Below are 71,541 nucleotides of genomic sequence, written 5' to 3'. Positions count from 1 at the left end.
TCTATTCCACCCATAGTGCTATGTCCATGGCTCACGCTCATGTATTGCGTGAAAGTTGAAAAATGTTTGAGATTACTAAAGTATGAAACAATTGCTTGGCTTGTCATCGGGGTTGTGCATGTTGAGAGCATTTTTGTGTGACGAAAATGAAGCATGGCCAAACTATATGATTTTGTAGGGATAAGCTTTCTTTGGCTATGTTATTTTGAGAAGACATAATTGCTTAGTTAGTATGCTTGAAGTATTATTATTTTTATGTAAATATTAAACTTTTATCTTGAATCTTTCGGATCTGAACATTCACGCCACAATAAAGAAAATTACATTGAAAATTATGTTAGGTACCATTCCACATCAAAAAATTTGTTTTTATCATTTACCTACTCGAGGACGAGTAGGAATTAAGCTTGGGAATGCTTGATACGTCTCCAACGTATCTATAATTTTTTATTGTTCCATGCTATTATATTATCTGTTTTGGATGTTTAATGGGCTTTATTATGCACTTTTATATTATTTTTGGGACTAACCTATTAACCGAAGGCCCAGTGCAAATTGCTGGGTTTTTTGCCTGTTTTAGTGTTTCGCAGAAAAGAATATCAAACAGAATCCAAACGGAATGAAACCTTCGCGAGGATCGTTTTTGGAACAAACGCAATCCAGGAGACTTGGAGTGGATGTCAAGGAAGCAACGAGGCGGCCACGAGGTAGGAGGGGGCGCCCAGGGGGTAGGCGAGCCCCCCACCCTCGTGGGCCCCTCGTGGCTCCACCGACCTACTTCTTTTGCCTATATATACTCATATACCCTGAAAACATCGAGGAGCACCACGAAACCCTATTTCCACCGCCGCAACCTTCTGTACCCGTGAGATCCCATCTTGGGGCCTTTTCCGGCACTCTGCCAGAGGGGGAATCGATCATGGAGGGCTTCTACATCAACACCATAGCCTCTCCGATGATGTGTGAGTAGTTTACCACAGACCTTCGGGTCCATAGTTATTAGCTAGATGCCTTCTTCTCTCTCTTTGGATCTCAATACAAAGTTCTCCTCGATTCTCTTGGAGATCTATTCGATGTAATTCTTTTTGCAGTGTGTTTGTCGAGATCCGATGAATTGTGGGTTTATGATCAAGATTATCTATGAAAAATATTTGATTCTTCTCTGAATTCTTATATGCATGATTTGATATCTTTGCAAGTCTCTTCGAATTATCAGTTTGGTTTGGCCTACTAGATTGATCTTTCTTGCAATGGGAGAAGTGCTTAGCTTTGGGTTCAATCTTGCGGTGTCCTTTCCCAGTGATAGCAGGGGCAGCAAGGCACATATTGTATTGTTGCCATCGAGGATAAAAAGATGGGGTTTATATCATATTGCTTGAGTTTATACCTCTACATCATGTCATATTGCCTAATGCGTTACTCTGTTCTTATGAACTTAATACTCTAGATGCATGCTAGATAGCGGTCGACGTGTGGAGTAATAGTAGTAGATGCAGAATCGTTTTGGTCTACTTGTCACGGACGTGACGCCTATATACATGATCATGCCTAGATATTCTCATAATTATGCGCTTTTCTATCAATTGCTCGACAGTAATTTGTTCACCCACCGTAGATTATGCTATCTTGAGAGAAGCCACTAGTGAAACCTATGGCCCCCGAGTCTATTTTCTATCATATTAATCTCCCATCAACTAGCTATTTCTGTCGCCGTTTATTTTGCAATCTTTACTTGTCAATCTATACAACAAAAATACCAAAAATATTTATCTTATTATCTTTATCAGATCTCACTTTTGCAAGTGGCCGTGAAGGGATTGACAACCCCTTTATCGCGTTGGTTGCAAGGTTCTTGATTGTTTGTGCAGGTACGAGGGATTTGCGTGTAGTCTCCTACTGGATTGATACCTTGGTTCTCAAAAACTGAGGGAAATACTTACGCTACTTTGCTGCATCACCCTTTCCTCTTCAAGGGAAAACCAATGCATGCTCAAGAGGTAGCATCGAGACGGCCCTTATTGACTTAGGGCGCCTCGCCTTCCGTCGCCCCTTTGGCCCGCTTGAGGTGGCCGCTTGGGATGCTCTCCTCCAGGACATCGCCCTTCTCCCGATGGATGTCGAGGGCGCCCCTGACTCCATCTCTTGGCGACTGGAGCCCTCCGGCTACTTATCCACTAAGTCCCTTTACTCGGCCATCGCCCCTTCGTCGGCCCCCGAGCCCTTTAGCCTGATTTGGGACATTCGCCTACCTCTGGCAGTGGATCCGGGGCCGCCTCCCTTCTCGGGTTGAAGTCCTTAAGCGTAATGGACCTGGAGATGGGATTTGCCCCCGGTGCAGCACGATGGAGGATGCTAACCACATCTTCTTCTCTTACTCCACAGCCCAGTTCCTTTGGTCCGGTTTCCGCGGGACGGTCGGTGGACAGTGGTGCAACACCAACTTCCCAGACTTGCTTGCTGAAATCCACGCCTCCCCCCCCCCCCGCTACCGCCATATTAGATGGCTATGCGTTGGGGTCCTTGCCTGGATGCTTTGGACCATCCGCAATAAGCTTGTGATTCAGAAAGTTCCTCTTCGACGTGCGACTGACGCGATCTTCAAAATGTGTGGTTACTTGCAGCTCTGGCGGCCGCTTAGCCGCCCACAGGACCGGGACGCCATCAACACTCTCCTCACCGACCTTCGATCGATGGCCTTCCGCTTGGCGCCCCCGCTGCCGCCTCCTCCTTCGGAGCCCGACTAGTCCTGGTGTTTGGGCTGCTGTGTGTGAGAGTTTTTTCTGTTTTCAGGCTTGTTGAGTTGTGCCCTCGGCATTAACCCTTTGCCACCTCTTTCTGTGTGAGACTTGTGTGTGTATGTGAACCTTGTTGGAAGTTTGGCTTGGGCGGTTTGCTTTATAATATAAAGCGGGGCGAAAGCCTTTTTCGGTAAAGCAAACTTAGTTTCTAGTCTTCCACAACGTCCAACAAATAGCGACCCCTTCAATTACCACCAGAGCTCTCTAGTTCTTGGTGAAAGTCCGATCGCAAGCTCCAACAAGATCAAAAATATCATAAGGGTTTCTACCAAGGTTAAAGGCACAAACCACCACCTGCCAAATCAGTTTGGCCAGGTTGCATTCAAAAATAAATGTTTAATGCTCTCTTTCTTCTCAAAGAAATGACACTGATCATTGCATGCCCAACCTCTTTTGAGAAGAATATCCTTAGTCGGGATGAGATTGGATTTTCTCCCATGCACGGGAGGTTCCGTGCATGATCCGGCCATGGTCAAACGTACTATCTAATGCTTTCCCTTGACACACTACAAGAAATATGGTAATCTGTGACTGCCCTTGTCTGTCACCGAGAGCCCAGAAACTGTCATCAATGACCGTCGGTGACGATGAGCGTGTCCATCATGTATATCGCATCATAATTTGTCCACCCGACCAACCATGACGGATTTTTCGTCTGTCATGGATTTAGGCCAAATTATGACGGTCATTTACCGTCATCGATCGGCCCCCAAGCCCGCCCGGCCCGCCCCAGGCCCGGGCCTCTGTGACGGACATTTCCGTCACGGATTTACATGATGACGTGGCATCAACACTCCAGTCTGGGTCTGATGTGGCGCCGCCTGGGCCCATGTAGCCTTCAGCCCAGTAAGTTTTGGCCCATTTGTTTTGGTTCGAACTATTTTTTCACTGTTTATGTTAGCCATTTCCGGTGGTCCAACAAGCACATCAGCCCATTAATCTTATGCGCCAGTTATGTTTTTTTTTACCTAGAATATGTTTCCAGTCCTACTTCATCCGGCCCATCAATGTTAGGTTTACCCAACAAAGCCCATTTGTAATTTTTACACGAAACAATTTAGCACTGACAACTATTCATAATTTGTATACAAATATTAAGACAGAAAAGAGGCACAGCATTACAAAGCACAAGTCACATTACACAGGTACTGGTCCTCCATGACACATCCAGCATAGCATTCAGCTTACATCTCGAGATCCACTAACCATCAAGCACCAACATGGAACTAGTTTGCATCGAACAGTATGCAGTTTGCATAAAAAAAGGCTGACAAAATAACAAGCTAGGTTCCACCAGCATATCCCACATTCATATAGCTTCCAGCAGCTTTTTGGACAAACAACTTACCCTTCAGCTGATCTTGATGGCATCTGACTTAGCAATAAGTCTAGTTTTGCATCCATCTCAGCTTGCTTCTTCCTGTTCTCCTCGTCTCGCTTCATGTACTCTTCATCTTGCCTGGCCCTTTCTTCTTCAGATTCCTTCAACTTGTTGGTCAAGGTGTCAACACGCGCCCGAAGCTCAACATTCATCTTCTACGCTGCCAATTATACTTCACGGTTGATAGCACTAGATCTCACATGGACGTGTTGGATCCCCACATGCTGAAGAAACCTCGGCTTCTTAGTGTGCTTAGCAAGCACTTCAGCTACAGCTTCGGTTGCCGCCTCAGTTGCAGAGCTCGATTCCTGACCATCTTCTGTAGGATTAGGAACCTTCTTTATACAATACCCCATCCATACATCTAGGAATTATACGTCCACGTTAATAGTGATACATGGGCCCAGTAATGCAAAAGTCCACTCTATCTATACAAAAGCTAGCATTTTATGTTCTTATGAGATATTAACTCGTTGATATCTTTTGAATATAGATTCCAAATTAGAATATTTTTCTATATTTAAATTCCTAACGACATGATCTTTAAAACAAGATCAATATTTAATATACTTTAAATGAGTCTAAAATCCATGAACATATTTCACTCATTTTAAAAAAAAACTGACTTGAATCATTTAAGAAAATACTTAACTCATTTAAAATAATTGATTACTATAAAATGTTGATTTTACTCATTGTAAACACTGCTTTTACTCATTTAAAAACTAATTTTGATTAATTAAAAAATCACTAATTTTAAAAAATCACTCATTTCTTATTTGTATTTCACTCATTACAAATTCATTTTAAAAACTACTTTAATCATTAGTTCAAATATACAAAAACTTCAAAAAAATGAGCTTTGATTTTAAAGATATGAACCATCTAAATTGTGAAAAGGAAGACTGAAAATGGTGGATTTGAGAGGAAGAGAGGAGAGGTATTGTCAGACATGTGTCATATTCCGTTGTGAGCAGGAAGAGAGAGAAAGCGAGACACATGCATGGCATAAAATGGATTGGTGACTGACATGATACGATGCTATATTAATGCGAATGGCATAGTCTATACGTATACAACGAAGCATATTTTGCATGCACTTGGATCTCCGACATAACCAACGATGGATGCATGCACCGAACCTCCCGTGCATGGGAGAATCACTTTTCTCTTAGTCAGGATACTATCTTTCAGCGTCAAGCACAAAAAGATTTTAATCTTATGTAGCATCTTCAGCTTGCAGATAAATCTTTATCCCACCAAAGCACAAGCTTTCAAATGCAAGTATAGCTCTTTCACCACAAAATTGTCATTGTTATTTAAGGTCCAAGAGACTCCATATTTACTGCAACATAACTCCACCTCATCCAACAACCTTTTTAGTTCAATCCACTGTTGCTCGAGTTCTCCTAAATTCAAACTCACTCCATTAATTCTCTATTCTTAGCATACTGGACAATGATAAATTTGTTAAAGGAGATATATAGCATATAACTTAGGGAACCTCTAAGCTAAAGTCATATCTTCCAGCCAAACATCCTCCCAAAAAAGAGTGTTTGCTCCATCTCCCAACACTCTTCTCGCCCGAGATCGGAATGCATGGTTAACATTCATTAACCCTTGTTAGAACTGTGAACCACCAGCATCAGCTGACCACCCAGACAAAGTCTTATCCTGCAGATATTTTGCCTCCAACATATTTTGCAAGAGCCCGTCAATTTTTTCCAATTTTCACAGTCATTTCGTTAACAAGCATTGACTCGTAATCTCCAAATTTATTCCAATCTTAGTCAGCAAACTTGGCCTCCCCCTGCCATATCATCAAATCCACTCCTAAAACGGCCTCAAGGTTAAAAACGACTGGGATTACAAAGCATAAGGTGTAGACGTTAGGGATTTGAAGTTGGGGGGCGGGTTCGTTTCTAACGAGCTCTACAACATCAAGGTTTAATAGAGTTCACTACCGCTAGTCCGCTGGAGCTCCTGGCCATGGGCCTTGTCCAATGGGTCCGGCTCGCACAACGCTGTAGTGAGATGAGGTGACGGGAAGGACGAGGGGTCGCACCGCTAGCAACCCCTGCCCAACGTTGAGGCATGTCTTGTTGCAGCGCCCACGGAGGTGCAATTCCTCGGATCGGCCTCTAAATGGTGCAGCTTCCTCAATGATGCAGGATGATGCTTGTGCATGTTGGCTTCCCTTCCCAAACCCGCAGCAATAGACCAACGGGAGAGACCGGCGAGGCTGCCGTATCGGCCATCGGCAACGTAAATGTCATAGAGGAATCGCCCTTTCCGCTAATATCGGATCTGGCGGTTTCTTTCATTTTGCCATCCCCATGTTAAGGCAATTTAATTTGTTGGTCCGCAATGACGCGCCATTTGTAGTCTGGAAGTATAAAAATCTCAAAATCTAACATAAGTCAGTTGTAACACATCGAAAATTCACTTAATCTATCGAGACATTCATGCAATTTAGAAGGAGAATTGCATCTATGTTCTTTAGACTAGAGAAGAGAGCATAATCACAAACCATTTTTTAGGGGTAACAAATCAGTTTAACTAAAGCGACGTAATCAATAGTTGACCACACATATAAACGCACGTGATGACGTACATTGCCTGAGAGTGCCCTTCATGCACTTCTATCCGAAGAAACACTGAACGTACAATTGATTGCAAAGTTTCCATCATTAGTTGCTGACTTTTTATGCATTGACTTCGCAACAACAATTTAAATAAAAACATATAGTATAACATAGTACGCATATATGCAGCATTAATAATTAAACAACACAAGCAACACAATGTCAACTTACGAATCACTTATTAGAGAGGGGGGAAAAGTACACATATATGCAGAAGTAGAAGATATGGTTCCCTCTCTGATACTCAGACCGTGACGCCATGGCAGATAGCAATGGGTCTAATGTACGGTAGTCCATAATCTCGTCTTTCTGCAAGAAAAAGATAATATCCTACAACTCTAAACGCAACTATAACTGAGAATGACAGCAAAAGAATATCTTTTTTTAGACGAGCAAAAGAATATCATTTTGTTGATATTTGGTGATATGTTTCCGGCTCTAATATCTTGGGCATTGTCTGGATAAACCTGTGTTGCAAAAACTGCGTGGCGCAAGAGCCCAAGGTTGATCTTTCTATCATCTAAAAAAGCAAGAAGGCACCAGTTCTGTAATAAGAGAGTGAATTTTGTGCTCCTGGGCTAGCTTGCACTCTTTTGTTAGTTTAGAAAATTTGGAAAACATATTTTCCAAGTTCCAAAAAATCCTGAAAAAAGTGTGGCATGCACCTGCAAGTTTTTGTGAGAGAATAGAAATTACTTCGTATTCTTCTATGCCCTCCTGGACTATATCACTTTTTGTGATCGCAAGATGATCTGCAAAAAAATTGTTATACTACTGAAATTTAGTCGTACTATGAAATACAAAGTAAATATCTATGATATATTCAAAAGAATTGCTACTACATAGTACTAGATGATTTCGCATGAACTCTGCCGGGAAGAGCTTTTTTATCCGTGGGAACAAAACCAAAAAACCGGCGGCTTTGTGCCACAGGCAGCGCATAGGGCCCACGAGACAGAGACGCTAACCAAGTCGTCCGTGTGCATACATTAGCAAGCAGCTTTGTTGTTTAAGCCATCAGCTTTGCTATACGACACGAGTGGGCGGACGGCGACGTTGGCGAAGAAGACGAGAGCAGGGCAGGCACCCAGCTAGCTAGCCGGCAATGGCGCTGCCGGCGCCGAGGTGGCTCCGGCGGGAGGTGCTCGTGGGCCTCGCGCTCGGGCAGTTCGTCTCGCTGCTCATCACCTCCACCGGCTTCTCCTCCTCCGAGCTCGCCCGCCGAGGTACGTACGCCCGGCCGGACAGCCGGTGCGCCGCCGTCTACTCCGCTGTCCCTCTGCAATACCATTTTGCCTGGTCTAGTTATGAATTTTCTTGGTATTTGGCATTAGTTAGGACCTGGCTTGACAGGGAATTGCCTCTGTCACCATTCATAATTTCGTGACAACATGTAATGAATTCTAGCACGCCACTCTGAAAGAACGTCTGAACAAAAGGAACAATTATTGGTTCCAGTTCTCATGTGTTTCGGCCCAAAAGAAAAAATTCTAGTGTAACACGAGCATTTGGCTCATCGCTTATTCTCATTTGCTTCTGTTCTCTGCTCCTCTGTGAGCAAAAATGGAAGATGGTTAAACTGTGAGTGGAGGCTTGCAGTGTTATGATCATGTCTGCATTTTTCAGGCGTCAACGCGCCGACGTCGCAGTCCCTGCTCAACTACATCCTCCTCGCGCTTGTCTACGGAGGAATTATGATCTACAAACGGCAACTTCTGACGGTACGTCTCGGTGCGGCCTTTTACTGTCCAAAAGAGATGCTCCGATGCTAACTTGGTTCAGATTTTAATCCTGACAAGTGAATAACAGCGATAATTTGCTATACCCAGCTCTTATGCTCTAGTAAAATGAAATCTCCAATAATCCTAGTGGATTTCCCTGATTTTGTTTTTGCGTGTGCGATGCGCGTTTAGTGCATCTAATCCCCCCTGCTGCCCAGGACAGGGATAGCTATGCCTATTCTGATTCTGCTGCTCTTCACAAGTTGTTCATGCTGTTCCTTCATCACCAAGCTGTCCTTGCGGCGAGACGCAACGATGCAAAAACCGTGAATGTTCCTATCAGCAGAACCCTGAAAACGAACGTTTTCTTCCACATTCTGTTTTCTGCAGGTGAAATGGTACTACTACTTGATCCTCAGCATCGTCGACGTGGAGGCTAACTACATCGGTACGACCGATGCACTTACCGTTACTGAGATGAATGATGTCCTCCCAGTTCCTTTAGTTTTTCATCACGATGTGTAATTAAGATGCTGAAATTTGCTTTGCATTGTTAACTGTTCATAAAAGTCGTGAAGGCTTACCAGTACACGTCCCTGACGAGCGTGATGCTCCTGGACTGCTGGGCGATCCCCTGCGTCCTCTTCCTCACCTGGATCTTCCTCAAGACCAAGTACGGGTTGAGGAAGCTGTTCGGCGTGGGGATCTGCGTGGCCGGCGTCGTGCTGGTGGTGTTCTCCGATGTGCACGCCTCTGAACGTAAATCAAGTAAGAACAATAATATCATACAACTATCACAATTGAGGGGATTACGCCGCTGGTAGCTTACAACTCCAACTCATGTAAATAGTTCTAACATCACATGATCTTGGAATGCCCTGCAGAAGGACCCAGCCCCTTGAAAGGCGATATGCTTGTCATCGCCGGGGCCACGCTTTACGCCGTCAGCAATGTCACCGAGGTATCAACGAAATCTCACCTGTCAGCGCAAGTGTATGTAATGGGTGAAAAATACATTGAAGGTTTTGTTTCTACAACATTTCAGGAGTATATTGTCAAGAAAAGCAGCAGGATTGAGGTGATGGCGATGCTAGGTGTTTTTGGAGCAATTATAAGCGGCATACAGATGTATCCTTTTGGCTTATCGCAATCACGAACTGTACTTTCTTCGGTAGTGCTTCAACTTAATTTCAAAGATAAGAGAAGCAAACTGTATTTTGTTGGCAGTCCGACATATGGAACTACATATCCATGTGAAGACTGAGGAGGCAGTGAAACCAGAAAGTTTTCGACTATAAATCTTACCGTTTCGCTGAACTTTATATTACCTAAAATGCATTTGGAAATTGGAATGCTACACCCTTGACATTACAACAGAAGCATTCTTGAGCGGGAAGAACTTAGATCAACGGAATGGAATGCCAGCGCAGTGAGTCTCCTGAGCTTCGTTCATTCTGATTTAGGGGCATTACAGTGAACCGACTACAGCCATAGACAAATATAAATTTTTAGGGGGGACAATAGTAGTTTCTTTGTCTGAACTTCAGATTCTAACTAATAGTAGAACATGTTGGAATGTTGTTGGGCCATACAAAACCTTCCAAATCTTATCAGAGGTTAAATGTTAAGCATCTTTCATCCAACTGACACTTCACAATATCCAAACTTTCAGTGGATGCCAGCAAATTTCAAGGCATTGCAGCATGCTATTAAACATTCACCACGGTGATCAATATTAATCAAAATTTTATAGTTTTTCACACTGGCTTTCTGTATCCTTTCAGGTGCTCCCTTTTATTGGATTTGCACTAGCAATGTTCCTGTTCTACTCCACAGTGCCTATTATCTTGAAGGTAGATCACTATCCTCTTGTTGTCAAGTTCATGACTGTCCTGATTTTTTTTTTTTTTTGTAGAATTCAGTTCATATCTTGTTTGTTTCAGATATGCGGCGCAACCATGTTGAACCTATCGCTTCTGACCTCCGACATGTGGGCAGTTCTAATTCGTATCTTTGCTTACCATGAGAAGGTTTGTGCACAACAATTCTATCTTGCGACAAGAGATTTTTCTTTTCCGATTCCTGCTGAAAATTGAATTGTTTACTGTGAAATTCACGCGTTTCAAAATGGCTCTAACTGAACCAATGGGCACAAATTTTGGTCACCTGCAGGTCGATTGGATGTACTTTGTTGCTTTCGCCGGCACTGCAATTGGTCTCATCATCTACTCATACAAGTACTGTCTCCTTCAGTTTGTGTTTCCCCCTAAACATTCATGATAGCTACTACCCGCATCTACCCTGACAGTGTCACAAGCTCACAACTGACCACTAGAACTATTGCAAGCAGGGGCTCCAGGGAGGCTGCCGAGGACACGGCGCAGGTCACAGGCGCAACTGATGAGGAGGCCGCAACAGAGAACCACGGGGCGGAGCGAGTGCCCGGTGCCGGAGAAGATGATGGACCGGACACAAACAAGTCCCCGTCGGAAGCAGCTACCTCAAGGTAGCAGTCAGTCGACTGTCTGCTGCCAACTTGGCATGTGACTGAACATGTATAAAATAGGATTATGAGTTGACACAGGTTCACTGCACAGGGTGTATACTGGTTCATTCTACAATTGTTTTGTAAACATGGAGCAACAATGGTATTGGTAGTTTAATGATCTTTTGCTAATCACGAGGGGTTCAGAACTTTGTCGAATTTGAAAAACTCAAGAAATCATTCCAGATTTAGCAAACGAAAGAAATCTGAACTGGACAGAAAATTCCGCACACCGGGACTGAACCATGAAAGGAACTCGCAATTCGAACCATCGCCAAAGATGATACTACAACAACAACAACAAAGTATTTAGCCCCAAACAAGTTGGGGTAGGCTAATCACCAAAGATGATACCGCGCAGAAAAAATGGATACACATCCAGTGATGAAAACCAGATTGCTAAAATAGCAGACATGTCTTGAACACTGATGGACTTGTTAACAAACCATTAATTAGTTTTTCTCACACTGTTTTCCTGACATAACTAGTATCGTGACAAGCCATCCACTGAACTAACAAAATCTAGAATTGTAACATGCCACTCACAAAAACTGCGTTAGTAACAAATATCTAGACATGGTGAAATGCCATATTTTTTCTATATGGTATCCAGGAAGCTTCAAACTGGTCATGAAACATAAATCATTGGTATTGACCTCAATCAGAGCTCACATCAACACCTCTTTTTGATAGGAATTCCTTTGCCTCCACAATATCCTGCATAGTTGGTCGAGCTCAAAGAATTACAAATGGGAAGAAACCAAACATGTGATCTACAGAAAACTTAAAAGTTCGGAAATCAGGTGGCTTGGTTTATTTGCAGTGACCATTATGAAAATTCATACAATGATACGCATAAGGTACAAATAAACTTATGAAGTTTTCAGAGTTTCTGTTCTTTTCTTTGTGCAGAATACCTTGAATCTCGTTATGCCAGCAGAAAAACAAGAGAAAAGGATATATAATAGACAGTGCACAGGTGTGAAACTAAAACGGGAAATAACAAAGGATGCAAGTTCTAGAGACTATTGGTTTTCAAAATGGAAATAAGACTGTGTAGACAAAACGGAAAATTAGGCTGCTAGGACTATGTCAGCTACCTGCTGTAGTAACACCGCTTCTTGAGGGCAGGTTGGGAAGAACATGAGCCCATATCCAACCATGAAAAGGCCGTAGCATCCAAGCGCCACTACCAAGTAGATGGGAAGCTATAACAACAAAAGCCAGATGCAATCATCTTAATTAAAAGGCGGGAAGCTATAACAACAAAAGCCAGATGCAAACATCTTAATTAAAAGGAGCCTCTCTTCTTCAAGACATTAGAAGTGACAAAAATTGATGACACTCACCAACCAAGTAAAACTGCGAGGGACTGTCGAGGTTTCAAGGAGCGCAACCCAGACGGCGGAGATTGCTGCCAGCACCGCGATGATCTTGAATATGTGCTTCATCTAGGGAACGCAGCGCTTGTCTGCCATCAATCAAAAGAGCAAATGAGAACTAGGGCGGCCAGTTTACGTCCTGATTTCCTAGAGCAGGCAGTAGACCGTCAGGTAAACTGTAGCAGCATCCATTATTTTCATATTTTGCCTACTGGCCGAACTGAGACACGATGTGTGTCACTGCCTCACTGGTACATGTACAATACAGTTTCTAGGAAATATAGTTGGTTAAGTTCTGAGCTAATTAATTAGATATATAACACAAAGAAACTCAAAGCGCATATCAAATCAATATGTCAGTGAGAGGCTTAGTAGCAAATTATACCATCTCTTATAGCCCAAAGGCTCACGTCCGTTCAGATGCTTGGTTGAAACCAAAGTATGGTTACGTGAAATTAAACGTTGACGCGGGATTTGATAGTGACACACTCGCAGCAACATTTGGAGCAGTTATCCGGGACCATAGGGGGAAATTTATAGCGGCTGCTAATGAAAAGATGGGACCTTTGCTTCGACTCGTTCACAGCAGAAGCAATTGCAGTGAGGTTTGGTTTGAATCTTGCTAATACCGTCGGATGCAGTAAGATTGAAGTGAATTCGGATAGCGTGGAGGTGGTGAATGCGTTGAGCCAAGGCTACTCTTCTTCAGTCGCTTCATCCATTATAGACGACTGTTATTTCATGTCATTAGGTTTTTCCCATGTGATTTATGATCATTGTAATAGGGAGCGTAATCGAGTAGCTCATGAACTAGCAAGGTTAGCTAGGTTTTCTTCTCGAGTGTTTGGATGGATAACGCCCCTGATGAGGTTATCCCTTTACTTGTAAACGATGCTACTTTACTTATGAACGAATAAAGGAGAAGAAGTTCATCAAAAAAATTAGATATATAACACATGTGCAGTACATGATTACATTGGATTATACATAAACAAACTACACGCTTTAGCTATCTAGCAGAAATTGAATAGATGTCAAGATTGTAAATCTACAAAAAAAAATTATGTGCTGCCCATTAGAACAGGAACATGAATCCAACAACAATTGAGCACCAAAGTTACTCCCTAGCTGCAACCAGATCAAGAAATCGTACAAAAGCACTAATTCCATCAGAGGCAAAAGTGCAGACGCTAGTACACCAGGCGGATCTATCCAACCCAAGTTAACCAAGAATCAAGAGGAGACGGGGGAGGAGGGAGATCGCTTACGGGGCTGACGCCTGTGGACTGTGGTGGTGCTGACGGCGAGGAGTGAGATCTCGTCGACCTTGGGGTGGGAGACGGCGAGCTGTGACGAGGAGCCGAGGTTGAGGCGTCGGAGCTGGTTCGGGGGCGGAGGCGAGGGCGAGCCCGGAGGTGAAGCCGTCCCGCGCTGGATCCGCGTGTGGCTGCCCGGCTCGTACAGCGCTGGTGTCTCCCCGCGGCCGGCGACCGATGGGCAGAGGTGGTTGTCGGGGACGCGGCGACGGCGGCGAGGCTTTCTGGGCTCTGCTCGCTGCGGGGCCGGGCCTGCATGAAACGGATGCGGGCTCAGACCGTTGCAGAGTCGTTCGGATTGAGCCCATCAGCCCAGCAGGAAAAGAAGAAAATTTCCCTAAAAAAAGGAAAAGAAGAAAAAAACTTATTTAGTTCTTTTTTCTGCGGGTGAGAAAAAAAACTTATTTAGTTCGGACAGGAAAAATCATAACCCTCCCCCAGTCCCCCAAAATCCGCCGCCATTGGATCGTGGACTGATCGATCGGACCCCATGGCCGCCGCCGCCGCCTTCCTCGAGGTCCGCGAGGGCGACGCCATCCCGAGCTCCGTTCTGCTTGACCTCTTCGGCCGCCTCGGCCCCGCCCGCAACGCCACCACCGCCACGTCCACGACCAGCACCGGCCATCCCATCGCGGTGGCCCTCTGCGGCGCGCGCCCGCCGGTCCTCTCGCACTTCTTCGTCGACTCCGCCGCGTGCCCGGAGCCCGACGGCCTGTCCCTGGCACCCAAGGTCGTCAGCACGGACGCCGACCTGGTCCTCCTCCGCGTCCCCGTAACACATCACAAAGCCTGACCTCGCGGCTGCAGAAGGTACAGATGATGAATCCCTTGGGCAAACTGAGGTCCAATATTCGAATGTTTGTGATCAATCAAGTGAAAGGGAAACTGAGTCTGATTATTGAAGGTGTTTATGGAATTAAGGCTTGAGATTCATGCGTTTTCAAGCCTGACCTGACCAGCTGGGGCAACCAATTGATTTGAATGTTTGAAGAATGATGTACACTATTTATTTTCTTTGTTTCCAAATATAAGACTCTTTAGAGATTTCAATACAAACTAGTACATACGAAGCAAACTATGCAGATCTAGACTTTAAAATGTATATATATACATTTAAAAGCTCAATGGATTTCATAATTGTCTAACGTTCTATTTATATGACGCTTGGAACATGGAGTCTGAACTTCAAACCTCAGCTTCGAGTAAGACTACCCACAGTGAAAGTAACTTCAGCAGTAACATAAACTCCAACTCACCACATTTGCTTATGTGACAATGATTTAATGGGGAGAGAGATGAATCGAGTAACCGAGCTAGTTACTCATACTATGACTAATATCGCACATACTAAGACAAGATGAATCTACAATCTAATATATTAAGTGTTGCATGACACCACACATATGTTACTCCCACTATGGAGGTAGTAACATAGACTAGTAACATATGCATGTTACTGCTCGAAGTTACTCTCCACTGTGAGTAGTCTAACCACCTGGGCTAACCTCATGGTTTTGTCAGAGCTTTGTGTTGTTGTTTATTTCATCTCTTGAGCGTCACAGTGAGAATATACAATACCTCCTCTAGAATTCGAGTTTCAAACAACATTTTTTACTCCCAGGATCAAAATTACCACTATGTTTGTACTTAAGTTATCTGGTTTGTAATGCGTAAATTATTATGCTATTCACAGAGAAGTTACCGGAGCTATGTTTCAACAACTTTCTGGGGTCAAAGTTCAAGTCTCCATTATAAAAACAACAAATAAAATCATTGTTTGTCTAGTTTGGTTGTTTTTGTTCAACTAAGGAACCACAACGAATAGTAGACCCCAACCATTGAATTTGGTGAGAATCACCGACATCCACCTTGTCCCCAAGTCATCATATAAAATATCCTCTTGCAACTAAATCTCATCACATGGAACACATGAGACAAAAAGAAAAAGACCGAAGTTCAAATTCTATAGGTGGCATAGTATTCGTTTCTCTCGATAACCATTCAACGTTGGACATGGATACAAGTACAACACACCCCATCACTTCATCGCAACAAGTGGCTTAGTCCGAGTGGTTGCTACCCCTTCTCACAATCCTTGAGGTCTGGAGTTTTATTCTAGCACCCAATACTTAATCTTTGTTGATGCAGGAATCAGCACAAAGCGGCCGCGTGCGCATCATCCGCCCACATCGTGCCCCACTTCTTGCTTAGTGTGAACGGTCGACGAAAATTGTGGCGCGACGACTTCCGAGTCATTCAAAACAGTAGCAAAAAAGAGTAGTTCAACAATTAACTTTTTAGAATTTTAATGTGTTTGACATGAACAAATACTAGTAAAAATTTATAAACCATAGTATCATCAATCCGTGTTTTTTAATATAGTATTTGAAAGAGGTCATGACTTCTTCTTTTCTAAAGCAAACTGAGAAATTATGTGGTATTTAGAAGTTGAAGTATTCCACCGGAGGCAGTGGCGGAGCCAAGGGAGGATGAGCAGGGGCCAGCCCCCCTGAAGGAAATATGCCCTAGAGGCAATAATAAAGTTATTATTTATTTCCTTATTTCATGATAAATGTTTATTATTCATGCTAGAATTGTATTAACCGGAAACTTAGTACATGTGTGAATACATAGACATACAGAGTGTCACTAGTATGCCTCTACTTGACTAGCTCGTTGATCAAAGATGGTTATGTTTCCTACCATAGACATGAGTTGTCATTTGATTAACGGGATCACATCATTAGGAGAATGATGTGATTGACTTGACCCATTCCGTTAGCTTAGCACTCGATCGTTTAGTATGTTGCTACTGCTTTCTTCATGACTTATACATGTTCCTATGACTATGAGATTATGCAACTCCCGTTTACCGGAGGAACACTGTGTGTGCTACCAAACGTCTCAACGTAACTGGGTGATTATAAAGGTGCTCTACAGGTGCTTCCAAAGGTACTTGTTGGGTTGGCGTATTTCGAGATTAGGATTTGTCACTCCGATTGTCGGAGAGGTATCTCTGGGCCCACTCAGTAATGCACATCACTATAAGCCTTACAAGCATTATAACTAATGAGTTAGTTGCGGGATGATGTATTACGGAACGAGTAAAGATACTTGCCGCTAACGAGATTGAACTAGGTATTGAGATACCGACGATCGAATCTCGGGCAAGTAACATACCGATGACAAAGGGAACAATGTATGTTGTTATGCGGTTTGACCGATAAAGATCTTTGTAGAATATGTGGGAGCCAATATGAGCATCCAGGTTTCGCTATTGGTTATTGACCGGAGACGTGTCTCGGTCATGTCTACATTGTTCTCGAACCCGTAGGGTCCGCACGCTTAAAGTTCGATGACGGTTATATTATGAGTTTATGTGTTTTGATGTATCGAAAGTAGTTCGGAGTCCCAGATGAGATAGGGGACATGACGAGGAGTCTCGAAATGGTCGAGACGTAAAGATTGATATATTGGACGACTATATTCGGACATCGGAAAGGTTCCGAGTGGTTCGGGTATTTTTCGGAGTACCGGGGAGTTACGGGAATACGGGGGAAGAAGTATATGGGCCTTATTGGGCTTTAGGGGAGAGGGAGAGGTAGCCCCCCCCCCCATTGACTAGTCCGAATTGGACTAGGGGCAGGGGCAGCGCCCCCTCCTTCCTTCTCTTCCCTCTTCCCTTTCCTTGACTCCTACTCCTACTACTTGGAAGGGGGGAATCCTACTCCCGGTGAGAGTAGGACTCCTCCTAGGGCGCGCCATAGAGAGGGCCGGCCCTCCCCCTCCTCCACTCCTTTATATACGGGGAGGGGGGCACCCCTTGGAGACACAGCAATTGATCTCTTGATCTCTTAGCCGTCTGCGGTGCCCCCCTCCACCATAATCCACCTCGATTATATCGGAGCGGTGCTTAGGCGAAGCCCTGCGTCGGTAGAACATCATCATCGTCACCACGCCGTCATGCTGACGGAACTCTCCCTCAAAGCTCGGCTGGATCGGAGTTCGAGGGACGTCATCGAGTTGAACGTGTGCAGAACTCGGAGATGCCGTGCGTTCGGTACTTGATCGGTCGGATCGTGAAGACGTACGACTACATCAACCGCGTTGTGCTAACGCTTCCGCTTTCGGTCTACGAGGGTACGTAGACAACACTCTCCCCTCTCGTTGCTATGCATCACCATGATCTTGCGTGTGCGTAGGAAATTTTTTGAAATTACTGCGTTCCCCAACAGTGGCATCCGAGCCTGGTTTTATGCGTAGATGTCATATGCACGAGTAGAACACAAGTGAGTTGTGGGTGATATAAGTCATATTGCTTACCAGCATGTCATACTTTGGTTCGGCAGTATTGTTGGATGAAGCGGCCCGGACCGACATTACGCGTACGCTTACGCGAGACTGGTTCTACCGACGTGCTTTGCACACAGGTGGCTGCGGGTGTCAGTTTCTCCAACTTTAGTTGAACCGAGTGTGGCTACGCCCGGTCCTTGAGAAGGTTAAAACAACACTAACTTGACGAACTATCGTTGTGGTTTTGATGTGTAGGTAAGAACGGTTCTTGCTCAGCCCGTAGCAGCCACGTAAAACTTGCAACAACAAAGTAGAGGACGTCTAACTTGTTTTTGCAGGGCATGTTGTGATGTGATATGGTCAAGACATGATGCTAAATTTTATTGTATGAGATGATCATGTTTTGTAACCGAGTTATCGGCAACTGGCAGGAGCCATATGGTTGTCGCTTTATTGTATGCAATGCAATCGCCCTGTAATGCTTTACTTTATCACTAAGCGGTAGCGATAATCGTAGAAGCATAAGATTGGCGAGACGACAACGATGCTACGATGAAGATCAAGGTGTCGCGCCGGTGACGATGGTGATCATGACGGTGCTTCGGAGATGGAGATCACAAGCACAAGATGATGATGGCCATATCATACCACTTATATTGATTGCATGTGATGTTTATCTTTTATGCATCTTATCTTGCTTTGATTGACGGTAGCATTATAAGATGATCCCTCACTAAATTATCAAAGTATAAGTGTTCTCCCTGAGTATGCACCGTTGCGAAAGTTCTTCGTGCTGAGACACCACGTGATGATCGGGTGTGATAGGCTCTACGTTCAAATACAACGGGTGCAAAATAGTTGCACACGCGGAATACTCAGGTTAAGCTTGACGAGCCTAGCATATAACAGATATGGCCTCGGAACACGGAGACCGAAAGGTCGAGCGTGAATCATATAGTAGATATGATCAACATAGTGATGTTCACCGTTGAAACTACTCCATCTCACGTGATGATCGGACATGGTTTAGTTGATATGGATCACGTGATCACTTAGAAGATTAGAGGGATGTCTATCTAAGTGGGAGTTTTAAGTAATATGATTAATTGAACTTAAATTTATCATGAACTTAGTCCTGATAGTATTTTGCAAATTATGTTGTAGATCAATAGCTCGCGTTGTTGCTTCCCTGTGTTTATTTTGATATGTTCCTAGAGAAAAATTATGTTGAAAGATGGATCCGTGATCTGAGGATTATCCTCATTGCTGCACAGAAGAATTATGTCCTTGATGCACCGCTAGGTGACAGACCTATTGCAGGAGCAGATGCAGACGTTATGAACGTTTGGCTAGCTCAATATGATGACTACTTGATAGTTTAGTGCACCATGCTTAACGGCTTAGAATCGGGACTTCAAAGACGTTTTGAACTTCATGGACCATATGAGATGTTCCAGGAGTTGAAGTTAATATTTCAAGCAAATACCCGAGTTGAGAGATATGAAGTCTCCAACAAGTTCTATAGCTAAAAGATGGAGGAGAATAGCTCAAGCAGTGAGCATGTGCTCAGATTGTCTGGGTACTATAATCGCTTGAATCAAGTGGGAGTTAATCTTCCAGATAAAATAGTGATTGACAGAATTCTCTAGTCACCATCACCAAGTTAGTAGAACTTCGTGATGAACTATAGTATGCAAGGGATGACGAAAGTAATTCCCGAGCTCTTCGCGATGCTGAAATCGATGAAGGTAGAAATCAAGAAAGAGCATCAAGTGTTGATGGTTAACAAGACCACTAGTTTCAAGAAAAGGGCAAAGGGATAGAAGGGGAACTTCAAGAAGAACGGCAAGCAAGTTGCTGCTCAAGTGAAGAAGCCCAATTCTGGACCTAAGCCTGAGACTAAGTACTTCTACTGCAAAGGAACTGGTCACTGGAAGCGGAACTGCCCCAAGTATTTGGCGGATAAGAAGGATGGCAAAGTGAACAAAGGTATATTTGATATACATGTAATTGATGTGTACTTTACTAGTGTTTATAGCAACCCCTAAGTATTTGATACTAGTTCAGTTGCTATGATTAGTAACTCGAAACGGGAGTTGCAGAATAAACAGAGACTAGTTAAGGGTGAAGTGACGATGTGTGTTGGAAGTGGTTCCAAGATTGATATGATCATCATCGCAGACTCCCTATACTTTCGGGATTAGTGTTGAACCTAAATAAGTGTTATTTGGTGTTTGCGTTGGGCATGAATATGATTTGATCATATTTATTGCAATACGGTTATTCATTTAAGTTAGAGAACAATTGTTGTTCTGTTTACATGAATAAAACCTTCTATGGTCATACACACCAACGAAAATGGTTTGTTGGATCTCGATCGTAGTGATACACATATTCATAATATTGAAGCCAAAAAGATGCAAAGTTAATAATGATAGTGCAACTTATTTGTGGCACTGCCGTTTAGGTCATATTGGTGTAAAACACATGAAGAAACTCCATGCTGATGGGATTTTGGAATCACTTGATGCTTGCGAACCATGCCTCTTGGGCAACATGACTAAAACGCCGTTCTCCGGAACAATGAAGCGAGCAACAGATTTGTTGGAAATCATACATACTGATGTATGTGGTCCGATGAATATTGAGGCTCGCGGTAGGTATTGTTATTTTCTGACCTTCACAGATGATTTGAGCAGATATGGGTATATCTACTTGATGAAACACAAGTCTGAAACATTTGAAAAGTTCAAAGAATTTTAGAGTGAAGTGGAGAATCATCGTAACAAGAAAATAAAAGTTTCTACGATATGATCGCAGAGGTAAAATATTTGAGTTACGAGTTTGGTCTTCATTTGAAACAATGCGGAATAGTTTCGCAACTCACGCCACCTGGAACACCACAGCGTAATGGTGTGTCCGGACGTCATAACCGTACTTTATTAGATACGGTGCGATCTATGATGTTTCCTACCAATCTACCACTATCGTTTTGGGGTTATGCATTAGAGACAGCTGCATTCATGTTAAAAAGGGCACCATCTAAATCCGTTGAGATGACACCTTATGAAATGTGGTTTGGCAAGAAACCAAAGTTGTCGTTTCTTAAAATTTGGGGTTGCTATGCTTATAAGAAAAAGTTTCATGCTGATAAGCTCAAACCCAAATCGGAGAAATGTGTCTTCATAGGAAACCCAAAGGAGATAGTTGGGTACACCTTCTATCACAGATCCGAAGGCAAGATATTCGTTGCTAAGAATGGATCCTTTCTAGAGAAGAAGTTTCTCTCGAAAGAAGTGAGTGGGAGGAAAGTAGAACTTGATGAGGTAACTGTACCTGCTCCCTTATTGGAAATTAGTTCATCACAGAAATCTGTTCCTGTGACTACTACACCAATTAGTGAGGAAGCTAATTGAAAGGATCTAGATGACGACTAGAGGGGGGGGTGAATAGGCGTTTTAAAACTGTTACGGATTTGGCTTTATCCTAATGCGGAATTAAACTAAACGGATACCTTTCAAGCACAAATCCTAAATATGCTAGGCTCAACTAAGTGCACCAACAACCTATGCTAAACAAGATAGGCACTTAAGGAAACTAGCAAGCACAAACTATATCACAAGATATGGAAATGTAGGAACAACTAAACAATTCAACTAGCACAAGATATATCAATATGAGCAAGTATGAATTGCGGTAAGTAAAGGGTGTGGGTAAGAGATAACCACAAGTGAGTCGGAGACGCGGATTTATCCCGAAGTTCACACTCGTGAGAGTGCTAATCTCCGTTAGAGCGGTGCCGAAGCCAAATCTCCGGGGCGTCACCAAGTGACTCACCGTATTCTCCTTTTCGAGTCACCCCCAACGGATGAGCCTCGATTCACTCGGGGTTGGTCTTGAAGGCGACCACCACACCTTTACAAACTTCTCCGGAGCACACCACAAGCAAGGAAGCTTCCGGAGGAACTTGACCACCTAGGCCACTTCAACACCCTTCCCCGGAGCACACCACAAGAGGAAGCTTCCGGGGGAACCTTGGCCACATAGGCCTCTTCACAATCTTCACAATGAATATCACCAAACCGTCTAGGAGGCCGAAACCTCCAAGAGTAATAAACTCACGGACTCTCACTCGAACTAATCGATGTGGGGAGCTCAAACCAATGCAACAAATGCAATGCAATGCCAAGCAACAAATGCTCAACACACTCTCTCAATCTCACAAGATGCACTTTTGAAAGTAGGAGATTGAGGAGAGGGGATGCAATGGATATGATCAACAAATGGCTCACAAATCCATCCACAAATCCCCCTTCACATAGAGGGGAGAAAGGGCTTTGGGAGAGGTGTAGAGAGGCTCAAAATGGTGTTTTGAAAGTGTAAGAACCAACCCCCAACCGGTGGGAGGAAAGGGCCCTTAAATAGCCAAACTCAGAAACTAGCCGTTGGGGCCCCAACGGGCATTTCCTGGGCACCCCGTGTGCACGGGGGTTTAGACCCCATGCCCACGGGGTCCCGTGCGCACGGTACAAGCCCCGTGCACATGGGGCCCCGTGCACATGGGGCCCCGTGCCCACGGGGGTCAAATACCCCGTGCACACGGAGTCCCCAGGACAGCCAGCAGCAGCCCACTAAAACGTTGATAACTTTGGCATACGGACTCCGAATTCGATGATCTTGGGCTCGTTTTGAAGCTATGGAAAAGCCCAAGGTCCTCACATAGAGAACCACCCAAGATCAACAAGAAAGAATGATGCAAGTAATGCAAAGGTTTGAGCTCTCTACATGCGACGTGATCAAGCTACTTGCCCGAGAGTCCCTCTTGATAGTACGGCTATCAAACCTATAATCCGGTCTCCCACCAAGCACTATGAGACCGGCAAAACTAGGAAAACCTAGCTAAGGAATACCTTTGCCTTGCACATTCAACTTGAGCTTGATGATGACTTTAATGCTTGCCTCAAGTTGGAATCCCTTTCTTGTCCATGACCACTTGGTGAAGATACTCGAATTGCTTCCTCATGATGCAATGAGGGAAGCCTTAACTTAAGCCCATATTCACATGTGCATTATCATGATGTGGACCGCAAGCTTCAAAGCATATAACCTCCGGCTTCTCATCTTGCACTTGGACACCTCGAACCCGATGACCATCACCACTTGATGTCATCCTCACATAGGCTACTTGAAATCTTTCCTTTTGATGCAAGCCTATGAGAAACACCTAACCCACATAGACATAACAAACATATAGCATGGGTTAGGTAACAAAGCACAATTCACAATTACTTACCATACCACTAGATCACTTGATCTCACGTGGTACATTGTTTGTGCTTTGTGAGTTGACCACTTAGATATACTCTTCGAGCTTCATCTTGGTCAACCAACATCTTTACTTCAAGATCCATCTTGGTTTCTTGAAAGCCACAATGAACTCTTCATTTCACTTCATTGCTTCAAGACAATATCACCAAAGACTCTTTCATGACCATATCAAGTTCCACTATGAATATCATCTTGGTCACCACTTGCCCTTCTAAAAACTCCATCCCAAACTCTTGAGAGGCATAATGAATTCGTCACTCTAGTTGCTTGCTTCAAGACTTGATCAACCAAAACCCAACACATGAGCTCACCATGATCTTGTCTTGAGACCATAACTTGAATTCTTCTCTTTGATTATTCTCTCAAGCCCTTGATCCTTAAAAGCCCTCCATCATAATATCTTGAGAGGCACAATGAATTCTTCACTCTAGTTGTTTGCTTCAAGACTTGATCAACCTAAAGCCAACACACGAGCACACCATGATCTTGTCTTGAAACCATAACTTGAATTCTTCTCTTTGATTACTCTCTCAAGCCTTGATCCTCAGAAGCCCAAATATATCAATCTTTGAGATCCTCCAATGAACTCCATCATGAACATAATTAGATTAGGCATTGAAACCAATCTTGATGGCTTCAATAGCAGTACCCAAAGACCAACTTGAAACCTCACTGGATATGGGATCTCGAGAGCCAACACCTAGGCCCCATGAGCACGGGGTATCCAGAGAGTTGACACTCGACCCCGTGCGCACGGTATAAGCCCGTGTGCATGGGGTATCCAGAGAGGGATACCATGAGGACTTCTTCGGATGCTTTGATGGCAATCTTCACATAACAACCCAAAGAACTTCAAGCATCACTATGGAACATATCTTCATATAAGATCCAATGCACTTGATGCTCCATAGGAATTGTCATTTAATACCAAAGCTTAGAGCAAATATAACTTCATCTATATGGACTTCATCCTTGATTCCATCCAATATCCTTGAGGCATTATCTTCATATATATGGACTTCATCCTTGATTCCATCCAATATCCTTGAGGCATTATCTTCATATATATGGACTTCATCCTTGATTCCATCCAATATCCTTGAGGCACCATCTATGGACAAAACCTTCAAATATATCTCACTGAAAACATTAGTCCATAGAGATTGTCATTCAATTACCAAAACCACACTTAGGGGCTACATGCCCTTTCAATCTCCCCCATTTTGGTAATTGATGACAATCTCAACAAGAGGGTTTATATAATGAATTTAAAACAAGTATGCAATCTATCCGAGAATAAATTGAATACTTGAGGTGGTTTTGATAGCCTCAAATATCACAAAGATAGTTGATGTTATCAAAACCGGTTGTACTAGCATCGAAATACTACACAAGAATTTGATGCTAGTAGAACCACACTATATAGAGCAAACTCCCCCACAATATATGCATGGAAGAACTTGGTGGAGTTTCCTCTATATACACATCCATGCAACAACCACAACAAATGTAGATATGCATGAACCAACCTACTTCACCTAAACCCTCTAAACTTCTCCCCCATTGGCAACAAGTGCCAAAATGGAGAAAAAATCTAGAAGACCAATATAGTATGAGTTCCTCCTTAATTTGTGCATTTCTCATATTGTGAGTGGAATCAAATGCACATATCCAGTTACGAACAAAAGAAGAAATTCACACTATATTGAGGATCCATAAAATGCACCAAAAAGATATTATGATATGAGCATAGGAGTGTTCTAAAGAACATAGATAAGCTCCCCATTATTTGTGCATTATTTAGTTTTGTACTTGGATACAACGTGCACAAAATAGGATCATCACTTGACTAAGCAAGGGTCCAAAATATATCCAACAACTCATGAGTGCAATGATATATGCAATACATACAAGCACTCACTACTCAACCTCTTACCGGATCCACCAAAGAATAAAAAGAGACAATTTCAAGGACCGACAAGGAAACGAAAGGATATCAAAGAGGGATATGCACTTTCTCATGTGTATAAGTTTCTTACGTGGCCAATAATCATCAAGATGAGCATCCACAAAGAAACTTGCACACACAAAAAGATACAAAAGATAAGAACATGATATCCAAGAATGAATCCATTATTTATACAAACTTGATCTTAGCGTAGGGCTTTGTCACATGGCACATGGCACAAGGCACATGGCGCAAACTGATCGCATTTGCATAAAAATGAATTACTAAGCATGAGAGCAAATACCACAACCAAAAAGATTGTTTCTTGCAATTTTATCAATATTGCACATAAGAGCACTTTGAGGAATTGGTATGCAATAAATTGCTTAATTGGCATATTTGGGATAAGTGAACCATGAGCATGGTTTTATAGATCCCCATGATATGCTTCTTCTCAAAAGTCTCATAGATGCAATAAGGAGGTTTAAGCTATTGCAAGAAACACAAACTCAACAAGTACTAAACATGCCATGATGCAACATACACAATGTTGACTCTAATTTAAACAAACGCATGAAGTAAGTACTTGTTACCGAGAGAGCATTGGTTCAAGGGGCCCTTGATCTAGCCCATGAACATGAGGGACTTGATTTTGTTCTTGGATAGGTAAATGATCTCCCATAGCATCTTGTTCTTGTGTTGGGGGTGATGACTTCCCTTGTGGTGGATCCACAAGAGGGGCTCTTACTCCTTCTTCTTCTACATGGACAAAGGGTGTTTCTTGTGGAAGAATATGACCAATCCCCATTGTACTTGTAGCTTGGGAAGGAGCCTCATCACCTACAACACTTGAAACAAATTGCTCCGCATGGAAGCTGTTATTCTCATCACACTCCACATTCACCATTTCCTCAATATATCCCGTGGATTTATTGAGAATACAGTAAGTGTGGGAGTTTGATGCATATCCAACAAAAAGACCCAAATTATGTTAACCGGGTTGAATTGATGAGAATGAAACACTTACAACCGAATCGGGTTTTCATTTATCTTCTCCCTCAAATCAAAGAATCAACCAAGCTTGGCTCTAATAATTTTCCATGGTGTCTCCACCTTCCTTGTGAATAAGCCAAGCATCCAATGCTTCTCCACAGTACCTAAAGCACATTAAGGTACAATTTGGTCCCCAAACATATTGGGTCCGAAGTAGTTAGGACAACCACAATATATAGGGCAAACTCCACATTAAATATGTGCAAAAGGATATGAACTTGAAGTTCATGCACACTTTTAACCATTAATGATTTTATGGAGTTTACCCTACATAGAGGATCAAGTAGCAAGCAAGGCATGAAGAAGAATATAAATAAATATGCATGCTCATGCCTACCAAGATCCAGAGAGATACGATTTGGACAAAAGAACACTTAACCGAAGAATACTCCGATAATATCACAAAGTATTCAAGTTGTCCAAATTATATCAAAGTGACGAATCCACACAGGACCTCACACAAAGTACAACATATGAACTAAGCAAAAACCAAAGAGCATATAGGATATACAATACACACATGCTCAAAGGCTTATCTTACTCAAGTAGATAAAAGATAGCACAAGCAGTGAGATAAGGCAAGTTGAAGCACAAGCCGAGAAGAAGATGATCATAAGGTTCTACCACATGAGGGAATACTAATTGTAAGAGAATACAAATGGTATTTGGAATTAACACTCGGGGGTAGATTACGAAGATGCACAGGATCATCAACAACTCCAAAGCAAAGAAAGATAAATAAAGCGTACTTGGCCGGGTGGACATTTCTGCCCATAGGACCCCGTGCGCACGGGCTAGGTCAGCCCCGTGCGCACGGTGTGTCCAGAGAAAAAACACCACCCCGTGCGCACGGGGGTCTAGGACCCCGTGTGCACGGGGTGTCCAGTGATTTTCGTGGTACCCCGTGCGCATGGGGGTCAGAGACCCCGTGCACACGGGGTGTCCAGAAACTTACTGAAGAACCTCACAGGACACTGCGACGAAGCACGCAACAAAGGTAAATAACAACCAACAAGAGATAATTAGTGGATACTCTGAGAATTTGAATTTCGAATGAGCTTGACATACCACATAGTGACTAGATAAGATTGAATATCAATACTATGTGGCATTTCTCATATTCACATTTTGGGTTTGTGATGTGCACACAACAAAACACTCCCCCATAATGTGATGATCCACTAATATCTTGCAAGAGCCAATCAAGATACAATACAGGCTCAAAACAGCAAACACCACTATATAATGTGCAATGCAACCTACACATGCTAGATAACACAAATCAAGCATACTAAGAAACACAACATATAGATGCACATGCTAGATACAAAACCTAAGCATGCACGGGGCGAGCAACTTTCAATGTAAGCAATGTAAATACAAGTTACCGCAAAGAGGAACATTGGATAGATAATATGAAGATAATCCACATGACTTGGCTCGAACAAATAAATGGTGGATATCCTTTTCTTTATGAACTAGCCAAATCTCCAATGTCGAACCTACGAACTATGAGGAAGCGATGATGAGCCCAGATTCCGCGAAATGGTTTGAGGCCATGAAATCTGAGATGGGATCCATGTATGAGAACAAAGTATGGACTTTGATTGACTTGCCCAAATGATCGGCGAGCCATTGAGATTAAATGGATCTTCAAGAGGAAGACGGACGCTGATAGTAGTGTTACTATCTACAAAGCTAGAATTGTCGCAAAAGGTTTTCGACAAGTTCAAGGTGTTGACTACGATGAGAGTTTCTCACTCGTATCTATGCTTAAGTCTGTCCGAATCATGTTAGCAATTGCTGCATTTTATGAAATCTGGCAAATGGATAAACAAAACTGCATTCCTTAATGGATTTATTAAAGAAGAGTTGTATATGATGCAACCAGAAGGTTTTGTTGACCCTAAAGGTGCTAACAAAATATGCAAGCTCCAGCGATCCATCTATGGACTGGTGCAAGCATCTCGGAGTTGGAATATACGCTTTGATAAGTTGATCAAAGCATATAGTTTTATGTAGACTTGCGGTGAAGCCTGTATTTACAAGAAAGTGAGTGGGAGCACTACAACATTTCTGATAAGTATATGTGAATGACATATTGTTGATCGGAAATAATGTAGAATTATTCTGCAAAGCATAAAGGAGTGTTTGAAAGGAGTTTTTCAAAGAAAGACCTCGGTGAAGCTGCTTACATATTGAGCATCAAGATCTATAGAGATAGATCAAGACGCTTGATAAGTTTTTTCAATGAGTGCATACCTTGACAAGATTTTGAAGTAGTTCAAAATGGAACAGTCAAAGAAAGAGTTGTTGCCTGTGTTACAAGGTGTGAAATTGAGTAAGACTCAAAGCCCGACCACGGCAGAAGATAGAAAGAGAATGAAAGTCATTTCCTATGCCTCAGCCATACGTTCTACAAAGTATGCCATGCTTTGTACTAGATCTATCATATACCCTACCACTGAGTTTGGCAAGGGAGTACAATAGTGATCTAGGAGTAGATCACTGGACAGCGGTCAAAATTATTCTTAGTGGAATAAGGATATGTTTCTCGATTATGGAGGTGACAAAAGGTTCATCGTAAAGGGTTACGTCGATGCAAGTTTTTGACACTGATCCAGATGACTCTAAGTCTCAATCTGGATACATATTGAAAGTGGGAGCTATTAGCTAGAGTAGCTCCATGCAGAGCATTGTAGACATAGAATTTGCAAAATACTTACGGATCTGAATGTGACAGACCCGTTGACTAAAATTATCTCACAAGAAAAACATGATCACACCTTAGTACTCTTTGGGTGTTAATCACATAGCGATGTGAACTAGATTAATGACTCTAGTAAACCCTTTGGGTTTTGGTCACATGATGATGTGAACTATGGGTGTTAATCACATGGTGATGTGAATTATTGGTGTTAAATCACATGGCGATGTGAACTAGATTATTGACTCTAGTGCAAGTGGGAGACTGAAGGAAATATGCCCTAGAGGCCATAATAAAGTTATTATTTATTTCCTTATTTCATGATAAATGTTTATTATTCATGCTAGAATTGTATTAACCGGAAGCATAATACATGTGTGAGTACATAGACAAACAGAGTGTCACTAGTATGCCTCTACTTGACTAGCTCGTTGATCAAAGATGGTTATGTTTCCTAGCCATAGACATGAGTTGTCATTTGATTAACGGGATCACATCATTAGGAGAATGATGTGATTGACTTGACCCATTCCGTTAGCTTAGCACTCGATTGTTTAGTATGTTGCTACTGCTTTCTTCATGACTTATACATGTTCCTATGACTATGAGATTATGCAACTCCCGTTTACCGAAGGAACACTTTGTGTGCTACCAAACGTCACAACGTAACTGGGTGATTATAAAGGTGCTCTACAGGTGCTTCCAAAGGTACTTGTTGGGTTGGCATATTTCGAGATTAGCATTTGTCACTCCGATTGTCGGAGAGGTATCTCTGGGCCCTCTCGGTAATGCACATCACTATAAGCCTTGCAAGCAATGTGACTAATGAGTTAGTTGCGGGATGATGCATTACGGAACGAGTAAAGAGACTTGCCGGTAACGAGATTGAACTAGGTATTGAGATACCGACGATCGAATCTTGGGCAAGTAACATACCGATGGCAAAGGGAACAACGTATGTTGTTATGCGGTTTGACCGATAAAGATCTTCGTAGAATATGTGGAGCCAATATGAGCATCCAGGTTCCGCTATTGGTTATTGACCGGAGACGTGTCTCGGTCATGTCTACATTGTTCTCGAACCCGTAGGGTCCGCACGCTTAAAGTTCGATGACTGTTATATTATGAGTTTATGTGTTTTGATGTACCGAAGGTAGTTCGGAGTCCCGGATGAGATCGGGGACATGACGAGGAGTCTCGAAATGGTCGAGACGTAAAGATCGATATATTGGACGACTATATTCGGACATCGGAAAGGTTCCGAGTGGTTCGGCTATTTTTCGGAGTACCGGGGAGTTATGGGAATACGGGGGAAGAAGTATATGGGCCTTATTGGGCTTTAGGGGAGAGGGAGAGGCAGGCCGCCCCCCCCCCTTGACTAGTCCGAATTGGACTAGGGGAAGGGGCGGCGCCCCCTCCTTCCTTCTCTTCCCTCTTCCCTTTCCTTGACTCCTACTCCTACTACTTGGAAGGGGGAGAATCCTACTCCCGGTGGGAGTAGGACTCCTCCTAGGGCGCGCCATAGAGAGGGCCGGCCCTCCCCCTCCTCCACTCCTTTATATACGGGGAGGGGGGTGCTGGAAATATGCCCTAAAGGCAATAATAAAATGGTTATTATTATATTTCCTTATTCATGATAATTGTCTATTGTTCATGCTTTAATTGTGTTATCCGAAAATCGTAATACATGTGTGAATATATAGACCATAACATGTCCCTAGTGAGCCTCTAGTTGACTAGCTCGTTGATCAATAGATGGTTACGGTTTCCTGACCATGGACATTGGATGTCATTGATAACAGGATCACATCATTAGGAGAATGATGTGATGGACAAGACCCAATCCTAAGCATAGCACTAGATCGTGTAGTTCGTTTGCTAAAGCTTTTCTAATGTCAAGTATCATTTCCTTAGACCATGAGATCGTGCAACTCCCGGATACCGTAGGAATGCTTTGGGTGTACCAAACGTCACAACGTAACTGGGTGGCTATAAAGGTGCACTACAGGTATCTCCGAAAGTGTCTGTTGGGTTGGCTCGGATCGAGACTGGGATTTGTCACTCCGTATGACGGAGAGGTATCTCTGGGCCCACTCGGTATTGCATCATCATAATGAGCTCAATGTGACTAAGTAGTTAGTCACGGGATCATGCATTACGGAGCGAGTAAAGTGACTTGCCGGTAACGAGATTGAACGAGGTATTGGGATACCGACGATCGAATCTCGGGCAAATAAAGTACCGATTGACAAAGGGAATTGTATACGGGATTGCTTGAATCCTCGACATCGTAGTTCATACGATGAGATCATCGTGGAACATGTGGGAGCCAACATGGGTATCCAGATCCCGCTGTTGGTTATTGGCTAGAGAGGTGTCTCGGTCATGTCTGCATGATTCCCGAACACGTAGGGTCTACACACTTAAGGTTCGATGACGCTAGGGTTATAAGGAAGGTTTGTATGTGATTACCGAATGTTGTTCGGAGTCCCGGATGAGATCCCAGACGTCACGAGGAGTTCCGGAATGGTCCGGAGGTAAAGATTTATATATGGGAAGTCACCATACGGTCACCGGAAATATTCGGGGGTATACCGGTATTGTACCGGGACCACCGGAGGGGTTCCGGGGGTCCACCGGGAGGGTCCACCTGCCCCGGAGGGCCTTATGGGCTGTAGGTGGAAGGGAACCAGCCCTTAGTGGGCTGGGCGCTAACCCCCCTAGGGCCCATGCGCCTAGGGTTTGGGGGGAACCCTAAAGGGGGGCGCCCCCCTTGCTTGGGGGGCAAGCTCCCTCCCCCCTTGGCCGCCCCCCCCCCCCCCCTCTAGATCTCATCTAGAGGGGTCGGCCCCCTTCCCCCTTCTCCCTATAAATAGAAGGGTGAGGGGAGGGCTGCAGCATGACATCCAAGGCGCAGCCCCTCCCCTCCCCAACACCTCTCCTCCTCCGCGTGTGCTTGGCGAAGCCCTGCCGGAGAACTGTCACTCCACCACCACCACGCCGTCGTGCTGTTGTTGGAGCCTTCTTCCTCAACCTCTCCCTCCTCCTTGCTGGATCAAGGCGTGGGAGGCGTCACCGCTCCGTACGTGTGTTGAACGCGGAGGTGCCGTCCGTTCGGCGCTTAGATCATCGGTGATTTGGATCACGACGAGTACGACTCCATCAACCCCGTTCTCTTGAACGCTTCCGCTCGCGACCTACAAGGGTATGTAGATGCACTCCTCCCCTCTCATTGCTAGTAAACTCCATAGATTGATCTTGGTGATGCGTAGAAAATTTTAATTTCTGCTACGATCCCCAACAGTGGCATCATGAGCTAGGTCTATGCGTAGTTTCTATGCACGAGTAGAACACAAGTTGTTGTGGGCGTCGATTTTGTCAATTTACTTGCCGTTACTAGTCTTATCTTGATTCGGCGGCATCGTGGGATGAAGCGGCCCGGACCGACCTTACACGTACGCTTACGTGAGACAGGTTCCACCGACTGACATGCACTAGTTGCATAAGGTGGCTAGCGGGTGTCTGTCTCTCCCACTTTAGTCGGATCAGATTCGATGAAAAGGGTCCTTATGAAGGGTAAATAGAAATTGGCATATCACGTTGTGGTTTTGGCGTAGGTAAGAATCGTTCTTGCTAGAAACCTATAGCAGCCACGTAAAAGTTTGCAACAACAATTAGAGGACGTCTAACTTGTTTTTGCAGCAAGTGTCATGTGATGTGATATGGCCAGAAGGATGTGATGAATGATATATGTGATGTATGAGATTGATCATGTTCTTGTAATAGGAATCACGACTTGCATGTCGATGAGTATGACAACCGGCAGGAGCCATAGGAGTTGTCTTAATTTATTTATGACCTGTGTGTCAACTGGAATGTCATGTAATTACTTTACTTTATTGCTAACCATTAGCCATAGTAGTAGAAGTAATAGTTGGCGAGACAACTTCATGAAGACACGATGATGGAGATCATGGTGTCATGCCGGTGACGATGATGAACATGGCGCCCCGAAGATGGAGATCAAAAGGAGCAAAATGATATTGGCCATATCATGTCACTATTTAATTGCATGTGATGTTTATCATGTTTTACATCTTATTTGCTTAGAACGACGGTAGCATAAATAAGATGATCCCTCGCTAAAATTTCAAGAAAGTGTTCCCCCTAACTGTGCACCGTTGCGAAGGTTCGTTGTTCCGAAGCACCACATGATAATCGGGTGTGATAGGTTCTAACGTTCGCATACAACGGGTGTAAGCCAGATTTACACACGCAATACACTTAGGTTGACTTGACGAGCCTAGCATGTACAGACATGGCCTCGGAACACAAGAGACCGAAAGGTCGAACATGAGTCGTATAGCAGATACGATCAACATGAAGATGTTCACCGATGATGACTAGTCCGTCTCACGTGATGATCGGACACGGCCTAGTTGACTCGGATCATGTATCACTTAGATGACTAGAGGGATGTCTGTCTGAGTGGGAGTTCGTTAATAATTTGATTAGATGAACATAATTATCATGAACTTACTCTAAAAAAACCTTTACAATATGTCTTGTAGATCAAATGGCCCACGCTAATGTTGCCCTCAACTTCAACGCGTTCCTAGAGAAAACCAAGCTGAAAGACGATGGTAGCAACTACACGGAATGGGTCCGTAACCTGAGGATTATCCTCATAGCTGCCAAGAAAGCATATGTCCTTGAAGCACCGCTAGGTGATGCACCTGTTTTCCCAACAACTCAAGACGTTCTGAACGCCTGGCAGTCACGTAGTGATGATTACTCCCTGGTTCAGTGCGGCATGCTTTACAGCTTAGAACCGGAGCTCCAAAAGCGTTTTGAGCAGCACGGAGCATATGAGATGTTCCAAGAGCTGAAAATGGTTTTCCAAGCTCATGCCCGGGTCGAGAGATATGAAGTCTCCGACAAGTTCTACAGTTGTAAGATGGAGGAGAATAGTTCCGTCAGCGAACACATACTCAAAATGTCTGGGTTGCACAACCGCTTGTCTCAGCTGGGAGTTAATCTCCCGGATGACGCGGTCGTTGACAGAATCCTTCAGTCGCTCCCACCTAGCTACAAGAGCTTTGTGATGAACTTCAATATGCAGGGGATGGAAAAGACCATTCCTGGGGTATATTCAATGCTGAAATCAGCGGAGGTGGAGATCAAAAAGGAACATCAAGTGTTGATGGTGAATAAAACCACTAAGTTCAAGAAAGGCAAGGGTAAGAAGAACTTCAAGAAAGACGGCAAGGGAGTTGCCGCGCCCGGTAAGCAAGCTGCCGGGAAGAAGACAAAGAATGGACCCAAGCCTGAGACTGAGTGCTTTTATTGCAAGGGAAACGGTCACTGGAAGCGGAACTGCCCCAAGTACTTAGCGGATAAGAAGGCCGGCAATACCAAAGGTATATGTGATATACATGTTATAGATGTGTACCTAACCAGCGCTCGTAGTAGCTCCTGGGTATTTGATACAGGTGCGGTTGCTCATATTTGTAACTCAAAGCAGGAGCTGCGGAATAAGCGGAGACTGGCGAAGGACGAGGTGACGATGCGCGTCGGGAATGGTTCCAAGGTCGATGTGATCGCCGTCGGCATGCTACCTGTACATTTACCTACGGGACTAGTTTTAAACCTCAATAATTGTTATTTAGTGCCAGCTTTGAGCATGAACATTGTATCTGGATCTCGTTTAATGCGAGATGGCTACTCATTTAAATCCGAGAATAATGGTTGTTCTATTTATATGAGAGATATATTTTATGGTCATGCCCCGCTGGTCAATGGTTTATTCTTAATGAATCTCGAACGTGATGTTACACATATTCATAGTGTGAATGCTAAGAAATGTAAGGTTGATAATGATAGTCCCACATACTTGTGGCACTGCCGCCTTGGTCACATTGGTGTCAAACGCATGAAGAAACTCCATGCAGATGGACTTTTGGAGTCTCTTGATTATGAATCATTTGACACGTGCGAACCATGCCTCATGGGAAAATGACCAAGACTCCGTTCTCCGGAACAGTGGAGCGAGCAACCAACTTATTGGAAATCATACATACTGATGTGTGCGGTCCAATGAGCGTTGAGGCTCGCGGTGGCTATCGTTATGTTCTCACCCTCACTGATGACTTGAGTAGATATGGGTATGTCTACTTAATGAAACACAAGTCTGAGACCTTTGAAAAGTTCAAGGAATTTCAGAGTGAGGTTGAGAATCAACGTGACAGGAAAATAAAGTTCTTACGATCAGATCGTGGAGGGGAATATTTGAGTCACGAATTTGGCACACACTTAAGGAAATGTGGAATTGTTTCACAACTCACGCCGCCTGGAACACCTCAGCGTAATGGTGTGTCCGAACGTCGTAATCGCACTCTATTGGATATGGTGCGATCTATGATGTCTCTTACCGATCTACCGCTATCATTCTGGGGTTATGCTTTAGAGACTGCCGCATTCACTTTAAATAGGGCTCCGTCGAAATCCGTTGAGACGACATCGTATGAATTATGGTTTGGAAAGAAACCTAAGCTGTCGTTTCTTAAAGTTTGGGGATGCGATGCTTATGTCAAGAAACTTCAACCTGAAAAGCTCGAACACTAAGGAAACCATTGGGTATACCTTCTACCTCAGATCCGAAGGCAAGATCTTCGTTGCCAAGAACGGGTCCTTTCTGGAGAAAGAGTTTCTCTCGAAAGAAGTAAGTGGGAGGAAAGTGGAACTTGATGAGATGACCCCTCTCGAACCAGAAAGTAGCGCAGCACAAGAAAATGTTTTTGTGGTGCCTGCACCGACTAGAGAGGAAGTTAATGATGATGATCATGATCAAGTTACCACTGAACTTCGTAGGTCCACAAGGACACGTTCCGCACCAGAGTGGTACGGCAACCCTGTCCTGGAAATCATGTTGTTGGACAACGGTGAACCTTCGAACTATGAAGAAGCATGGCGGGTCCAGATTCCAACAAATGGCTTGAAGCCATGCAATCCGAGATAGGATCCATGTATGAAAACAAAGTATGGACTTTGACAGACTTGCCCGATGATCGGCGAGCGATAGAAAATAAATGGATCTTTAAGAAGAAGACGGACGCGGATGGAAATGTTACCATCTATAAAGCTTGACTTGTCGCTAAGGGTTATCGACAAGTTCAAGGAGTTGACTATGATGAGACCTTCTCACCCGTAGCGAAGCTGAAGTCCGTCCGAATCATGTTAGCAATTGCCGCATTCTACGATTATGAAATATGGCAAATGGACATCAAAACGGCATTCCTTAACGGCTTCCTTAAGGAAGAATTGTATATGATGCAGCCGGAAGGTTTTGTCGATCCTAAGAATGCTGACAAAGTATGCAAGCTCCAGCGCTCAATCTATGAGCTGGTGCAAGCATCTTGGAGTTGGAACATTCGCTTTGATGAGATGATCAAAGCGTTTGGGTTTACGCAGACTTATGGAGAAGACTGTGTTTACAAGAAAGTGAGTGGGAGCTCTGTAGCATTTCTCTTATTATATGTGGATGACATACTATTGATGGGAAATGATATAGAATTCTTGGAAAGTATAAAGGCCTACTTGAATAAGTGTTTTTCAATGAAGGACCTTGGAGAAGCTGCTTACATATTAGGCATCAAGATCTATAGAGATAGATCGAGACGCCTCATAGGTCTTTCACAAAGCACATACCTTGACAAGATATTGAAGAAGTTCAATATGGATCAGTCCAAGAAGGGGTTTTTGCCTGTATTGCAAGGTGTGAGATTGAGCACGGCTCAATGCCCGACCACGGTAGAAGATAGAGAAAAGATGAGTGTCGTCCCCTATGCCTCGGCCATAGGGTCTATTATGTATGCCATGCTGTGTACCAGACCTGATGTAAACCTTGCCGTAAGTTTGGTAGGAAGGTACCAAAGTAATCCCGGCATGGAACACTGGACAGCGGTCAAGAACATCCTGAAGTACCTGAAAAGGACTAAGGATATGTTTCTCGTTTATGGAGGTGACGAAGAGCTCGTCATAAAGGGTTACGTCGATGCTAGCTTCGACACACATCTGGATGACTCTAAGTCACAAACCAGATACGTGTATATTTTGAATGGTGGGGCAGTCAGCTGGTGCAGTTGCAAGCAAAGCGTCGTGGTGGGATCTACATGTGAAGCGGAGTACATGGCAGCCTCGGAGGCAGCACATGAAGCAATCTGGATGAAGGAGTTCATTGCCGACCTAGGAGTTATTCCCAATGCATCGGGGCCGATGACTCTCTTCTGTGACAACACTGGAGCTATTGCCCTTGCCAAGGAGCCCAGGTTTCACAAGAAGACCAGGCACATCAAGCGTCGCTTCAACTCCATTCGTGAAAATGTTCAAAATGGAGACATAGATATTTGTAAAGTGCATACGGATTTGAATGTCGCAGATCCGTTGACTAAACCTCTTCCACGAGCGAAACATGATCAACACCAGAACTCTATGGGTGTACGATTCATCACAATGTAACTAGATTATGACTCTAGTGCAAGTGGGAGACTGTTGGAATTATGCCCTAGAGGCAATAATAAAATGGTTATTATTATATTTCCTTGTTATGATAATTGTCTATTGTTCATGCTTTAATTGTGTTATCCGGAAATCGTAATACATGTGTGAATACATAGACCATAACATGTCCCTAGTGAGCCTCTAGTTGACTAGCTCGTTGATCAATAGATGGTTACGGTTTCCTGACCATGGACATTGGATGTCATTGATAACGGGATCACATCATTAGGAGAATGATGTGATGGACAAGACCCAATCCTAAGCATAACACTAGATCGTGTAGTTCGTTTGCTAAAGCTTTTCTAATGTCAAGTATCATTTCCTTAGACCATGAGATCGTGCAACTCCCGGATACCGTAGGAATGCTTTGGGTGTACCAAACGTCACAACGTAACTGGGTGGCTATAAAGGTGCACTATAGGTATCTCCGAAAGTGCCTGTTGGGTTGGCTCGGATCGAGACTGGGATTTGTCACTCTGTATGACGGAGAGGTATCTCTGGGCCCACTCGGTATTGCATCATCATAATGAGCTCAATGTGACTAAGTAGTTAGTCACGGGATCATGCATTACGGAACGAGTAAAGTGACTTGCCGGTAACGAGATTGAACGAGGTATTGGGATACCGAAGATCGAATCTCGGGCAAGTAAAGTACCGATTGACAAAGGGAATTGTATACGGGATTGCTTGAATACTCGACATCGTGGTTCATCCGATGACCACCGGAGGGGTTCCGGGGGTCCACCTGCCCCGGAGGGCCTTATGGGCTATAGGTGGAAGGGAACCAGCCCTTAGTGGGCTGGGCGCCAACCCCCCTAGGGCCCATGCGCCTAGGGTTTGGGGGGAACCCTAAAGGGTGGGCGCCCCCCTTGCTTGGGGGGCAAGCTCCCTCCCCCCTTTGCCGCCGCCCCCCTCTAGATCTCATCTAGAGGGGCCGGCCCCCTTCCCCCTTCTCCCTATAAATAGAAGGGTGAGGGGAGGGCTACAGCACGACATCCAAGGCGCAGCCCCTCCCCTCCCCAACACCTCTCCTCCTCCGCGTGTGCTTGGCGAAGCCCTGCCGGAGAACTGTCACTCCACCACCACCACGCCGTCGTGCTGCTGTTGGAGCCTTCTTCCTCAACCTCTCCCTCCTCCTTGCTGGATCAAGGCGTGGGAGGCATCACCGCTCCGTACGTGTGTTGAACGCGGAGGTGCCGTCCGTTCGGCGCTTGGATCATCGGTGATTTGGATCACGACGAGTACGACTCCATCAACCCCGTTCTCTTGAACGCGTCCGCTCGTGATCTACAAGGGTATGTAGATGCACTCCTCCCCTCTCGTTGCTAGTAAACTCCATAGATTGATCTTGGTGATGCGTAGAAAATTTTAATTTCTGCTACGATCCCAACAGGGGGCACCCCTTGGAGACACAACAATTGATCTCTTGATCTCTTAGCCGTGTGCGGTGCCCCCCTCCACCATAATCCATCTCAATTATATCGTAGCGGTGCTTAGGCGAAGCCCTGCGTCGGTAGAACATCATCATCGTCACCACGCTGTCGTGCTGACGGAACTCTCCCTCAAAGCTCGGCTGGTTCGGAGTTCGAGGGACGTCATCGAATTGAACGTGTGCAGAACTCGGAGGTGCCGTGCGTTCGGTACTTGATCGGTCGGATCGTGAAGACGTACGGCTACATCAACCGCGTTGTGCTAACGCTTCCGCTTTCGGTCTACGAGGGTACGTAGACGACACTCTCCCCTCTCGTTGCTATGCATCACCATGATCTTGCGTGTGCGTAGGAATTTTTTAAAATTACTACGTTCCCCAACACCCCCAAGGATCGAGCGATATAGTTGGAGACGTACAAGCAACGAGCCCATAATCGCACGTACAACGTAGTTGCCCCCCCCCCCCAAAGCCCATAGTAAAAGCCCACTAGCGGCCAGTTGACAACGTAACCTCCGATCTAGGGCCCGTTCGGCAAACCAGCGCTCCTTGAAATACCAGGATCTACGGAGCTATTGTTTGCTCGCTCCAACATTTTAATCTACTGCTCCGTTCGCTCCGGGAGCGGAGTCATGGAGCCGGAGGGACTCCGAACAGGCCTCTAGTCTTTGGGACTCCTTTTTTTGTTCGTAATTAGCGTGTACCTGGGTAGAGATTAGCCGTCGCCGCCGCCGCTGTGTGCCCTTGCCGCCCGTCTAACTCTGATACCCTACTGCCTACTCTGCTTCTCACAATCTGATTCATACGGCGAGTTGACGACGCAACGTACTAAACTGGTTCAGCCAACAACACTAGCAGGTTAGCACATCACAGTATACTAATTTCTCTTGATTTTCATCTCGTATCAGTTTTGAAATTATACATTAGATTTAGTTGTTTTATTTTGTGATTTGAGATGCTATTAAGAATTCATATCTTGTACGCATCCTAGAAATTTTTGTGATGCAGATTATCTTGTATGAGTTCCTTTTTGTGGTATAAAAATTTCCTATGTCGACTGTATGAGTATAGAATTCAGAAATTAAAATTCCTCAACTATGAAGAGAAAAGACACTGCCAAACAACACTAAGATTAATTCGTTCTCTAAGTTGGTTGCTTCTGAAACTGAGATTCCTATCTTATGAGGAGAAAAAACGCTGCAAAACGTTTTGAAAAAAAAAACCGCTGCCAAATATCATTAAGATTAATTCGTTTTCTAAGCCGGTTGCTTCGAATTGTCAAATTGTTAATGAAGCTGACGTGCAAGTGCTCAACCTTTTCTCGATAATCATCTTTTGTACTGGATTTTTTTAACCATACTTGGATGCCAAAAAATAAAAATGCTTTGTGCTAATGTATAGCACATCCCCCATCGAATTAATTTATACAACATTTTTCTATATACATTCGAATACTGTACACTTTTTTTAGGGGGTTTATAAATATACTGTACACATTTTCTCGATGCTGTTTGCGTCCATGCCGGACGCGTAGCAGGAGGGCCGTCCCGTTCTTTTAAATCGGATCCACCTTATCTCCTCCGGCGGTATGGTATTATTTTTTTTCTATTGTATCGATCTTATTTTTTTTAGAGAATATTCTATGGTATCGATCGAACCACCCGTCGTGGATCCTCGCTCGGCACACGCGAACCGTCGGGTCCACCCGGGCTGACCGGGCGTTGCTGCGAGAGAACGGCACCGTTATTTTATTAGCCGTTTATTAGCGCCCCCATGGCCCATGGCCGGCGCACCGGGAGCGCGAACACTGGCAGCGGCAGGCAGGCACCACCATGCTCGGCGCCGTCCTCCGGATGCGGCTCCGCGTGCTCCGCCGCCACCTCCGCCTCCGCCTCCACGGCCGCAGGCGGCGGCGGCGCTGTCGGTCCCGGAGAGGGGGCGGCGGCGCGGCGGGGGGCGAGGAGGAGGGGGTGCGCGAGCCGGTGCTGCTCGTGTCCGGGATGGGCGGGTCGGTGCTGCACGCGCGGCGGCGGTCCGACCCCAAGTTCGACCTCCGGGTCTGGGTGCGCATCCTCCTCGCCGACCTCGAGTTCAAGAAGTTCCTCTGGTCGCTCTACAACGCCAAAACCGGTGGGTTGTCCGTGGTCTCCAGCTGTTCGATGAAACGTTTCGTTGCACTGCTGGTGGTTGATTCATTGAGGTGGCTTCTCTCTGCTGGTGGTTTCTCGCGCAGGGTATGTGGAGTCGTTGGACGACGATGTGGAGATTGTGGTGCCGGGCGACGATCATGGCCTCTTCGCCATCGACGTTCTCGATCCTTCCTGGGTGAGTGAGCTTATGGTTGCTAGTTCAGTGAATGGAGTTCAATGGTAGATCTTTTCTTCCGTTCGTTCGATGAACTGTACACTGGCGATAGTTTTTTTTTTTTTGCCCCTTTCTGTGAGCATGGCCGGTGGGAGTTTTTTGGGGGCGATTCTTGTGACACTTGGTGTCTGTTAATTGGGGCAAATGGGAAGGGAGAAGAGGAAGTGGACATATAGAGATAGAGGGATCAGTGATGGATATCCGTTTCGTACTGTCGTATGGAGAGCTTTCTTGTCCTTTTACTTACTAGTGCTCTTGGAGAATAGATAACAGGATAGGGACAGGCATTTGGTACATATGGACTGCACATTGCATTTAGATTGTGGACCGACTAGGATGAAAAAAATGGATTTATGTGGACCATGGTTGCTTACCACAGGAAAAAAAATACTGAGCCGGAGCTATTATAGTCCATCAAATTTGTATTTATATTCTCTTAACTTCAAGGAATGAAGTCATGCTTTCGCTCATGAAATGTTCAGTCAAATGATCTATGCAGTATATGAGGAATCACTGGGCTAGAACTGGTAGCTGAAAATGGAGCATTGAGACAGTGATAATACATGCCAAGTTGCTAACGTACCTGCATGTCATATCAACAAGATTTGTGTTCGAACAATTAATCCATCGGTGAAACTGATGCTTATCCTACTTGATTGCTCTTGGTACTTAAACATTTTGACGTTGATTTCAGGTGGAATTAATTCCGTAACTGCTGAGTTCGAAACGAAAATAAACATTTTTTGTATTGTAGAAATATTGGAAAGGGAATTTGACTTAAAAATGGTATCTTAGCTGCTGATACCGAATGAGTTCACTTCAAGAATTCATGGGATGGCTAATCCCTCATAGAGGGTATTTAATCATGTAATTCAAATCATTATTCAAGAAGCGAATTCCCTTTCTGAATTAATTGCCGTCTCTGATTTAACCAGTTGTTGCAAAGAGCATAATTTTTGTGATCTGATTTGTGCCCCATCTCTCTTAACTTCAGTTTGTAGAGCTACTGCATCTGACTATGGTGTATCATTTCCATGATATGATTGATATGCTCCTTGACTGTGGATACGAGAAAGGAACAACACTATTTGGATATGGTTATGATTTTCGTCAAAGCAACAGGTACAATCCTCTAAATCAACACTTAAGTGGGTTCATTTGGATGCTATAATCAGTAGCATAAAAAGTGGCTTAGCCTAAAACATGTGAGAAATGAGATCGTCCACGACAAACGACCACCGCCGGTTGAAGCCTTGACCAGATTCCTAAGCAGCTACATCAACTCATTGCTGGCCGTCCAGGCGTACCCTCATGGAGATCATATCAAAGGAAAGATGGTGGCTGCGCCACTGCCCAGCAGGAAATTGTTATCATATGTACAGCAGGAAAAGCCACCAGCACTAAAATGGGAGGCACCGCCGGCCGGCTGGGCAGCGCTCAACATAGACGGGTCCTTCTCTGCTAAGAGCATCTCCAACAGCCGCGCAACGCGCCGCGCGCAAAAAACGCATTTGGCGCGCGCCGTTCGCCTGGTTTGGCGCGGCCGACAGCGGTGGCTTCAGCAGACGCGTCAAAATTGAGCGCGCGTGCGTAGCTCCAGCGGCCGCACTAAAATGCAGCGCGCGCTAAATATTGCGTACATTTTTTAATAAAACGATAAATAAAATTCATAGATAAAAAAAAGATACATAGATATTTTACATAGTTCCATAGCATAGATAGATAGAAAAACTACTACTAAATAGTGCAACGACATAAAAAAAAACTACTAGATGGTGCAACTACATACGCAACTACAGCCTACTCCCAGTCGTCATCGTCATCGCCGCCATCCTCGCTGGTCTGGTCCGAGGTATCGATCCACATGTCCAACCAACGGTCATCATCAGCCGAAAAGATCGACTGCCCACCATTTTGAACGATGTCGCCCTGCGATATCGCCAGAGCCTTTCGCCGACGCCTATCCAACCGCTCGTCGCGGCGCCTTTGCGTGTCCTCGCGGCGCCTTGCCCAGTAGGCTTGCTCGTAGGTGACGTCCTCCGGGTGGCGTCGGCGCCACTCCGCCATGGTCCGCTCGTCCTCATGGGCGACGAGGAGGCGGCGCTGCCGCTCAGCATGCTCCGCACGGTCTTGTGCCGTGCGAAGACGAGGCGGCGGGGCGACGTCCAGCGCCTGCTGGAGGGTGTGGACGTCGTGGAAGTTCTTCTGCGGGCGCGGCCTGCCTAGGCGCCACGCCGCGGCGTCGTACGCGCAGGCGGCCTCGTGCGCCGTCTCGAAGGTGCCGAGGCCGAGCCGGAGTTGGCCGGACCGTATCTCGGCGTAGAACCCGCCGTTGGGCGCTGGCGGACGCCGCGGTAGCCCGACGCTCCTCGGCGGCGCGGCGGCATGGTGGCGCGTCGATGGCGGGGCGCTGGAGCGGTGGCGCGCGTGGCAGCGGAAGCAACCGAGGAAGCGGTGGAGGCGCGCGTGGCAGCGGAAGAGGAAGAGAAGTGTGTGGAATAGACGCGTGGCGAGCGCCGCATTTTATAGGCGCGCCGGAAGCGGTACGCCAAAAATAGCGCGCGACCTGCCGCCTTTTCGCGCGCGCGCAAACTGTTCCCGTGCGCACGACTTTCCCGCCACCGCTGGAGCGCGCCGAAACGTCCCACGCGCGCTAAAAACTCGGTTTACCCCGCACGCGCGCTTTTTGGCACGGCTGTTGGAGATGCTCTAAAGAGGGGACTGCAGGAGCTGGCATGGTCCTCCGAGATGAACATGGAGATATTATTTTTTGTCTTGTCGTGAGCTAAGGCAGTGTGCATCACCGCTCGAGTCTGAACTTGCTGCATGTTCAGAAGGCGTCTCCCTCGCTACCCAGTGGTCTGAGCTGCCTTTTGTGATTCAAACGGACTGCGCGGAAGTGACAAAACTGATCGAGGGAGGTAATGGCAACCAGTCGAAGCATATGATGTTGATCCGTGAGATTAATTCGTGTCTTCAGGAACGTAGTGAATTCTTAGTTAAGCTTATGAGGCGAGAACAAAACGATGTTAGTCACTTTTTAACAAACTTTGCCAAATAAAGAAGCGCACTGCGGTGTAGCTTCGATCCGGTCCGAACGAGGTTCCGGACCTATGTAATGCAGACATGGCTGCAGCTTAATTAATGAATTCTCCTTTCCCTCGCAAAAAAAAGTTAAAGTATTCCGTGTCCATACATTGAAATATTGAGATGTATAAAAACCGTGTTGCCAAACTAGGCATAAACTATGCGTAAGGTGACTGGAAGTCTTTTCCGTTTCAGTTGATCAGAAACGAACGGCTTGGATTGACAATGAGTGACGATAAGGTAATAATCGTTTGGAGTCCGTCCACTCCAAACGAAGGTGTTACTTCAACCTCTTAGCCCAACGGAAAGAACCCCAGAACCCATACTATTTTTATTTTGGATATATATACATTGATCAGATACAAACAACACACTAAAAGCGCATGCACGTCTTGCTGTGCCGCTCTTCTTTTTATGCCCTATTTTTATGCGTTTACGATTCGCCGATAGTTGCTTCTTTTGTGGAGACTTAAGTCTTGTTGAGCTAGGCTCATTTCTCTTACTTTGTATCTTTGATATTTTTCTTTTTCTTTTCTTTTGCGAAAAAACGCATAGATCTAGGACGCTTGTAACGTCCACACGTGTGATGAGAGCAACACCCGCCCACACGCCCTATAACACACAGATTGCGCCACGTCATCGCATGCATGCATGTGGGAATCTTTTTAGATTTCCAGTTTTTTAAATGTTTTATCCCTTAAATGAAAAATCCGATTGAAGATCCATTTTCACTATTAAATCCATCGCGACGAGATCTTCGAAACTAGATCTCAATATGTTTCGATGATATTTTTTTGGGGAGTTAAAAGTTGTCATGTCTATTGCACATAAATTGTCATGGTGTTTATACCGAAGTTGCCATGATATGTTTCAGCTATTTTTTCTTCTACCTTCAAAAGTAATTTTTGACATATTATAAAACGAGAATGAAGAAACTAGACTTGCCATAAACCATAAACTAAAATTGCCATGATACATGCACTTAAAATTGCCATGGTTCATACAAAAATAATTTCCATGGTCAAAGTACTGGAATTGTCATGGTTAAAATACTAAAATTGCCATGATCTATAAACTAAGATTGCCACATGGTAACTTTAGTCTAAACACTATGGCAACTACAGTGTAAACATCATGGCAACTTTTGTTCAAAAAAATTTCATTGAAACATATCAACATGTGATCTAGTTTTGAAGATCTCGTCGAGACAGATTTAATGGTGAAAACGGATTTTTAATTAGGAGATAAAACATTTTTTAGCCGAAAACCAAAAAGATTCCCGCTGATGTCATCTGTTTTGACGTGGCAAAATGAATGGTAATGGAGGCGTTTGGGCCATGATGCTTCGTGCCACACGTGTTGGCGTTATCATTTGGGTAGATCTATTAATCAGCACACACCATTACAGAGCACCCCTCGAGAAAAGAAGAAATTACAACACAGTTCACAGGGAACTGGCCATCGTCTTCCACCCCAACGTGCTGATGGCGCGCCGCCGCTGCCCCTCGCAAACCAGAGTCAGGCTGACCTTGTAGTTCACGCGGACGAGAAGTCATCGAAGCACCGATCCTGCTGGATCATCGCCTTGGCCGAAAGATCGCCAAAGTTGACGCTGAAATCACATATCCATGTGCTCCTCCATACCGGGAACAACCATACCTAGAGCACCAAAGCTCAACGAATCCATGGATCCGAGAGCACACACCGTCGGAAGCTCCCCCCGACTCCGCCACAAGTGACATTGCCGGGATGGGGATGGAACTCCGGCAACATTATTCCTCCGCAACGCCGCCAAGAACTCCTACCCGTATCTTCATGCCAGAACCAAAGATCCGGGGCTCCCACACTCTCTCGTGGTCTTTGTTTTCATGAAATTTGGTGGAGAATGGAGGAGCGTTAGAAACGTTGTTTGGACTACGGCCATATGAAAGTAACATGTCAAAAGTTTGATGGCACGTATCTCCGCTATGCTCAACGCACGAACAAAACCACGTATCCTAGGGCCGGTGAAACTCATGCCGCGAGCATAATTGTTAAATGCGTCTAAGAAGAAGAAAACTGAAACATGAGGTGACATAGGGGGCTTCCCAGAGAGCTAAAGAGCATCTACAGCCGGGCGCCTCAAACAATCTCCCCCGGACGCATCCGATCAGTGACCAGATAGGAGAAAGAAGGAAAAACGTTATCCAACCGAACACCTCATATCATCCCTATACGTTCGGACTATCTGCGAATCCTCATATCCATCTCAAATATGTGGAGGATATGAGGGATCACGGACCACCACATTTGATGCCACCCCACCCCGGACCATCTTTTCTCTTTCTTTCTTTATTCTTTTCTTTTTCTCTCTTCATCTTCACCAATCACATGCACGTGACCAGACATGTGAGGAAGAAAATGAAAAGTGTGATTGTGCGGGCGAACAAATAGGGGCTCAAAGCGGACGCGTCCGGTCACTACCGGACGCGTCCGCGGGCGTTTAAGGGATCGAATTAGAGATACATGGCTGAAGATGCTCTAATATCTTATCTTTAGAGATACAAACAAGAATGTTGGGACGAGGCAAAAAAATTTTTTTTGATAAAGGCTTATCCACTAGCCTGAATCTTCGTTTTAAACACCGCGTAAGAAACTTGCCTGGGGCAGAGGCTTCCCCGTCCGCACATCAGCCTAGCTGTCGGAGAAGACGCTGCCAGGACGGGGATGAAGCCGGAGAAACTTATTTTGAAACGGTGGCTTCTCCACTGCCATGGACACAAATAAAAATACAGTAAAAGACAAAGCACAAAGAGCGCACAACGAGAGGAAACCGGGTAGATGCCGGAGCCGGCGATAGGAGGCAAGGGGACGGAGCGCTCCGTTCCCGTGGTGTTTGATGATGCGTGTGAGGTGACCAGATGCTCTGAAGGCGGACATTGCAGCGGCAACACCGATTCATGCTTGGGCGGCTGCCTCGGATTTCCCTTAAGATGTCCAGTTCAGCGAGATGTGGGTGCACCAAGCAACCAAGTCAATCCGCAGCAGCCATGGGCCATCGACCGTGCAGCCGCAGGAAGGCGGCGGTCATGATGGTCTTCCATCGGGCTTGGGCGCAAGGCTGAGTGGCCTCTGATTCTGGCATCTGCGGGACGACGGTGACTGGTCGGGTACTGCGGTTCGACCATCGATCTAGCGAAAACAATAATGTTCACCTGGATCAGTCAGATCTGCAGCCGGCGGCACGAAGCTGTTGTTGATTGTGGCCTGGAGCGTCGCGTCACTTCGGCGTTGGATCGTTCGCGGTCATGCTGCCACAGGCGAGGACGGTGGAGTTAGTGGCGTCACATGGTGGTGTCGTCTGATGCAGATCAACCATCAGCTGCCATTTGTGAGGATGATGCGGCGCCGCCGGAGAATCTCAGGATTTTGATGGTGCTGATGTTCTTTCCCCGTTAAAGGCTTCGTCATGGTGAGCGGCTCTTGCACGTATGCTGTTGCAGGGATTGCGTAAAGTGGAGGAGAAAACAAAGGATGACTTTGATTGGGTGGTACTTCTCGAGTACCCGGTCTCGAGTTCCAGGGTAAAAACCCTAGGTTCAACCCTAGTTGGTTGTACCTGACAATGGCGGCGTTCTTTGCATCGTTACCCTGATGAAGGCATTGTTTGGAGTTTGCTCGGACTTGATCTTCAGGGTGAAAACCCATGGTTTGACCTTTGGTGGTTGAATCCGGCGACGGCGGCGCTTGTGTGCCGTTCCCTTCCTGGAGGCGTCGCTTTTGAAGAACCTTTCTCGTATTCCTTGTGTTGTCAATAGATGATGGGTGCCGATGGTCACCACCGTATATTGTCGAATCGCTTCAGGAATTTTTCTTTTTATCACTCCGTCTGCCATAGCTTCGGTCTTGTATGACTTTGCTCCACGCGGACGTGATTATTTGTGTGTGTTAGTGTTGGCTGTGTGCATCCTAGCTATGCAGAGGCCGGGTGTTGTACTCATTATGATTGTATCCCTCGATGCTACATTATGAGTCAATAAAAAAATATCCTTTATCGAAAAAAAAGGAGGCAAGGGGACGGGGAAAGGCCGGTGGAGAAGCGGTCGTTACGTCTGATAAAAATAGTTATTATTTTTCTATTTTTTTTAGAAAGCGCAAAAGGATCTTTGCGTTCCATTGCATTGAAAAGATGAGAGAGTACAAGCCTTCTATGAGGGGTTTTTTTGCGGGTAAAATCTTTGTATTACTCAAATCTCAATGTCCTTACAATCAGCCTCGGCTAGCTCTAAAGAAACTGATGGGCCTGAGCCAACCCAGGTCATTGTTCTACCCTCTTGTCTAGCAAACTTTACTAAGCTATCGCTAACCTTATTTTGCATACGATTTATATGAATAATACATCAGGTGTCTAATTTCTTTAACTAAAGAAGAGTAGATCGATCTATCAATATCTATCGCTTGAATCAGCTTAACTGCAACAATGGAGTCCATCTCAATAATGATCGGCAAGTCGCTTCTCTGAATTGCAAAAGACAGGCCTTCCATGCAAGCACACAACTCAGCCTCAAGAATTTCTCGGCATGAAAAAAGCTCCCTACAAGCTGAGTAGATGACATTACCTCTATCATCTCGCAGCACCATCCCCGCACCAGCCGTACCATTTTCTGCAAAGGGCCCATCAGTATTCAGTTTCACCCAACCAGCCATAGGGGGACACCAATTGACAGGAGTGCTCTCAACTATTCGAACATGTGAATTTTTTAAGTGGCCTGTCATATGTAACTAAGGACTTCCCTTTGCTCGGATCAGAAGATAGATCAATTTTAAGTCCAACCAAGGAATCAAGGTAACTCACCAAAGACCTCCTGGACGCTTGAGGTTATAGTTACAAGAGCCCAACGTCCAATCAGTGGACATCCAAGGAGGCGGGCAACACTATTTTGCAGAAGTTTCCAGGCACATATGATATATTGATATACTACAACGTAATATATGCCCATGAAGTTTTTCACAATGTTCCACATGGTAGATAAATTTTGTACACAATTACCGGTACATCGCGTGCCCGTCTCTTCAAGGGAAAGGACCAAAATAACCGTTCCCTCGAAGAAATCGATGCCATATCTATCAGAGACTGGCCTGATCAGGGATCCTCTCTGGGGGCATGTCCATGATTTGCGATTTCGACACCCTACCCCGTGCGTTCTCACTTACGCCGAGCCATTTCTTGAGAAGCTTGAACACATTCTCATCACACAGCAGCCCTCGGTGGTCGGCCCTGACGCCTACCCTTTCTTTCGCTGGGAACCCATCAGCCTGTCAGCAAATATAGATGCATAGGTGCAGGGGAAGCTTGTAAATTCAATATTGTGAATGGCAAGGTTAGGCACAATAAGCCACGCTATCTGATAAAATCAGTTGTAAATAGATATGTTATCGTCCGACAAGGAACAGAAACACATTGCAGAATGTAAGATGATTTGTGCAACACAGGCGTAACCACCGTTGCCGGACCCCGTGTTAGAGGAGTATCAGCTAAAGTACAGCTTAGTGCACCAAAGCTTCTGCTTTTAAAACAGATACTCCCTTCGTCCCACAATATAAGATGTTTTTGCAACTAGATAGTTGGCATACTTCACTATGACAGAAAGAATGGTTACCGTGGCTGATTCGACAGGAACGGTGCAATCTCCATCCACATATGTGTATGTAGGCTGACAATAGGATAATCACATGTCATTACCATAAACAGACATTGCAAGATTCCAACAAGAACGTGTCAGACTTCAAGTAACGGAAGACAGTACCACTGTGCGGCACACTTCTGAGAGATCTCCAATTGGGGAGCTTTCAGAGCCATAGCTGTGCAAAAAAGGAAAGCCAGGAGGAATGAAACGCAGTACATTTGCTATCAGATTCATCAGCTTCTGAATTTATCTAAAAGAAAACAACTCTGTGTTATCGTTGCAGAAGGAAAAAAAATACTGAAATATAAGCTGATAGCACTTGTTTTGAAGCTTAAAGTCAACTACTGTGAAGCGAACATCAACAGGAAATTGCTTCATTCTTATTCAATCATATCAGCTACTGTATCGAAAGCTCCCAACTAATGAGCAACACTAGAGTTATAGTACCCTAACAATAATAATGAATCTCACGTACCCTAACAATAATGATGAATCTCACACTATCATTTCTAGAACAGTATAAAAAGTTAAAAACACACGATGTTAGTATTAATTGCCATCATAATACTTACCAAACATCATATGGTGTTTCATAAGATGTCCCATGTATACTATAAAAACTCACGGTATCTGGTAGTTCAGCATTCTCGAGAATACGGCGAGTCTCAGTAGCCCATTTGTAGATGGACATATTGAATGGTAGTGCAATTGTCTTCCCATTATAATTGAGCTACAGATAGAAAAAATAGAATGGAGTATCAAACAAGTAGCTGACTAAGAGTCAAAAAATACATTATATAGCTTCATGCAAGAGTTACATCAACTTCCACTTGTTAGAAAAAATTAATGGAAGGAAAAGTTTTTCCGAGAATAAAACAAGATAAAGTGGGAATGTCTGAATAGTTCATTACATTTATAGGTTAAACACGACATAACAATCAAAGGAAACATGCATAGTGCACTGCCACTACCACAAAGAATAAATTCATTTGTAGTGCATATTGTCCCTAAGACCCTGACTGTCGAAAGTAAAAAATATCTGGAATCTACAAATAATGTGTATACTATGAAATTAATGTACTGGACAATGTACATGTGATTTTCATGCGTATTACAATAAGTCTGTGTCTGGATGTTTCTTGTCTCTAGTAAATGAGCTTGCATGGCCAGTATACAACAAAAATGGCATTATTATATCAAAAACATGTAGAAGTGAGTATGAATACCTCATTATTTTGTAAAGCTTCTTCAAACAGAGAAACACAATCAGTTGCTTCATACAAAACTAGCTTTACTGTTCCATCCTTTTCAGGATTCTTTCGCCAAACCTGAACGATTGGTTTTTCCTTCCACTCAAAGTTTGGATTTGGCAGCATTTCGTAGATTGATGGGCACTCAACCAGCTACATAAAGTGAAGAGGCAGAGATTATTTTTAGATGGCATGGAATAGCTACTGTACAGTAGCAAACATTGATGAGTTCATGAAGCTTAGATGCAACATGGTCAAGAAATTACCAGTTGGTGCATCGCCCATCGAGAAACGAAAAAGAAACTTTCAAAACCATAAACAAACTGCAGTCCAGTTAGAAGAGAATCATTGATGCATCCTGGGGCACCTGCCAAGATATGAGAACTAATATGAGAAGTGTATCCTATCAAAGGTGAGAAGTGACAGAATATATCAATTGACTGAAAGTGCATTACCTTGAAATGGACAAGCAATGCAAATCCATTTATTGACATACTTCGAAAATATCTAGAAAAATGAAATGGAAAGATTTGAGAAACGAATTTTGGCTGCATAGGCAAAGTGGCATATCAAACAAGAAAACTCACATCATGATTCATAGACATGAAACAGCGTACTAGCAATCCTCCCATAGAATGGGAGATTATGTTTACTTTTTTCCCACCAGAGGCCTTGTAAGCCGTCTCAAGTTTTGCTCTCAAACCAGCCATTGCTTTGTCTATCCTGCCAGATAAAACCATCGTTACAGCACCTTGTGCTTGTGAAACAGAACATGTTTTAGGCTAAGCCACTTTTTATGCTACTGATTATAGCATCCAGATGAACCCACTTAAGTGTTGATTTAGAGGATTGTACCTGTTGCTTTGACGAAAATCATAACCATATCCAAATAGTGTTGTTCCTTTCTCGTATCCACAGTCAAGGAGCATATCAATCATATCATGGAAATGATACACCATAGTCAGATGCAGTAGCTCTACAAACTGAAGTTAAGAGAGATGGGGCACAAATCAGATCACAAAAATTATGCTCTTTGCAACAACTGGTTAAATCAGAGACGGCAATTAATTCAGAAACGGAATTCGCTTCTTGAATAATGATTTGAATTACATGATTAAATACCCTCTATGAGGGATTAGCCATCCCATGAATTCTTGAAGTGAACTCATTCGGTATCAGCAGCTAAGATACCATTTTTAAGTCAAATTCCCTTTCCAATATTTCTACAATACAAAAAATGTTTATTTTCGTTTCAAACTCAGCAGTTACGGAATTAATTCTACCTGAAATCAACGTCAAAATGTTTAAGTACCAAGAGCAATCAAGTAGGATAAGCATCAGTTTCACCGATGGATTAATTGTTCGAACACAAATCTTGTTGATATGACATGCAGGTACGTTAGCAACTTGGCATGTATTATCACTGTCTCAATGCTCCATTTTCAGCTACCAGTTCCAGCCCTGCGATTCCTCATATACTGCATAGATCATTTGACTGAACATTTCATGAGCGAAAGCATGGCTTCATTCCTTGAAGTTAAGAGAATATAAATACAAATTTGATGGACTATAATAGCTCCGGCTCACTATTTTTGTCCTGTGGTAAGCAATCGTGGTCCACATAAATCCAGATTTTCATCCTAGTCGGTTCACAATCTAAATGCAATTTACAGTCCATATGTACCAAATGCTTGTCCCTATCCTGTTATCCATTCTCCGAGAGCACTAGTAAGCTAAAAGGACAAGAAAGCTCTCCATACGACAGTACGAAACGGATATCCATCACTGATCCCTCTATCTCTATATGTCCACTTCCTCTTCTCCCTTCCCAATTGCCCCAATTAACAGACACCAAGTGTCACAAGAATCACCCCCAAAAAACTCCCACTGGCCATGCTCACAAAAAGGGGCAAAAAAAAAACCCTATAGCCAGCGTACAGTTCATCGAACGAACGGAAGAAAAGATCTACCATTGAACTCCATTCACTGAACTAGCAACCATAAGCCCACTCACCCAGGAAGGATCGAGAACGTCGATGGCGAACAGCCCATGATCGTCGTCCGGCACCACAATCTCCACATCGTCGTCCAACGATTCCACATACCCTGCGCAAGAAGCCACCAGAAGACACCTCGATCAAATCAACCACCCCCCGAGTGCACCGAAACGTTTCATCGAACAGCTGGGGAACACAGACAAGCCAAGCCACAACCCACCGGTTTGGGCGTTGTAGAGCGACCAGAGGTACTTCTTGAACTCGAGGTCGGCGAGGAGGATGCGCACCCAGACCCGGAGGTCGAACTTGGGGTCGGACCGCCGCCGCGCGTGCAGCACGGACCCGCCCATCCCGGACACGAGCAGCACCGGCTCGCGCGCCCCCTCCTCCTCGCCCCCCGCCGCGCCGCCGCCCCCTCTCCGGGACCGACAGCGCCGCAGCCGCCTGCGGCCGTGGAGGCGGAGGCGGAGGTGGCGGCGGAGCACGCGGAGCCGCATCCGGAGGACGGCGCCGAGCATGGTGGTGCCTGCCTGCCGCTGCCAGTGTTCGCGCTCCCGGTGCGCCGGCCATGGGCCATGGGGGCGCTAATAAACGGCTAATAAAATAACGGTGCCGTTCTCTCGCAGCAACGCCCGGTCAGCCCGGGTGGACTGGCAGGCGGGTGGTGGGACCAGCAACGGGCCGGATCCGACGGTTCGCGTGTGCCGAGCGAGGATCCACGACGGGTGGTTCGATCGATACCATAGAATATTCTCTAAAAAAAATAAGATCGATACAATAGAAAAAAAATAATACCATACCGCCGGAGGAGATAAGGTGGATCCGATTTAAAAGAACGGGACGGCCCTCCTGCTACGCGTCCGGCATGGACGCAAACAGCATCGAGAAAATGTGTACAGTATATTTATAAACCCCCTAAAAAAAGTGTACAGTATTCGAATGTATATAGAAAAATGTTGTATAAATTAATTCGATGGGGGATGATGTGCTATATATATTTTTTAGCACCAACTATATATATTTTTCATTTTTGTGAAACAACACACTCTTTTAGTACCTCCCAGAAACTGAGTTTGTGACCTACACATTGCGCTCTTGTTTTATCATTCGTTTTACGACCTCGTCAGCTTCACCACTCTTTTTCTTGGTGTAGGTTAAAGAGGTTCTACTCTTTAGGACACATCCACTAAAGTAGAACAAAGAAGATTCATATAAAAATCAAGGTAGAAACAATAAAAAAAATATAAACACAATCAAACATGCCTTTTGTATGTGACGCCCCCGTCTCGACCGTACACTAATCATGCACGAAAATGTGTACGACCAAGATCAGGGACTCACGGGAAGATATCACAACACAACTCTAGACATAAATTAAAATAATACAAGCTTCATATTACAAGCCAGGGGCCTCGAGGGCTCGAATACAAGCTCGATACACAAGAGTCAGCGGAAGCAACAATATCTGAGTACAGACATAAAGTTAGACAAGGATGCCTTAAGAAGGCAAACACAAAAACAGCAACGATCGAAGAGGCAAGGCCTCCTGCCTGGGACCTCCTAACTACTCCTGATCTTTGGCGGCCTCCATGCAGTAGCATCCGTCGGCGGTGGCATCTGACTCCAGGGATCCACCAACTGGTTGCAACAACCGGAAAGAAGAAAGAAGGGGGAAAAGGGGTAGCAAAGTAACCGTGAGTACTCATCCAAAGTACTCGCAAGCATCAGATCTATACTAAGTATGCATTGATATCAAATGGAAGGGTTGTATCTGTGGACTGAACTGCAGAATGCCAGAATAGAGGGGAAGGCCTAGCCTATCGAAGACTAGCATCTTCAAGGAGCTCCAAGCGTCTTGCAGCATGTAGAAGAGTAAAGAATAGCAGTTTATATTTAACAAACATGTTGTAGTATCAACGCCCAGAGATCCTTCCTCGACTCCCTACGAGAAAGAAATCCCGGGGCCACATATCCATCCCATATCAAGTATCCATTTCTAGTTGTATAAGATCAGGATACAAGTCTGAACGTCCATTACCGAGGACACGGTATTCGAATATATATCTTCCCTGCAGGGGTGCACCACGTTACCCAACATGCTTGATCACTCTGGCCGGACACACCTTTCTGGGGTCAATGCCCGGCCTCGGAAGATCAACACGTCGTAGCCCTACCTAGGCTCAGCAGAGAGGTCCTCGCCGGTCTACATCCTAAGCGCCCCGGGGTCTTGGGCCCATCGCTCGTTGCACTCCGGGTCGTTGTGAGCAGGGTGGATACCAGCACCGCCTCGGATGGCCAGCACGATCCGACCGTGCCGCAGTGCTGAACTGGACGTCTGACAAAGCTTCGGCTGATACTGCGACGTCGAGGCCCATATCTATTCTCGCGTGGTGGTTAGTGCGTAAAGGCTAGAGGCCAATTCAGAACAAATACCCAAACCTGTTAATGCATTAACAATTAAAGTAGTGACGGCTGTCGGGACAAGTCCGAAGCTACCACCCCCTCCTGGGTGATACCGCTAAACAGCCAGCCGCCACTGTCACATCGCATGGGTGCTCTCCGGGCCCGCCCGACTTTCACATCAACTCGCGGGTACCCCTCGGGGCCGACCCGACTTCAACAATGGTCTCAAGTAAAGTCAAGGTAACTGTGTGTCCAAAACATCAAGGAAGAAAACCCGAGGAATCACCCCCGGTGGATTCCACTCAATGTAATCATCAAGGTGAACGTAACAGGGACCACCCTCGAGGTTCACACTTGAGATGTTGCACGACAGAGCCGTATCGGGAATGGTGAAAGAGGAACCACCCCCGTTGACCACGACCGAATAGCTACACTACAGAATTATCATCAGGAGTGCATTATGAGGGATCACCCTCGGCACCCGATAGTAGCTCTGCAGAGTCGAGCAACTAAAGGGGCGTGATGTGATGTGAGGTGTCAGGCTCTGGTCATCGATCACGTTGATCGAGTCGTCGAAGATGAAGCAGGGGCAACAAGGACAAGGTGGGGGTCACTGATGAATCACTAACCAACCTATACTAAGCAGTTTAGGATAAGCAGGTAGGTAACAATAGCAGATACAAAAGCAGGCTATGCATCAGAATAGGAGCAATCAATAACAGTAGCAAAATCTAATGCAAGCATGAGAGAATGGAATGGGCGATATCGGGATGATCAAAGGGGGGGCTTGCCTGGTTGCTCAGGCGAGAAGGAGGGGTCGTCGTCGACGTAGTCGATCACAGGGGCATCAGCAGCGATCTCGGGGTCTACCGAAGAGAAGAGGGGGGAGAAACAGTAAATACAAGCAAACAGATGCAATACTATGCATGACATGACGAAACGCGGTGCTGGGGGGTTCTACCGCAGTGCTACACGATACCGCGGAGGGGGATAACATGAGGGAAGTTTTTCCGAAGTTAGGCATTTTTGGACAGACAAAATGGAGGGGAAAGGTTGCATGTCCGATATGCTAGGGACGCGTGATAGATGAACAAAGAGCGTATTCAGATTCGTCTCGTCGTTCTGAGCAACTTTCATGTAGAAAGTTTTTCGATCCGAGCTACGGTTTATTTTCTATGATTTTCCGAAGTTTTAATGATATTCTGGAATTTAATTTAATTTGAAAATAATGAGTAAATGCTAGGTGCACCCAGATCTGTGTACACAGAAGTGTACCAGAGGGTGACATGTGGGTCCAGAGGGTCCCAGTTGACCAGTCAACATTTGACTGGTCAACAAGGGGTGGGGCCCCCGTCATTGACACATTTGACTAACTAACAATTTTAATTAGTTAATCTAGGTAATTAGTCTAATTAACCTCAATTTAAGTAAGTTAATTAATTATATTAATTAATTTTCTAATATATATTTTTTGATTTCCGGGGGCGGACCCCACGTGCCATAGGCACTGGGCCAAAGCGGGCTAACGGGCGGCGATTACGGGCGCCTGGGCGTGGGCACCCGCCCAAACAACCACGGGAGAGGGGACGCGCCAGGGCATCGGCGCGGCGCCGGCGCCGGTCGCCGGAGGTGGCCACGGGGAGGGTGGTCGCGGGCCAAACTGGGCAGCAGCCCGTAGGGAGGAACGAGGGCCGCGGGGAGGGGAAGCGCGCGAACCGGGCGGTGTAGCCGCGGGGAGCACAGGACGGCGAGGGTACGCTCGGCAGACACGGCACGGGTTGCCCCATCGGGCGCGCCGCAACAGCCAGACGCGGCCTAGCGCGATGCGGGCGCAGAGGTGGGCCAGCGGGAGCGAGGCGAGGTAGGCTGCGCAGCGGAGCAGTACTGCAGCAGCAGTTCAGTGGCAGGGGACGGGGCTGCACCGGGGAAGCGCAGCGGCCAGCGAGGAGCGGCGGTGCGGACGAGGCAAAGCAGGGCTACGGCGGGTGAGCGGCTGTGAGGCCACGGTGGGCGAGCAGCCAGCAAGCGCGAGCTGTAGCGCCCGTAGCCGCAGGCAGCGGGCAGAGTAGGGGCCGCGGGAGCGCAGCCTCGTGCAGCGGGCGTGCCCGAGGTACACGCGCAGTCGACGATGGTCGCAGCCAAGCAGGCAGTGCACACGCGGGAGGAGAGAGCTCGGGCCAGGCGGGCAGCAGCGTCTACGGCGACGAAATTAAGAGAAGGACAGAGGGGGAGGAGGCGGCAGCTCACGGGGCCCTGTAGAGGTGCATAGCGAGCTCGGGGAAGGCCCGGTGACGACGAATTCGACGGAGGTCTCCGGCGGGTGCAAGGTCAAGGACGACGCGGATCCGGTGAGGAAGGGGGGAAGAAGACGGCGATGCGGGCGCTCCGGTGCTCCCCGGCTCCAGGCGCTTGGCGTAGGCGGCGTAGATGACGCCGGCGGAGTGGATGGACAGGGGGTGCGGGGACGAAGGTGGTCGTGGCTATGGCGCAGCCATGGCGTCGCAGCTAGCGAACAAGCTCGAGAAAGGGGATCTGGCGAGGGGGAGAGAGGCTGAGAGGGAGGAGGGAGTGGGAGCGGTAGGTGCGGGAGGGGAGACCGAGGCGCTGGAGGGGCGCCCTTATCCCCTCGACGCCGATGGTGAGCCGGCTCGGTGGCGACCCCGGGCGTGGTCGGGCGCGCCCGATGAACAGATGGAGAAGGCGACTCGGGGGGGTTGGGTGGGCTGGCAAGGCCGCCCTGGTGGGCATGTCCCTGGTGGGTCGAGGCCCAGGGGCGCAGGGGAGGCTTTTCTCTTTTGTTTTGTTTAACCTTTAGTTTTTCTTTCTATTATGCTTTGTTTCTGTTACTTTAGCAAGCAAAATAGTTTTACTAATATATAAAACTAGCTCCACAAAATTGAGTTACAAAATGACCCACAGCTAGAAAAAGTTTCACACCTAAATAAAATAGTTTGATATTTTAGAAATTATAAAAGGCATTTATTTAATTGTTTTACCTACTATTTATTTATTTGAGTGCATTTAAATGTTTTATAAAAGTGTGGTTTCTTCATCAATAATACTTATGGATTATTTGTCACATTTTGCACAATTTTAGTTTTGACATTTGAAAACTTTTATTTTTGACTTTGTTTTAAATTTGAATTTGAACCGGTTTCGAACCAACGCGAGTTTAATATCAGCAAGCACGATGATGTGGCATAATTAGCAGAGCATTACTATAGCTTAATTATCCGGGCGTCACAATTCTCCTCCATTACAAGAAATCTCGTCCCGAGATTTTAGGAGGTAGAAGGAAACATAGCGGGGTATTTATCAGGAACACGATCCTCGAGTTCCCAAGTGGCTTCATCTTCAGAAGGATTTGACCACTGAACTTTTAGAATTTTGAAAGCCCTCTGACGGGTACGATGTTCAGCTTGATCGAGAATGCAGACCGGATGCTCTCTAAAGTGAGATCATCTTGCAGAGGTTGAGCTTTATAAGCCATGGGGTTGTTGCAATAAAACTTGCGACTCAGGGCATCGGGCATGTCATTTAGCCTTGCCATGGGTATACGAAATACCATAGTTATAGTCTGTAATTGCTTCCATACACCGTTGCTGACGGGGATCCAGATCCAGCTGAGTAATAGATACTCCAAACGTTGATGATCGGTGAAGATCCCGCAACGATTATCAAGAAGAAAATGTCGCCACAATTTCAATGCAAATTTTAACGGCGGTAAGTTCAAGGCCATGGACTTCATAGTTCTTCTAGAAAGACATCTTGAAATTCACAAACGACTGGAGCATTTTCAAACATCCTAGGAATAAATCCATGCTTCGGCATTTCAAACAAGATGAGCATGGTAGCTTATTATCTCACTCGAAGTATGGAGTTGGTGGATGGTTTAGTGGCGCAAATGATAGAAGTGGTATGTGCTTTCAACCATTACATCCACAGAATGAGGTCGATATTTGGAAGACTTCAAAACAGTGGAGGAAATATGGAATTCCAACCCTTCAATTTCAACGGGGCCGTTGTGACTAATCATGGTGGTTCGACATTGGCCCGCGGAATGCAGCTTGGAATTTCGGCCAAGTGATGGTGGTTCCAACAGGTACGGAACGCTTGTGGCTGTCCCACCATTGAGCAGCGGGACCTTCCAAGTAATAAGCCATGAAGGTGACATAGTTTGCAAGGGCTACATCAGCAAACTCCAACTCGAAAGTGGTGCCACGGAGCCAGTCATCGGCATCAAGGGGTTGAGTTGAGTTGTGGTAGATGACAGGGTTAAGACGTGTAAGTCTTGCAGAGTCGCTGGGGCGGGTTGCTGATTCATATGGGGACGAGGGAACTGAGCCATGACTCGTACCATGAACTGGCGATTCAACATCAAACTGTTGTATCATTCCGGTCATGTGGTCGGGTGGTGGTGAATTGTCGCCGCCACGGCCACGACCAGCGGGTCAAAGCATCCTGCTTAACTGCAATAGGGGTAGTTCAACAAAGGGTGGAGCAAGTGTAAGGAGTCATTCATGAGGTAACCTGAACAATGAGCAAAGGCGCAGCATGTACAAAGCAGTAGTCATTGAGGACATACAGCTACATATGCGGAGCCAATTACACGCTATTCATAGGAGTTCCGATAAGAGAAACATCGCAGACATACTAGGCGGCACGTATGCACGCGATGGAGGGATTCAACAATGCGACATAGCAAAGGCTACATCAATGTGAGGGAAACCTCTGGAACGAGGGATTTGATAGTGACGATGCAGGGTGCCCTCGATAAGAGGATCCTGCGGTCAGTGAAAGTTGTGAAGCAGATCCTGGCCCTCAATTCGAGAAAGGGGTAACACAAACCTCCGGGTGGATGTGATCACGAGAACCTAATGTTAGAGTTAGAAAATCATTTAACCCGAATAGAAAAGAGATCAAAGTCCCAGAGTATAGACGAGGAGTAAAAGATCCTAATACCACGCAATGGCGACATGGGCCCGTAAGCCACACAGCCATGTTAGTAAAACAGTTTTTCATTGACTAGACACAACTTCGGCCAAGGAGTTGGAAAGGGGGTTCCTACAGGCAGTCGGCTCTGATACCAACTTGTGACGCCCCCATCTCGATCGTACACTAATCATGCACGCAAATGTGTACGACCAAGATCAGGGACTCACGGGAAGATATCACAACACAACTCTAGACACAAATTAAAATAATACAAGCTTCATATTACAAGCCAGGGGCCTCGACGGCTCGAATACAAGCTCGATACACAAGAGTCAGCGGAAGCAACAATATCTGAGTACAGACATAAAGTTAGACAAGGATGCCTTAAGAAGGCAAACACAAAAACAGCAACGATCGAAGAGGCAAGGCCTCCTGCCTGGGACCTCCTAATTACTCCTGATCTTCGGCGGCCTCCATGTAGTAGCATCCGTCGGTGGTGGCATCTGACTCCAGGGATCCACCAACTGGTTGCAACAACCGGAAAGAAGAAAGAAGGGGGAAAAGGGGTAGCAAAGCAACCGTGAGTACTCATCCAAAGTACTCGCAAGCATCAGATCTATACTAAGTATGCATTGATATCGAATGGAAGGGCTGTATCTGTGAACTGAACTGCAGAATGCCAGAATAGAGGGGAAGGCCTAGCCTATCGAAGACTAGCATCTTCAAGGAGCTCCAAGCGTCTTGCAGCATGTAGAAGAGTAAAGAATAGCAGTTTATATTTAACAAACATGTTGTAGTATCAACGCCCAGAGATCCTTCCTCGACTCCCTACGAGAAAGCAATCCCGGGGCCACATATCCATCCCATATCAAGTATCCATTTCTAGTTGTATAAGATCAGGATACAAGTCTGAACGTCCATTACCGAGGACACGGTATTCGAATATATATCTTCCCTGCAGGGGTGCACCACGTTACCCAACATGCTCGATCACTCTAGCCAGACACACCTTTCTGGGGTCAATGCCCGGCCTCGGAAGATCAACACGTCGCAGCCCTACCTAGGCTCAACAGAGAGGTCCCCGCCGGTCTACATCCTAAGCGCCCTGGGGTCTTGGGCCCATCGCCCGTTGCACTCCGGGTCGTTGCGAGCAGGGTGGATACCAGCACCGCCTCGGATGGCCAGCACGATCCGACCGTGCCGCAGTGCTGAACTGGACGTCTGACAAAGCTTCGGCTGATACTGCGACGTCGATGTTGGGGAACGTAGCAGAAATTCAAAATTTTCCTACGTGTCACCAAGATCAATCTAGGAGATGCTAGCAACGAGAGGGGAGGAGTGCATCTACATACCCTTGTAGATCGCGAGCGGAAGCGTTCAAGAGAACGGCGTTGATGGAGTCGTACTCGTCGTGATCCAAATCACCGATGATCCTAGCACCGAACGGACGGCACCTCCGCGTTCAACACACGTACGGAGCGGGGACGTCTCCTCCTTCTTGATCCAGCAAGGGGGGAGGAGAAGTTGATGGAGATCCAGCAGCACGACGGCGTGGTGGTGGAAGTAGCGGGATCGCGGGAGGGCTTCGCCAAGCGCAAGCGGGGAGGAAGAGGTGTCACGGGAGGGAGGGAGGCGCCAGGGCTTGGGGCGCTGCTCCCATGCGCCTCCCCACTATATATAGGGGTGGAGGGGCTGGTTTCTTGCCCTCCAAGTGTTGGGGAACGTAGTAATTTCAAAAAAATTCCTACGCACACGCAAGATCATGGTGATGCATAGCAACGAGAGGGGAGAGTGTTGTCCACGTACCCTCGTAGACCGACAGCGGAAGCGTTATCACAACGCGGTTGATGTAGTCGTACGTCTTCACGATCCGACCGATCAAGTACCGAACGTACGGCACCTCCGAGTTCTACACACGTTCAGCTCGATGACGTCCCTCGAACTCCGATCCAGCCGAGTGTTGAGGGAGAGTTTCGTTAGCACGACGGCGTGGTGACGATGATGATGTTCCACCGACGCAGGGCTTCGCCTAAGCTCCGCAACGGTATTATCAAGGTGTAATATGGTGTAGGGGGGCACCGCACACGGCTAAGAGATCTCAAGGATCAATTGTTGTGTCTCTGTGGTGCCCCCGTGCCCCCGTATATAAAGGAGCAAGGGAGGAGGAGGCCGGCCCTAGGAGGGGGCGCACCAAGTGTGGAGTCCTACTAGGACTCCCTAGTCCTAGTAGGATTCCACCTCCCATATGGAATAGGAAAAGAGGAAGGGAAAAAGAGAAGGAAGGAAGGGGGCGCCCCCCTTCCCTAGTCCAATTCGGACCAGACCAAGGGGAGGGGTGCGGCCACCCTTGAGGCCCTTTTCCTTCTTTCCCGTATGGCCCAATAAGGCCCAATACGTATTCCCGTAACTCTCCGGTACTCTGAAAAATACCCGAATCACTCGGAACCTTTCCGAAGTCCGAATATAGTCGTTCAATATATCGATCTTTACGTCTCGACCATTTCGAGACTCCTCGTCATGTCCCCGATCTCATCCGGGACTCCGAACTCCTTCGGTACATCAACATACATAAACTCGTAATAAAACTGTCATCGTAACTTTAAGCGTGCAGACCACACGGGTTCGAGAACTATGTAGACATGACCGAGACACGTCTCCGGTCAATAACCAATAGCGGGACCTGGATGCCCATATTGGCTCCCACATATTCTACGAAGATCTTTATCGGTCAGACCGCATAACAACATACGTTGTTCCCTTTGTCATCGGTATGTTACTTGCCCGAGATTCGATCGTCGGTATCTCTATACCTAGTTCAATCTCGTTACCGGCAAGTCTCTTTACTCGTTCCGTAACACATCATCCCGCAACTAACTCATTAGTCACAATGCTTGCAAGGCTTATAGTGATGTGCATTACTGAGTGGGCCCAGAGATACCTCTCCGACAATCGGAGTGACAAATCCTAATCTCGAAATACGCCAACCCAACAAGTACCTTTGGAGACACCTGTAGAGCACCTTTATAATCACCCATTTACGTTGTGACGTTTGGTAGCACACAAAGTGTTCCTCCGGTATACGGGAGTTGCATAATCTCATAGTCAGAGGAACATGTATAAGTCATGAAGAAAGCAATAGCAACATACTAAACGATCGGGTGCTAAGCTAACGGAATGGGTCAAGTCAAGCACGTCATTCTCCTAATGAGGTGATCTCATTAATCAAATGACAACTTATGTCTATGGCTAGGAAACATAACCATCTTTGATTAACGAGCTAGTCAAGTAGAGGCATACTAGTGACACTCTGTTTGTCTATGTATTCACACATGTATTATGTTTCCGGTTAATACAATTCTAGCATGAATAATAAACATTTATCATGATATAAGGAAATAAATAATAACTTTATTATTGCCTCTAGGGCATATTTCCTTCACCAAGTCCATTGGGGCGTTGGCAAAGGTGGGGGAAAGAAATCCCATCATTTCCCTTCCCCACCGATTGTTATCCCCCTTTTTTAGGGATCTTGATCTTATCCCTTCGGAATATGATCTTATTCCTTCTAAGGTGGGATCTTGGTGCGCCTTGACCAGGGGTGTGGGGCCTTGCCCCCACTACCCACGTTCATGTGGGTCCCCCCATGCAGGTGGGCCCCACTTCGGAACCTTTTAGAACCTTCCCGGTACAATACCGAAAAATCCCGAACATTTTCCGGTGGCCAAAATAGGACTTCCCATATATAAATCTTTACCTCCGGGCCATTCCGGAACTCCTCGTGACGTCCGGGATCTCATCCGGGACTCCGAACAACTTTCGGATTTCCGCATACTAATATCTCTACAACCCTAGCGTCACCGAACCTTAAGTGTGTAGACCCTACGGGTTCGGGAGACATGCAGACATGACCGAGACGACTCTCCGGTCAATAACCAACAGCGGGATCTGGATACCCATGTTGGCTCCCACATGTTCCACGATGATCTCATCGAATGAACCACGATGTCGAGGATTCAATCAATCCCGTATACAATTCCCTTTGTCAATCGGTACGTTACTTGCCCGAAATTCGATCGTCGGTATCCCAATACCTTGTTCAATCTCGTTACCGGCAAGTCACTTTACTCGTACCGTAATGCATGATCCCGTGACCAAACACTTGGTCACATTGAGCTCATTATGATGATGCGTTACCGAGTGGGCCCAGAGATACCTCTCCGTCATACGGAGTGACAAATCCCAGTCTCGATTCGTGCCAACCCAACAGACACTTTCGGAGATACCTGTAGTGCACCTTTATAGCCACCTAGTTACGTTGTGACGTTTGGTACACCCAAAGCATTCCTACGGTATCCGGGAGTTGCACAATCTCATGGTCTAAGGAAATGATACTTGACATTAGAAAAGCTCTAGCAAACGAACTACACGATCTTGTGCTATGCTTAGGATTGGGTCTTGTCCATCACATCATTCTCCTAATGATGTGATCCCGTTATCAATGACATCCAGTGTCCATGGTCAGGAAACCATAACCATCTATTGATCAACGAGCTAGTCAACTAGAGGCTTAATAGGGACATGTTGTGGTCTATGTATTCACACATGTATTACGGTTTCCAGTTAATACAATTATAGCATGAACAACAGACAATTATCATGAACAAGGAAATACAATAATAACCATTTTATTATTGCCTCTAGGGCATATTTCCAACAGTCTCCCACTTGCACTAGAGTCAATAATCTAGTTCACATCACCATGTGATTAACACTCAAAGTTCACTAGAGTCAATAATCTAGTCCACATCACCATGTGATTAACACTCAATGAGTTCTAGGGTTTGATCATGTTATGCTTACGAGAGAGGTTTTAGTCAACGGGTCTGCAACATTCAGATCCGTGTGTGCTTTACAAATCTCTATGTCATCTTGTAGATGTAGCTACCACGCGCTACTTGGAGCTATTCCAAATAACTGCTCTACTATACGAATCCGGTTTACTACTCAGAGTCATCCGGATTAGTGTCAAAGTTTGCATCGACGTAACCCTTTACGACGAACTGTTTTACCACCTCCATAATCGAGAAAATTCCTTAGTCCACTAGATACTAAGGATAAGTTCGACCGCTGTCATGTGATCCATTCCCGGATCACTATTGTACCCCTTGACTAACTCATGGCAAGGCACACTTCAGGTGCGGTACACAGCATAGCATACTGTAGAGCCTACGTCTAAAGCATAGGGGACGACCTTCGTCCTTTCTCTCTCTTCTGCCGTGGTCAGGTCTTGAGTCTTACTCAATACTCGCACCTTGTAACACAGCCAGGAACTCCTTCTTTGCTGATCTATTTTGAACTCCTTCAAAATCTTGTCACGGTATGTATTCATTTGAAAGTACTATTAAGCGTTTTTGATCTATCCTTATAGATCTTGATGCTCAATGTTCAAGTAGCTTAATCCAGGTTTACCATTAAAAAACAATTTTCAAATAACCCTGGATGCTTTCCAGAAATTCTACATCATTTCTGATCAACAATATGTTAACAACATATACTCATCAAAAATTCTATAGTGCTCCCACTCACTTCTTTGGAAATACAAGTTTCTCATGAACCTTGTATAAACCCAAAATCTTTGATCATCTCATCAAAGCGTTCATTCCAACTCCGAGATGCTTACTCCAATCTGTAGAAGGATTGCTGGAGCTTTGCATACTTGTTAGCATCTTTCAGGATTGACAAAACCTTCTGGTTGTATCACATACAACCTTTCCTCAAGAAAATCGTCGAGGAAACAATGTTTTGACATCCTATCTGCAAGATTTCATAAATAATGCAGTAACTGCTAATATAATTCTAACAGACTCTTAGCATCGCTATGAGTGAGAAAGTCTCATCGCAGTCAACTCCTTGAACTTGCCGGAAAACATCTTAACGACAAGTCGAGCTTTCTTAATGGTGACACTTACCATCATTGTCTGTCTTCCCTTTAAAATCCATCTGTACCCAACAGCCTTACGACCATCAAGTAGTTCTTTCAAAGTCTATACTTTGTTTTCATACATGGATCCTCTCGGATTTTATGGCCTCAAGCCATTCGTCGGAATCCGGGCCCACCATCGCTTCTCCATAGCTCGTAGGTTCATTGTTGTCTAGCAACATGACTTCCAAGACAGGATTACGTACCACTCTGCAGTAGTGCGCATCCTTGTCGTCCTATGAGGTTTGGTAGTGACTTGATCTGAAGTTTCATGATCACTATCATAAGCTTCCACTTCAATTGGTGTAGGTGCCACAGGAACAACTTCCTGTGCCCTGCTACACATTAGTTGAAGTGACGGTTCAAGTCTCCACCATCCTCCCACTCAATTCTTTCGAGAGAAACTTTTCCTCGAGAAAGGACCCGTTTCTAGAAACAATCACTTTTGCTTCCAGATCTGAAATAGGAGGTATACCCAACTGTTTTGGGTATTCTATGAAGATGCATTTATCCGCTTTGGGTTCGAGCTTATCAGCCTGAAACTTTTTCACATAAGCGTCGCAGCCCCAAACTTTTAAGAGATGACAGCTTAGGTTTCTCTAAACCATAGTTCATACGGTGTCGTCTCAACAGAATTGCGTGGTGCCCTATTTAAAGTGAATGCGGTTGTCTCTAATGCCTAACCCATAAACGATAGTTGTAATTCGATAAGAGACATCATGGTATGCACCATATCCAATAGGGTGCAGTTATGATGTTCGGACACACCATCACAATATGGTGTTCCAGGCGGTATTAGTCGTGAAACAATTTCCACAATTTCTTAATTGTGTGCCAAACTCGTAACTCATATATTCATCTCTATGATCATATCACAGACATTTTATCCTCTTGTCACGACGATCTTCAACTTCACTCTGAAATTACTTGAACCTTTCAATAATTCAAACTTGTGTTTCATCAAGTAAATATTCTCAGCATCTACTCAAATCATCTGTGAAGTAAGAACATAACGATATCCACTGCGTGCCTCAGCACTCATTGGACTGCACACATCAAATGTATTACTTCCAACAAGTTGCTCTCTTGTTCCATCTTACTGAAAACGAGGCCTTTCAGTCATCTTGCCCATGTGGTATGATTTGCATGTCTCAAGTGATTCAAAATCAAGTGAGTCCAAATGATCCATCTGTATGGACTTTCTTCATGCATATATACTAATAGACATGGTTCGCATGTCTCAATCTTTTCAAAAACGAGTGAGTCCAAAGATCCATCAACATGGAGCTTCTTCATGCGTTTTATACCAATATGACTCAAGTGGCAGTGCCACAAGTATGTGGTACTATCATTACTATCTTATATCTTTTGGCATGAACATGTGTATCACTACGATCGAGATTCAATAAACCATTCATTTTAGGTGCAAGACCATTGAAGGTATTATTCAAATAGACAGAGTAACCATTATTCTCCTTTAATGAATAACCGTATTGCGATAAACATAATCCAATCATGTCTATGCTTAACGCAAACACCAAATAACAATTATTCAGGTTTAACCCCAATCTCGATGGTAGAGGGAGCATGCGATGCTTGATCACATCAACCTTGGAAACACATATCGTCATCTCACCTTTAGCTAGTCTCCGTTTATTCCACAGCTTTTATTTCAAGTTACTAACACTTAGCAACCGAACCGGTATCTAATACCCTGGTGCTACTAGGAGTACTAGTAAAGTACACATTAATATAATGTATATCCAATATACTTCTATCGACCTTGCCAGCCTTCTCATCTACGAAGTATCTAGGGTAGTTCTGCTTCAGTGACCGTTCCCCTCATTTCAGAAGCACTTAGTCTCGGGTTTGGGTTCAACCTTGGGTTTCTTCGCTAGAGCAGCAACTGATTTGCCGTTTCATGAAGTATCCCTTCTTGCCCTTGCCCTTCTAGAAACTAGTGGTTTTACTAACCATCAACAATTGATGCTCCTACTTGATTTCTACTTTCGCGGTGTCAAACATCGCGAGTTACTCAAGGATCATCATGTCTATCCCTGATATGTTATAGTTCATCACGAAGGTCTAATAGCTTGGTGGCAGTGACTATAGAGAACCACCACTATCTCATCTGGAAGATTAACTCCCACTCGATTCAAGTGATTGTAGTACTCAGACAATCTGAGCACATGCTCAACGATTGAGCTTTTCTCCCTTAGTTTGCAGGCTTAAGAAACTTGTCAGAGGTCTCATACCTCTTGACGTGGGCACTAGTCTGAAATCCCAATTTCAGTCTTTGGAACATCTCATATGTTTTGCGACGTTTCAAAACCGTCTTTGGTGCCACAATTTTAAACCGTTCAACATTACGCACTGAACTATCACGTAGTCATCAAAACGTGTATGTCAGATGTTCGCAACATCCACAAACGACGCTCGAGGTTCAGCACACCGAGCGGTGCATTAAGGACATAAGCCTTCTGTGCAGCAATGAGGACAATCCTCAGTTTACGGACCCAGTCCGCATAATTGCTACTATCAACTTTCAACTAAATTTTCTCTAGGAACATATCTTAGTAGAACTAAAGCGTAAGCTACGACATTATTTGCAAAGACCTTTTGACTATGTTCATGATAATTAAGTTCATATGATTATTTAATGAACTCCCACTTAGATAGACATCCCTCTAGTCATCCAAGTGATACATGATCTGAATCGACTAGGCCGTGTCCGATCATCACGTGAGACGGACTAGTCATCATCGGTGAACATCTCCATGTTGATCGTATCTACTATACGACTCATGTTCGACCTTTCGGTCTCTTGTGTTCCGAGGCCATGTCTGTACATGCTAGGCTCGTCAAGTCAACCTAAGTGTTTTGCTTGTGTTCCGAGGCCATGTGTGTACATGCTAGGCTCGTCAACACCCGTTGTATGCGAACGTTAGAATCTATCACACCCGATCATCACGTGGTGCTTCGAAACAACGAACCTTCGCAACGGTGCACAGTTAGGGGGAACACATCTCTTGAAATTTTAGTGAGGGATCATCTTATTTATGCTACCGTCGTTCTAAGCAAATAAGATGTAAACATGACAAACATCACATGCAAATCATAAAGTGACATGATATGGCCAATATCATCTTGCGCCTTTGGTCTCCATCTTCGAGGCGCGGCATGATCACCTTCGTCACCGGCATGACACCATGATCTCCATCATCGTGTCTTCATGAAGTTGTCTCGCCAACTATTACTTCTACTACTATGGCTAACGGTTAGCAATAAAGTAAAGTAATTACATGGCGTTTTCATTGACACGCAGGTCATACAATAAATAAAGACAACTCCTATGTCTCCTGCCGGTTGTCATACTCATCGACATGCAAGTCGTGATTCCTATTACAAGAACATGATCAATCTCATACATCACATATATAATTCATCACATCCTTTTGGCCATATCGCATCACATAGCATACCCTGCAAAAACAAGTTAGACGTCTTCTAATTGTTGTTGCATGTTTTACGTGGCTGCTATGAGTTTCTAGCAAGAACGTTTCTTACCTACGCAAAAGCCACAACGGTGATATGCCAATTGCTATTTACCCTTCATAAGGACCATTTTCATCGAATCTGATCCAACTAAAGTGGGAAAGACAGACACCCGCTAGCCACCTTATGCATCACGTGCATGTCAGTCGGTGGCACCTGTCTCACGTAAGAGTACGTGTAAGGTCGGTCCGGGCCGCTTCATCCCACAATGCCGCCGAATCAAGATAAGACTAGTAACGGCAAGCAAATTGAACAAATCATCTCCCACAACTACTTTGTGTTCTACTCGTGCATAGAATCTACGCATAGACCTGGCTCATGATGCCACTATTGGGGAACGTAGCAGAAATTCAAAATTTTCCTACGTGTCACCAAGATCAATCTAGGAGATGCTAGCAACGAGAGGAGAGGAGTGCATCTACATACCCTTGTAGATAGCGAGCGGAAGCGTTCAAGAGAACGGGGTTGATGGAGTCGTACTCGTCGTGATCCAAATCACCGATGATCCTAGCGCCGAACGGACGGCACCTCCGCGTTCAACACACGTACGGAGCGGGGACGTCTCCTCCTTCTTGATACAGCAAGGGGGAGGAGAAGTTGATGGAGATCCAGCAGCACGACGGCGTGGTGGTGGAAGTAGCGGGATCCCGGCAGGGCTTCGCCAAGCGCAAGCGGGGAGGAAGAGGTGTCACGGGAGGGAGGGAGGGAGGCGCCAGGGCTTGGGGCGCTGCTCCCATGCGCCTCCCCACTATATATAGGGGTGGAGGGGGTTGGTTTCTTGCCCTCCAAGTCCATTGGGGCGTTGGCAAAGGTGAGGGGAAGAAATCCCATCATTTCCCTTCCCCACCGATTGTTATCCCCCTTTTTTAGGGATCTTGATCTTATCCCTTCGGGATATGATCTTATTCCTTCTAAGGTGGGATCTTGGTGCGCCTTGACCAGGGGTGTGGGGCCTTGCCCCCACTACCCACGTTCATGTGGGTCCCCCCATGCAGGTGGGCCCCACTTCGGAACCTTCTAGAACCTTCCCGGTACAATACCGAAAAATCCCGAACATTTTCCGGTGGCCAAAATAGGACTTCCCATATATAAATCTTTACCTCCGGACCATTCCGGAACTCCTCGTGACGTCCGGGATCTCATCCGGGACTCCTAACGACTTTCGGATTTCCGCATACTAATATCTCTACAACCCTAGC

At 45.3% G+C, this 71,541-nt stretch overlaps 4 protein-coding genes across 8 annotated transcripts; 2 read left to right on the top strand and 2 right to left on the bottom strand.

The window, feature by feature from the left end:
- The first annotated feature begins 7,818 nt into the window (after window positions 1–7,818).
- On the top strand, window positions 7,819–11,236 carry LOC109762082 (uncharacterized). Its single transcript, XM_020320900.4, has 11 exons — window positions 7,819–8,050; window positions 8,451–8,545; window positions 8,936–8,993; window positions 9,116–9,313; window positions 9,430–9,506; window positions 9,591–9,673; window positions 9,923–9,974; window positions 10,330–10,398; window positions 10,489–10,575; window positions 10,718–10,782; window positions 10,896–11,236. Exons 1-11 carry the CDS (start codon window positions 7,930–7,932, stop codon window positions 11,053–11,055), a joined length of 1,065 nt encoding a protein of 354 aa, XP_020176489.1. The 5' UTR covers window positions 7,819–7,929; the 3' UTR covers window positions 11,056–11,236.
- Window positions 11,237–11,472: 236 nt separating this feature from the next.
- LOC109762065 (dolichol-phosphate mannose synthase subunit 3) lies at window positions 11,473–14,059 on the bottom strand. The gene is made up of 4 exons (XM_020320883.4): window positions 13,741–14,059; window positions 12,440–12,561; window positions 12,191–12,298; window positions 11,473–11,807 (listed from the first exon to the last, which is right to left on the bottom strand). The coding sequence occupies exons 2-4, from the start codon at window positions 12,539–12,541 to the stop codon at window positions 11,748–11,750; spliced, it is 270 nt and encodes an 89-aa protein (XP_020176472.1). The 5' UTR covers window positions 12,542–12,561; window positions 13,741–14,059; the 3' UTR covers window positions 11,473–11,747.
- A 26,733-nt stretch (window positions 14,060–40,792) lies between these two features.
- LOC109762085 (phospholipase A(1) LCAT3) lies at window positions 40,793–48,600 on the top strand. Of its 5 annotated transcripts, none has more exons than XR_012185070.1 (3): window positions 40,793–41,235; window positions 41,339–42,163; window positions 42,464–48,600. XR_012185070.1 is itself a non-coding variant. In XM_073500529.1 (3 exons), exons 1-3 carry the CDS (start codon window positions 40,938–40,940, stop codon window positions 42,638–42,640), a joined length of 567 nt encoding a protein of 188 aa, XP_073356630.1. In that variant the 5' UTR covers window positions 40,804–40,937; the 3' UTR covers window positions 42,641–48,600. The 5 variants fall into 5 exon arrangements, 4 of the variants coding, with proteins under 4 accessions (XP_073356630.1, XP_073356631.1, XP_020176493.1 ...); XM_073500529.1 differs by having other exon boundaries at window positions 40,804–41,235; window positions 41,339–41,430; XM_073500530.1 differs by lacking the exon at window positions 42,464–48,600 and adding an exon at window positions 42,164–42,382 and having other exon boundaries at window positions 40,806–41,235; window positions 41,339–41,430.
- Window positions 48,601–49,473: 873 nt separating this feature from the next.
- LOC109762087 (phospholipase A(1) LCAT3) lies at window positions 49,474–54,098 on the bottom strand. The gene is made up of 11 exons (XM_073500528.1): window positions 53,690–54,098; window positions 53,487–53,578; window positions 52,328–52,455; window positions 52,060–52,195; window positions 51,928–51,979; window positions 51,739–51,839; window positions 51,449–51,625; window positions 50,795–50,952; window positions 50,343–50,397; window positions 50,196–50,249; window positions 49,474–49,851 (listed from the first exon to the last, which is right to left on the bottom strand). Exons 1-11 carry the CDS (start codon window positions 53,985–53,987, stop codon window positions 49,663–49,665), a joined length of 1,440 nt encoding a protein of 479 aa, XP_073356629.1. The 5' UTR covers window positions 53,988–54,098; the 3' UTR covers window positions 49,474–49,662.
- Between the last annotated feature and the right edge of the window lie 17,443 nt (window positions 54,099–71,541).

This window comes from Aegilops tauschii, chromosome 5 (assembly GCF_002575655.3).
Source record: "Aegilops tauschii subsp. strangulata cultivar AL8/78 chromosome 5, Aet v6.0, whole genome shotgun sequence".
Classification (NCBI taxonomy): domain Eukaryota; kingdom Viridiplantae; phylum Streptophyta; class Magnoliopsida; order Poales; family Poaceae; genus Aegilops; species Aegilops tauschii.
This window is presented reverse-complemented; position numbering and strand designations above follow the sequence as displayed.

Bases quoted from the DNA above. Each gene is read 5' to 3' on its own strand.
- LOC109762082 (XM_020320900.4), top strand. From the start codon at position 7,930: ATGGCGCTGCCGGCGCCGAGGTGGCTCCGGCGGGAGGTGCTCGTGGGC. The intron at 8,051-8,450 runs GTACGTACGCCC...TGCATTTTTCAG, and splicing joins CTCCGAGCTCGCCCGCCGAG to GCGTCAACGCGCCGACGTCG. The intron at 10,783-10,895 runs GTACTGTCTCCT...TATTGCAAGCAG, and splicing joins CTCATCATCTACTCATACAA to GGGCTCCAGGGAGGCTGCCG.
- LOC109762065 (XM_020320883.4), bottom strand. From the start codon at position 12,541: ATGAAGCACATATTCAAGATCATCGCGGTGCTGGCAGCAATCTCCGCC. The intron at 12,299-12,439 runs GTGAGTGTCATC...TTGTTGTTATAG, and splicing joins CTCGCAGTTTTACTTGGTTG to CTTCCCATCTACTTGGTAGT. The intron at 11,808-12,190 runs GTAGCTGACATA...CCAACTATGCAG, and splicing joins AAGCGGTGTTACTACAGCAG to GATATTGTGGAGGCAAAGGA.
- LOC109762085 (XM_073500529.1), top strand. From the start codon at position 40,938: ATGCTCGGCGCCGTCCTCCGGATGCGGCTCCGCGTGCTCCGCCGCCAC. The intron at 41,236-41,338 runs GTGGGTTGTCCG...TTTCTCGCGCAG, and splicing joins GCTCTACAACGCCAAAACCG to GGTATGTGGAGTCGTTGGAC. The intron at 41,431-42,463 runs GTGAGTGAGCTT...TCTTAACTTCAG, and splicing joins ACGTTCTCGATCCTTCCTGG to TTTGTAGAGCTACTGCATCT.
- LOC109762087 (XM_073500528.1), bottom strand. From the start codon at position 53,987: ATGCTCGGCGCCGTCCTCCGGATGCGGCTCCGCGTGCTCCGCCGCCAC. The intron at 52,196-52,327 runs GTACAATCCTCT...TTTATCTGGCAG, and splicing joins GATTTTCGTCAAAGCAACAG to GATAGACAAAGCAATGGCTG. The intron at 50,953-51,448 runs GTATTCATACTC...TTCTATCTGTAG, and splicing joins AAGCTTTACAAAATAATGAG to CTCAATTATAATGGGAAGAC.